Source organism: Sphaeramia orbicularis, chromosome 22 (assembly GCF_902148855.1).
Source record: "Sphaeramia orbicularis chromosome 22, fSphaOr1.1, whole genome shotgun sequence".
NCBI lineage: Eukaryota > Metazoa > Chordata > Actinopteri > Kurtiformes > Apogonidae > Sphaeramia > Sphaeramia orbicularis.
The window spans coordinates 56,205,132-56,277,220 of NC_043978.1; the positions used below are offsets into that span (position 1 = coordinate 56,205,132).

The window sequence follows — 72,089 nt, forward strand, 5'->3', positions numbered from 1 at the left end:
CCTTTGTAGATCCAAGCTGTAATGCACATGAGTAAATGACAAGTTGATTCATAATATTGTGAAATTTGAACTTATTTTTCCTTAGAAATTTCAGGGTTTTTTTTTTAGGTTATTCACATCTTTTTTTTGTGTGGATAGTTTAGAAAGGAAAATATTTTCATGATTACATTTTTTTTTTTTTTGGCACTTTTGTCATTATTCATAGATTATTATGTTATTATTTTACTGGTCACTTGAGATCAGATTGGTCTGAATGCGGCCCCTGAAAGAAAATGAGTCTGACACCACTGCTATAGAGGATTACAGGTTTTAGGGAAATGGATGAACATTTTATACAGTGGTGAACATGTTTATAGGAGTTTAAATTTTAGATTTATTGATAGAAGTTTAAGTTTAAAGTGTGTGCGCTGCATTAACTTAAAAGCCCAATTGTTCAGATTTTTAGCAATTTGTCTTAAATATGCACTTAAATATCAATAGAATATTTTATATTATGAATGTGCCTTCTTACAGATATTTCACATATTAGAGGAAGCTTGTACACTTTTTTCATGTGCTCTGTTTCTGTAAGAGTATCTAAGAGTGTTTTTTTTTTCCCCGTCCTTTAGAATCTGTTATTTTCTTCCCTCCTCTGATTTACATCACCTTATAGACATTCCTCAGATTCTGCTGATGACTAAAATAGAGGAGGCCTGTCCACTGGTGGCAGAAGACTTGAAGAATGTTTATCACAGTATTTCCATCCAGGAAAAGGAGAAGGTATTTATGTAAATTCTCAAAATATCACATATCAGTAAGTGCTTCCACTGTTGTTATTATTTAGTGTGAATATGTTGATTAGAATGAATGAACACTTTGTTGTTTTGCTGCGTTTCAGACCTGTGAGTTGAGTGACGCTCTGGGCATCCCCTTGTCCTGGTATCATACCAGTAGAACCTACGGTGAGATGCTGGAGTAGAACAGTGACGTCCTGCTGTTGTGGATTAGATCCTCAACTACACAGACACCTTATCTGAGAACTGGGGGATAAAGGATGAGGTGGTGACTGATCAGGTGGAGCACTACAGACACACCTTTTAAGACAAGGCTTAAAACAATGTGCTAAACATTGCAACAGCTGAAATATAGATTATACAAACTGAGTCACAAGAAAAGTATGTGGATGGCTTTAGTTGTGAGAATAACAACCACGAGACACGTGATTCATGTTCTTTGTGTCATGGACAGATGATCATCCTTCTTTGGTGATTCTATGGCTGATGGTCCATTACTTGTAAATTCACTTAATTCCAGTGTAAATGTTATGTTAAAGATAATTTACAACGACCAAAACCTCCAGAAGTGCTTTTTTCATCAAACTGCTGATTAAACAGTCTGAAAACAATTCAACCCTGTCTTGTGTGTTTGCTGATTTAAACTGGTGCATGTATCACAATATCAATCAGTCATATATTTTATTTACTTTTTAATTATGTTTAAAGGTGCAGCAGCATGCAACAGTGAAGTTGACGATTATTAGAGCTGCAACCAATTAATCGATCAGATTAATCAGTGTTTGAAGCCAGTGCAAAAATTCTTGATTCGATTAATCGGCTTGAATTGATTGAAGGGAGATATTCTATTGCAGTTTTCCTGAGTTGAAGCTTCTTTGTGCGTCACAATAAGTGTCCGTGTGAAAAACAACAGTGGAACCAATGTTTAACAGCAGAGAAATGAAGGAAACAAAGCTTTGATTCAGGATAATAGTGGTTGAATGACTTTTTTTGGATCACTTTGAGTTGATTAATCAGTTGCAACTCTAAAGATTATATGACACTGCTCTACTCTCAGAAGAATTTTGCTTTGTTTTGGGTTTTTTAGTTAAGGGGATATTAACTCTGGCCCTCACTGAAGCATGATAGGTTTTGGTTATTTACCAAGAACCAGAAAAAAAGAAGAAGAGGCCATTTTAACAATACTATGTTAATGAAAATATTTATTTTCAGGAGATTATTAAATCCCCTCACTGTAATCTTCAATCATCTCCATTCATACAGAATCACATATTTTGCTGTTGAAAACATCTGTATTGTGTAGTTTCTGCTTCAAGCATAAATATTTCTTGTGATGACTGGAGTCATCGATCAATTAATCAATCAAACTTTATTTCTATAGCACTTTTCATACATGGTACATGTAACACAAAGGGCTTCACAACAAAATCCCCCACTGTCCTGCCGTTGCAAATAAAAATACAAGCAACAAAGTAAAGATAACAGTATGGGCTTAATTAAAAGCAAGACTAAAAAGATAAGTTTTGAGTTTACTTTTAAAAATATGAACACTGGCAGCGGACCTCAGGTCCTCAGGTCGGCTGTTCCATAGTTTGGGGCCATAAAAGCTGAACAAGGCCTCACCATGAGTCTTAGTGTGGACTCTAGGAACAGTTAAGAGATGACTACCTGAGGGTCCCAGAGGGCTCATATGTTAAAAGCAAATCAGATAAATAAACAGGGCTTAGACCATTAAGAGTTTTAAAAACCAATAAAAGCACTTTAAAACTGATCCTGAAGCTCACAGGGAGCCAGTGCACAGACCTGAGCACTGGTGTTATATGCTCTGGTTCTGGTCCTCGTCAGCAGTCGGGCTGCAGAGTTCTGGAGCAGCTGCAGCGGTGCAGTGGTCTTCTGAGGAAGACCAGAAAGGAGAGCGTTACAATAATCAATTTGACTTGAAACACATGCATGTATCAAAGTCTCTGCACTGGCTCGAGAGAGAAATGGTCGTACTCTGGCAATATTTTTGAAATGATAAAAACCAGTTTTGGTGACAGACCTGATGGGTGGCTCAAAGCTAAGCTCACAATCTAGTAAAACACCCAGACTCTGAACCCTCTCAGAGGAGCCCAGTGAATGGGTTTGGAGCTCAGCTTTGAGCCTCTCCCTCTGAGCCTCAGGACCAACAATTAAAACCTCAGTTTTGCCCTGGTTGAGCTGGAGGAAGTTTGCCCTCATTCAGTTATAGTGTAGAGGCCATTTTCTGTTCCTTTTGTATCCTCTAGATGTCAGTCCCAGCCTCAGAATTGTCTGTGCAGTTATGAAAAGCTGTGATATAAAAGTCTAGTTTGTTGCACAACTGTACTAAGTGTAATTGTCCAAAAATATCAGAAATATTCTTCAGAGAACATTGACAATAACAATAGCATTAAACGTCATACCTGTCGTTAGTGTGTCCTAAACCATCCTTGTGCTCTGTATTAATTTGGTACATGCCTGCAATGACATGAATCACAACGACACATTAAATGTCCTTAGTTGCATAAAAACGTCACTGTAGCTACACTAAACAAATAAACCTCACGACAAAGACTCAAAGACTAAGACTTTGATTTGTTTTGAGCCAATTGCAAAACTCGGACAGTTTCGGTGCCGCCTCCCGCCCAGTCCTGTATAAAACCACTGTGTCGCAACCGTTGCAGGCAACAAACGCTGCACACGCTCCTGCACTAGAAACCAGACCCTGGGGAATAATATCCAAATCACCGGATTACTATCACGCAATTCTTGTCTTAGATTTGTTTTGCAAACATGATTCCTGAGGAAAGCTTCGGCTCAGACATCATGGAGAACAGGTGAGATTTTCTTGTGCATTTCTGTCAGATTTTCAGACTGTCTGCGCCGTGTGGATGCGAATGGACGTCATGTGCTGCGCGCTGGAATGTTTCTTGTCCTTTGACCCATGCATTACCTAAAAAACACATGCATGGGCTGTAAAACTATAATGCGTCAGCTGAGTCCTGATATGTTGAGAGATTTCATCGCCAATTATTCAGTAACATATCTCAGGTGTCAAAACCCGTCAACAATTATTTTTATGCGTCTTGCGCAACCTGCAGGAGTGCGCATTTGTTGACGCTCAAAAATTTAAATGTAACTATTATCTACTTACAGATCTAACTGCTTAACCTAATGTGCATGAGGGGTGTTTTATTAATAACTCCTAATAATTTCTCATCTATCTCTGAAGATAAAAAGGTATTTATTAAAGTTTAATATTATAATATTTTCTGTAAATTGGCTTAGAGTCTGGTTTTGACCAACTCTGTATGTAAAGTGTCATGAGAGAACTTTTGTTGTGATTTGGCTATATAAATAAAATTTGATTGATTTGATTGGTTTTCCCCTGTATGTCGCTTTGGAAAAAAGCATCTGCCAAATGCATAAATGTCAATGTAAAAAATAATATATAGTTTATAATATTCAGTTTATGTCAGTCACCTCAGTGTGTAATCCCCAGAAGCAAATTTACGAAACAAATAATCCTCTGGAATCCAAACTACTGCACATACTGTGTCCAAAAAGGGAGCAAAAAACTATTATTACTTGCACCTTTTTTCCATAAAAGCGTAACATAAATACACGTCTCCATCCCTGTTCTTGTTCTCCTGCATAGACCCACTCATCAAGAAAATGCAGCAGTGTTTGACATGTGTTTTGTTTATTGCTGAATATAAAAAGGTGATTGTTCTTTCTCTCCATGTCAGGATGCAGTCTGCTGGTCTGGCCCTAGAGGAGCTGCTGGTGACGGCCCAGAAACAAGACTCCCTGACTGTGGGCATCTATGAATCAGCTAAACTTCTCAATGCGTGAGTTGAAATATTAACTCAGCCACTGTGTGTGTGTGTGTGTGTGTGTGTGTGTGTGTGTGTACATACATAATACAAGTAAAGGTACACGACTCTGCTTAGCATCTCCTCAATCTTTTTTCTTTTTCCTCCCTCAGAGAACCGGACAGTGTGGTCCTGTGTGTTCTAGCAGCTGATGATGAAGACGACGTGGCACTTCAGATCCATTTCACTCTGCTTCAGTCATTCTGCTGTGACAATGGCATCACCATCTTGAGAGTGTCAGGGGTTCAGCGTCTTCAGCGGCTGCTCAGAGCTGAAGACTCCAATAGAAACCTGGAAGAACATGGAGACCTCCACTGCATGCTGGTCACGGTGTGTAAACTTTATAAGCTGAAGACAAAATATTTCTTCACGGTCAATCTTTTTTCCACTTTTTAAAACTTTAAACTGTTACAAGAAATTTCATATTTCATTGTAAGATAACAATTTTGAGTAGGTTTACATGCACACTAATATTCCACTAATACAAATTTGATGTTACATGCAAATATCATCTTCTGACTTAAGCCTTTTTTCTAAATGGAGCATTTTCCAGCAAAGACGTGTGATATGCAATGTTAGTTTGGTTTTTATTGGGATTGATTGGGCCTGTTTTCAGCGCATCTACAATAAGTGCCACACTTGTTTGTTTTACTTCTGTTTGCGGCACATTCTGTTTCCAGTCAGCTGGAGCAGAGACAAAGATCCCCTCTGGAAGAGATGCAAGAGAACATCTACTGTTAAACATTACAATATCAATGCGTCATTGAATCTGAGCAAATATCAAACCAACCTGACTTCATTTTAGGGGTTGTTTGTTGGAATGACAGAACTAGACTGAGTTCAGACAGTGGAATTTCTGCCCGGCGGTCCCCCTTTTTAATTGGGGTTAGCGGAAACATTAGTGGACTATTAATACCCATGTAAACAGCTTATTAGGAGTTTAGTGTTTTTTGGTGTAAACACAGTCTGTGGTCTGAAAGTCTCAACCTAATTTTTCTGTTTTCTCGTGCAGAACCCCCAAGCAGATCACTGCAGGCTCCAAGAGGTGGGGATGTACTGCCAGGAGAGCCGACGCCTTGACCAGTGGGTGCCACAACTGGTCTTACAAGAGCGCTGAAGAGTCCAGCGCCTGAACACACGCACTCAGCAAACCACAGGATCTGCATCAGACACTGATGAACTGAAGGATCAGTTGGAACTCATGCAGAGACGGCCTGAAGTGAACTCCTTAACGGATGACAGGCAGAAAGAAACCAGGACTTTCAAGCCCTTTCAGAGTCAGTCGGAGAGGATACTGCTGTACACAGTCTGTGCAAAAAAGACTCTAACAAGCTACCTTTAAACTGGTGTCCAGGCCACATATTTTTGTATGATGAAGAAAACACAATATAAGTCTATTTTGTACCTCTGTTTGGTTACTCGCATAGTTTTTGGGGTGTGTTATTATTCAGAGACAGGGGAGTAGTAGCTTTAAAAGCAAAACTGTCACACCCCAGTCTGTACCTGCATGGCCCTTGTGTTTCTGTGGACTGGGCAGGAATGCTGAGCATAGTTTCACCATTACAACATTCCTGTGATCTTACTTGGGAGAGTCCTTGGGGAGAAGGTGTGTGTGTGAATGTGTGGTATGCATGTACAATTGTGTCTTTCTTTAGAAAAGACTGGGCGTGCAGCTTGTGTGTGAGTATGCTCGAAATGAGCAGCACAACCTACGGAGGAATGGACGGTCACCATGGAAACAAAAATGGAAATCATGTTGGAGTTGAAGTCACACCGGATTTATTGGCATCATGGGACAAGAAGTGCCAAAGTCAGAGGGCTCAGAACATTAAGTTTTTTTTTTTTTTTGTTTTTTGTTTTTTTCAGAGGAGGATGAACTGAATAAACTTAACTAAAAATTCTCATTGTGTTTTAGAGAAAACAGTCACTATCTCTGTGCCTTCAAGAATGATGCCTTTTTTTGATCAAATGCTGTAAATTAAATTAGTCATGAGAGTAATTTATTAATTGTATTAGTTTGTGTTGCTATTTATGGTTTATTTTGTGCTCTGTTGACTAAATCAATAAATTATTGTATTCATCATTGAGTAGTGCTTTCAGTTTCATGAGGTCTCTGCTCAGATTTCAAAACAAAACCTGTGCCTGCGTCATGGAACGGAAACCAGTGGAGTCACTCAACGACAGTTTACACTTTGATTGCAGTAATGGAAAAATCATGTCTGCTGCTGGCACAGTCTTTTGTGAACCCTGCAAATACAACAGACAGTAGTGTTTTCATACGGTAAACATAAGTCATGCAGTGAAAGAGAACGGGGTGGAGACAGAAACTCATTGTGCTGGAACAGGCGAAACAAGCTGATTCAGGATGTACTATCCTTTATAAATGGAGGAAATAAAGCAGGAAATATGCAAGTCATCTAGATTTATCACTGTCAAAAGCCTCTAACATGTTTAACTGCAGTATGTTTTGATCATAAACTTGTAAATGCATGTTCTACAGAGCCAAACCATGTGCAATTGACCCCACCCATAACACGGTATCTCCACATGATTAGGTAGCAAGATGTTCCTGCAGCATAGTACAAGTGGTTCACTCGCCCCTCTGGCCTCCTTCCACACCGCTTTGCTCTCTCCACTCCACCCTCTGCTCTCACATGTTTGTCCACAGCGCTGACAGAAGAGAGGGAACATTCAGGCACATGGCCCTCCCATTTGTTTATTACCAGTCAGAAAGGGGAGTGACTAATGATGAGGTTTGGCTTGTGATTGGCTGTGGCTCGCCCACCTTAAACCCGATAGGCCTTGACTCAATAAGGGATCTGATGGAAGGAGGTTTGAAACTTGGGAGGAGACTCGTGACTGCAGAGGCACAGCTTCATACGGCACAATGACATCCTGAGACAGACAGTGCACTTATAACAATGACATTCCTGTAAAGTAGTCCAACGGAGAGGCCTCTCCTGTCTGGGGGCTTTGTATGCTTTGTTTAGTGATCCATCCTTTCCTTTTTGCTCAGTACAATGTAGCATGTAATATGTACCATGGAACATGCATGTCCATGTGCACATGTCCATGTGTCTGCACTACCTGGGTCCTGTCCCCCCCGATCAGGTTAGCTTTGACACGTTTTCTCATTTTCATGTAGTCTTTTCAGTTTGATTCTACTTAAATTTGTTAGTTTATGACTTTTACTTTAAATAATTTCCCATTTTAATTTAGTTTTTATCTAGGTGTAGTGTTAACTTTAAGGTATTGTGGAGAAAGGTTTGATATTTGACAGTGAGAGAAATAGGATAAAAGAATGCATGAAATTAAATATGATTCACAAAACCACAACTCTGTCAGTGTGTCATCCTTCCTTTTAGGCCAAGTAGGATAACTATATACAAGTCTGGAATGTATCCGATTTATTCTGTGTCATTTTTGAGCAGTTTTTAATTCTATTAAATAGCGTTTTACTCATTGTGCATCTATCTCCTACCCTATCTCACAGCCTTGTTCACAAACTTAAAACAAAAAATGGGTTTTGTTTTCAGGAACAAATGCAGTTTCTTGTTCCTAACAAAGAAATATCTAACTTAATAGCTTTCTTACTTTAATTGGATCACAGTGATCTGTTCTTTATGAATGCACCTGTACCATTGCACTATATGTTTTCTTACTGGCTGTAGGGATCATATTCTTGACTGTACTCTCTCTGGTGTTGCTAAGCTTTTGTTTGCAGACTCTCCCATTGGTTGCTGTTTGTCTGTGACTCTCTATCTGGGCTCCTTCCACTTTATCTGTGTACGTACATGTGTGAAAACCAAAAAGATTTTCATAGAACATATTACAAACGGTGGTTCCCAGAGTTAGAAAAGAGTTTGATAAAACAGCTTTTTGAAACACTGCCTTGTGCTACTTGTTAAGCCAGTACCTGCTAAGTAAAAAAAAAAAAAAAAAAAATAAATAAATAAATAAAGGGAAATTTGCTCTCTGCATTTTAGCCATCCTAATACCCACACAGCACCTAGCATTAGCATTAGCATTAGCACACATTAGGAGCAGTGAGCTGCCGCTGAAGGTGCTCAGGGACCAACTCCAGACCTTCATCAGCACCATGGTCAGGAGAATAAACCCATATGTACACATTTTTTACTTGGTCAATGTGATAACTTTTCAGTTTGCACTGAAATCATTCTGGTCTCATTCTTTATTAATCTCATAATCTCCTATTATTCTTATTAACTGCTTTTATTGTATTTGCATTTATTGTCATATTTTGCATTTATTTATTTGTAAAGTCTAAAAGTTACTTTGGATTATCATAATTAAATGATTTATATATATCCTGAAACACAAGCAGAAAAAGCTTTAGATTCGAGTCACTTAAGTTAGTATTAAAACTTTAAAGTTAATTTCTATACTTTAGTTGTAGTGTATGGTTCTAAAGGTAAAGACCTCTGAGACTTAAATCCTGAATTGTTCAAGTATCTAAAATAGTTTCAACTTTGTGTAATTTCCCCTCACTCCATCCCAACAGCAATGAAGAAAAAGTACACACTGAGAATTCTCTCTGAAGATATAAGTATTACAATGATACTGGCCACAATTTTTGATAAAATGCATACTATTTACGGTCAAATAAAAGCACATTTTTGGGAGATGGGACCTCTATCCTGCACCCAAACCTCCCAGAAACCCAAAACATGGAAATGATCTAAAAAGGCAGATGTTTGGGTGTTCTAATGAAAAGCCAGGACCATGATTCAGACTATAACCCTATATTTAATACAAATGTATACTTTGGAACATTTTACTGTGAACATAATATAAGAGTTAAAGGATGTAAGCTGTTGGTATTTTAATAAAGCTACCATCCCTGCAGGTGGTACACTGTATATCTACTTTTGTACATAATACACAAATCAGTAACTTAGAAAAATATGAGTTTTGCAAAAAGAGAATTGTGAAACCTGTCATAAATTCAAAAATCTCTGTTTTATCACTTCCATTGTAAATGAGGCCTTTATTTCAATATATTCTGAAATGAAATGATGGTTGAACAGTGAGTATTGTAGACAATTATTTTTTCCACTGTCAGATTTAGTCTGAGTTTTTGTTAACTATAAATAATATGACAATAAACTACACAAAAAATAAAACAAACTGCAATTAAATGAAGAAAAAAAAACACAAGAGGAATGTCATTATATCATCTTTTTATTAATGTTATCTACTTCTCAATAGCATCTTTTTTTTTAACAGCAATATCCACAAAATATTAACAGTGTGCAAGAAAACATGAGTTATGGCACATCAGAGAACAGTTACAAAAAATAGATATATTTTCTTCATAATCAATCAAGGCAAAAAAGATACTGTATGCATACACAGGAGATCAGAACACAAAAGATGAGTCTCTGGAAAGGCTCCAAGCCGATTCCATGAGCTATCGATATCAAAGTCCAAAAGTGAGGAGCCTCAGCAGAGGTGAATTCAACCAGGCTCATTTTACATTTGTCACAACATCAGTGGATTTCCATCCATCTCCGGCCTTGTGTTGTACTTTAAGACTGTTCCCTCTGTAGATCTGACAACCTCCACACCAGCATAAACATGATAAATGCCACTATAAGGCAATGACCAACGAATCAGTAAAACACCTCAGAGGATTTCAGTCAGCTCTGTCTGATTGTGAGCCCAACCAGATATGGAATGATTGAAATGACGATAAAAAAAGTACAATTAGTCAGACGTGATCAAGGTATGAGTGTTTGTGCATAAATGTGTGCGTAAGCAGATATGTTCTGCTTTGTGTGTAAAGTGTCTGCAGTTGCGATTCTCAGACAGAAGCTGTACCTCGCAAAGACATTTATAAGAAACTGGTTTTCCTTCCTGGAACAACAATAATATATCAGGTATTTCCTCAACATGACAGTAGTTCAAGTTGAGGGTAAAGCCACATCTAAATGTCAGAGTGTGGTTTGTTTTGTTATATCAGCTGGCTGTTGTTTCTGGTTGAGTAACACTGTTGATAAAAGCCTTAATATGTTAAAATCATTTTTATATAAATCGTTCATGTAACAAAGATTAGGGCTGAATGATATGTACAAAAAAATCACATTGTGATTACTTTTGTTATGCTTTCTGTGTATATAAACTGATTTTTCAGTATCTTTAATTTGCATTTATTTTGATTTGAAGTTAAAGGTTCAACATGTAATATTTAGTGGCCTAGTGGTGAAGTTGCAACAGACTGAATTCTTTTGGCTTCCTCTTTTATGGTGGCTGCAAAAATGTAGATGTCTTTTGTTGCTAATATTTGTTTTTATCCCTTCTGGACTTTTTAGTTAAAGCCCTTGTCTACACTCAAACCTAGTAAGCGACAGTAATGCACTGGACGCCAAAGAAGACATTCCAAGTTACTGTAGAAACAAGGTGGTGCAACATGTTGGACTGATTTTTGAGAGACTATACACTAATGAACTTATGTTGAAATGTATATTCTTTTTCTGCAACTAGATCTTCCCAAAGGTCTCACACTCTGGACCTTTAAAGTCTAAGGCATCAACAAGCATCAACAAACAGCAGGTAATATAATGTAGCTGCAACAGGCTGCGGAACACAAAGAGAACATCTGTGAATTAGTCAGCTTTGCACAAATTATTTGGTTATTATTAGCCAAAAGAACATCCTACTCTCAAAGTGAACAATTTTACTCCTTCGCTCTGCTGCAGAAACTGGCGAGCCTCTGACTGCACAAACAGAGGCCACACATGCTGTTCTCACTTACACTCACCCTGTCACATGACCTCTCCTCCGGTCAAGCCAACCCTGACCTGGATTGTGCAGAGCTGCAGTAACAAAGCATTACGGTTTGACACTCTGCATGACACTGGGGGCACTTTGTGTTCTTGAACACACAGTGTCTTTCTCGCTCTCTTCTAAAACACACACTCATGTATGCACACATCATGTGCATAAATCACACACACTCACGCATACACCTCCTTTTTTCTGTTCTCTGCCTACTTCTGCCAAATCATCCTTTTCAGCTCCCAAATGCTTTCAGCTAACACACACCACACTGATGCAAACACAAACACCCTCAGCGTCTCTGTAACAGTCAGGCTCTCGCTGTCCTTTGGGAATGGCCTCCGTTCACTCTCTGTAAAAAGCCATGAGAGATGAACTGAGGCTTTGTTTCAGAATCACCTACAGGGAAAAAAAGTTAAAGGTTCAGTGTGAGATATTTAGGGACATCAGATGGTGAAGTTACAGACTACAACTGTGCAGCCCCTCAACCTCATCTACAATGGCTGCAAAAAACAGAGATCCGTCATTAAAGCCAGTGTTTGTTTTGTCTGTTCTGACATTTTTATTTAAGGGGGTATTGACTCTGGCCCACACGCAAACATAGTAGGTGACAGCCACCTACTACAAAACCGAAGAAACAGAAACTAGAAGCTTCTGTAGAAACTAGGGGTCAACCAATATTGGATTTTAAAAGACTGATATGACAACAACAGTTCTTACTAGAAAAAAAATATTGATCACTTTATATCACTGCGATCATGGAAAAAATGGATACCGTGGAAAAGTGATTTCATAAGAAACTACATAACTGAACTTAACATCTAGATGTTAACATAATAAATAACAAAATTAATAAATAAGTAAAACTGTAACTGACCATCAATGCAATTATCAAAATCTAGGCGATTTTAGGTACAATGTACTTTTTTCTTTCTATTTCTGGTAGAAACACAACAATGCAACACAGCAGCAACCTGCTCTTTCTGTAGATATCACCAGCTCATTCTAAGATACAGAGCACACAGCAGTTCTTATTTTCACATGATTATACACGGCTGAAATCATAATTATGAACATGATAACCCATTGATGGAATTACATACTCTAGGTCCTAAATCTTGCACATAATAGTGAAAAGACTATTATATGACAATTACTTGTTTATCTTCCATGAATCTGGGTGAAAACAAAACCTAAAGGAGGACTAAATACAACATTTAATCACATTTTTGGATATTTTTGTAGTGACCTGTGTGTCTTTTGTCATCTATTTGGATATTCCACCCACAGAGAGTTTGCAGAGTGTGTGTAACCTGTCAACAGCCTATATTTAATGTCATCCAAAGTAGAGTTCTGTAAAACTCAGTAAATTACAATAATATGGTAATTTTTTTTTCTCATAATTCATGCATGAAGCAGAGAGAAAGTCAATCTATAGCGTGCATGTGAAGCTTCATCCACAGGCAAAGTGTTGTTGAATCTGAACTAACGAGCTGCTGAAGTGTTTCACTCTGCAAACTCTCTGTAGGTGGACTATCCAAATACAGCCTTAACCCACTGATTTGTGCAAACTCTTGTATTCAGGAGGTGTTAGTCCATCATAATAGAAACAGCTTGCCTCTCAACACCTTTGTAAAGACTCCTAACTCCAAACAGCTCAGTGTGGGTCATAGTGACCTGGTGAATCAAGAGCAGAAAAGCAGTGGGATCAAGTCTTTTAACAGTTGGTCCATCAGCGGCTGTGGTCCAACCCTGCTCTGTCACTGTGTTTTTTTTATTCCTCACAAAAGCCTCAGGGAAGTAAAAGCTAAAATATATAAAAGACAACGAAAAGCACTCATATTTCACCAATCACCTGACAGAAAACACTGTCAATGCTATGCTTTACAGCTTCTTTAAAAAGCAACTGCAGAGGAGTGTATGTGAATGTGTGTTATGTAAGTGTTGTCCTACTCGTCTGACCAAAACCAACACATGAGAAAGAAGAAACACTGGTGGCTGTTCCTGGTGTTAGGACACATGAGAGGTTGGTTCTCACCACTGGAATGAGGTCCGATGTTGATTCATCCTCTAACAGGATATAATCCTAACCCTAACAGGACTTGTGTTTCTATCCTACATTATTTTAAAAACATCCTCATCAGGTGTTGTGTCTGTATCCGTGGGTAAAACCAACCTCTGCTATCGCAAGCCTCGAAAAGCATGAACAGGCAAAAAAGAAGAGGTGAAGACAGACAGAAACCTGACTGACAGAACAGAAGGTAGTACTAAAAAAATCATTGAACATCCACAGAGGGGACTCCGTGTTTAGATTTTTGTATCTTACAAACACTGTACAGGGTAATACTCAACTGACCAGGTTCCATGGACTCCATAGAAAGAAGAAACTCAAAGTAAAACCCAAAACAGCTACTCTCAACTTATCACTTCTGCACGTCTCAAAGAAAGTTTATACAAGTAATTTGTTTGTCTTATCTTCATTTTTTTTTTCTCTTTAAATCTTCAGTTTTTACAATCAAGTTTGGTTTTTCAGAGAGGAGGAGCGCTGTGGAGGAGAGGTGGCATACAAAACAAGAAACCAAAAGGCTATATTCTTTTTCTTTTTAGGGGCAAACTTGACTCTTATTGTTTCCATTCCCCTCTGAGCTCACATTAATGTGAGATGCTTGACTGGGGAAACTGGAAATTTCACAGTTATTCCCAATTTGTTTAAAACCCAAGATTAATCATTTAAAACCGCAACAAAACAAAGCTTAGGCACCTCCATCTTTGCAGACTATCCAATGTGGTAAAGTTACAACAATTCTGCTACTTGAACCAATTGAACATGTGGAAAAAGTGAAGAAAGAACAACTTAATTTTGTCTTTTGAGATAGCTTCATTTTTGCTCTTCAAACTTTTCTCCTCCAGTCTCACAGACTGATTTTTCGCGGTCGTTCAGTCTGTAACCTCGCCCTCTCTCAGGGTAAAGCACAGGGAGGTTTGATATACAGTAGAAACCTTTGTTTAAGATCCTAGCAGGTTTTAGATTAGGTGTTACCCCTGGATTAAAATCAGATCTCCTGTTGTTTCATTAAAACTAGCATTTAATGTCAGACAGGAAAAAGAAACCTGATCCACCAGGGGCAACACCTACTATGTCAAAAATACTGCAAAACAATCCCAAAAAAATGTACAGTATCATCTATTTGTTAAGTAATAATTAAACAAAATATCAAAACGTACATTTAATTCACAAACAAGTATCTCTTAAGAAAAATGCAGTAAACGTCCGGGGTTAATAGCTTGAGTTCTGTGTAAAGTGTGTTCCTTTCATACAGTAGGTGCAGATCTGACGTCAGCTCAGACACAGATTTCAACCGACAGCAGCCTCATGAACTGCAGTGGAAAACAGAATCAGTGACTGCAGATCAGCAGCTACAGGAGACTTTCTGTACAGGTTGGCACAGCTGGAGATTTGGCCAAAGGCTGCAAGACGGCCACGGTGAGGCCACAGGCAGAGAGGCCACGGCCGAAGGCAGGAGGGCTGTTACTGATACAGGTTTGGGTGGGAACATGCTATAGCCCAAGAAAGGCGAAAGGCTTTAGCCACTTGCTCCAAAATGACTTCAACCCGCCATGGTTTAGCACAGGCAGGGTTTGAGGACAAAGCTGTCGCACCTAGTCAATTTTTAACTCCCACATACTGTATGATGAAGCATTTATTGAGCATTTTCTAATAGGACACCAGTTCGTGTTTGGCCTGGTTGGCAGGAGCGCTTACTGCCCACTCTGATGCCCACATGTATCCTCCCACTCCCTGCCTTTGGCACAGCTGTCCACCCTTCACCCAACCCCTCATTTTAAAGGAAAAAAATCCAGTTTCCGACTGATGATTTAAATCCAAATCCCTTTTCAAGTTTAGCTGACACTTGGAGTTAATTTACCAGCATATATGAATATCACCAAAGCACCTTGGTTCATACTCAGTGATATACTGATCTCAGCCACCGTGAGCACAAGATACCTGCCCCCTTGCTGTGGCTCCAGAGTATGGCGCTTTTCCAGAGTGGCTATTTTGGGAGTGTTTGTGTTGCTATGTACGTGTCTATACGTAATGTTAAGAGCAGGGCCCTGTAAAATGTATTTGCAAGTGTGGGTTCAAAGAGAATTTGGGAGAGCTCAGGATCACTGTAGGTGCTGAATGTGTACATTTGCATGTGTGTTGTGTCTCTGTGTGCATGAGTGAATGCGTGTTTATGTGTGTGTGAGGGCAGGAGAAGCGGAGCTATAGGATGATGCACGGTTTCTTGTCCTTGAAAGGGTTTTCAGAAGTGGGCACCCCAACCAGCAGAGGGTCGCTACGAGCGTGCTGCTCACAGTAACTCATCAGGTCTGCCGCTGCTTTAGACACCTGACAGGAGAGAGGAGGGGAATCAAAGAGGGCAGGAGGCAGAGACAGGAAACAGAAGAGGGAATCAGATGGGACAGCATGTGGAGAGAAAGTGGACATGAAGTAGAAAAGACAAGATGATCATAGAAGATACAGAGTAGAGGGAAAAGGATTACAGCAGCCACAAGAGACGAGGTAAAAACAGAGGAATGAAAAGGTAACATGAATAATAACACACATACTCCCACATATGTGTCAGAAGACCGTTATCCTACCTTAATGCGTTCGATCCCTGCCTCAATCCTCAGCTGTTCCACCAGTTTCCTGGCCTGGGCGATATTATTAGTGGTAGACATACTGATCCATCAGAATACACCAACACCGGAGAAAACTGACAGAGAGAGAGAGGAAGAGAGAGACAACATATTTACCACACTGACAGTGATGGATTACCCGATCAAATATGCCGGTATGCATGATGTGGATGGATATGGAGGAAGAGGAAGAGTAAAGTAGGGAATGTACTGAAAAGGAACACTGAAACATGAAACATTCTGACGGTGCAAATGTGCATACAAACTATTTGGCTATGTTTGGATTTTAAATCATGTCCTGTGCATTGAATTAAGTGTATGCAGTTACTTTACACTTAAACAGAATTCTTTCAAATAATTTGCACTGCCTGGTCAATTCATTGGAATGCTTTTATCTTGTGGTTTTAGATTATGTCACTCAACATTTATGACATACAATGCTTAAGCAATGTTACAATATATCTCACAATATTTATTTCAGTCTAAACTTGCATTTTTTTTTTTTTGGCAACAATTTTGTCTTCATGATAGGACAGTTGGACCACTGTTTAAAGTCTTCTCCAGCAGATCCTGCAGATTCCCATTGGGGTTCAGGTCTGCACTCTGCAGTGTCTTGTACTTCCTGAACAAATCTTTCACAATTTGAGCCTGGTCTGGTCATATAATAGTATATTCCAGTGATATTTGTCAAACTTAGGTCTCATTAAGCCTTTGCTACCTGACCGATTCAGTCTTGGTCTTGACTCAGTCCTTGTTTAGATGGTTTTGACAACAACACTAATTAATGGAGTATTAGACCTGTTTTCTGAAGCCTTCATGTAAACACTTAGCTGCAATCTGCTAAAATATAGAGGAAAGCAACTGGGAGGACATGATATTACCTTGTTTCATTTTATTTTTCAAACTGCTATAAAGTATGAACTTTATATCTTATGGTAGTGGCAGGTTTTAAGTTTTAAGTGATAATAATACAGAATAGTAAATGTGTTTTAACATGTGTTAATGTTTTAACACATATTGGAATTATTCCTCACTAAAATGAAAACTTGCTGGGATAAATGGTCCACTGTCCATCTACACTGACTGTACAGTGGCCTGAATCTTGGTCCCAGGAAACAGCACTGCAGCAGCTGCAGCATTACAGCGCCACCCTGAGGCCACCATGGAGTGGTGCAGCATTAATAATAATGAAGAAAGCATGGCAGTTTATAATGAGACTACAATTTAAAAGGTTAAACAATATCTGTGTCACTATACATTCAATTACACTGCTCTACAATTTCTTAGAAAATATCTGCTTCAGACATTAAATGTGCTAAATCGTACATACTTTAATAAGATGAATCAGAAAACAAATGACAAAAGTGCTGGTTAGCTCATGTCTTCAGTATATATGATGGTGTGTTACTACACATGTATGTTGGTTTATGTTCATTTATACAATGAATTTATAAATGTTCCACTAGAAATAACCTGAAAAGTGGATGTATTGTAATGTGCAGACACTGTTTTGAGGTAGATCTGTAGCTCTGAAACAACCATTCCTTTTGAAAAAAACAAACAAACAAAAAAACATTCTCTCATTAATTCTCAGAATTTCACATTTTGGCCCAAGACTGTATCTTAGAAACTACAACCAACAGCCACTTTTGACTTAATTTTTCTTTATTAGTGACTCAAATTTGGTAAAAATTTAACTACTTTCATTCTGGAAGCATTTTACTTGGAGACCAGTGTTTTTCATGCACAACATGCTGCACATACTTACATACAAGCACACAGATGAACTGATATATTACCTGACTGGTGGTGAGCAGATAGGACTCTCTCTGAACACAGATGTGAATGGATGCAGGATGTGAGTGTTGCAGCGGGCGGTTGAAGAACGGTTACCAAGTCAAAACAGACAGAGCTGGACGGTGGCTGAGCTCACATTTGTTTAACACTGTAGAAAAGAAGACAAAGATACATTCATGTAAGTAAGGTGGCTGTACACATTAATATACAATTGAAAAACCTGATCATCTAACATTTTTAACACCACATGCACTTTACAATAGTTTCAGGTTTTGTCTCATAGATTAGTGTGTGCACAGTTCAGTTACAGAGTTGTGCACATAAGGAAAACAGCAACAAGACTATCACTTTTCCATCACTTGCAGTTTGGATCAGAGCTTGACTGACAGTGTGTAGATTGTAAAGGCCAATAAAATAACCATAATTTGGAAAAGGAAAAGGCTGATAGATGATTAATCATCTGATATTGCTGCCCACACCCTCCTTCCACTTAACTAGCCTTGACTCCATCATAAACTACACAACATCAAGTTCAAAGTATTTAATCAACAACTGTGAAACACATCAAACTGGCTGTAAAAATGGCAGTGGGACTGATTTTTGTTTTCCTTCAGACAGTAATTCCAATATAGAGGCTTAACATTAGCCATCAGCCACTATAGGAGCCAAGTTCTGCAGATTAATAGATCTATCTCTCATTTGGATGGATGCTAACAACCATTTAAAAATTTACAACAAGCACAAGTCTATACACGTCATGAATAAAACCTTATTTTGTAATCACAAGAGTTGCTTCGGCGCCAAAGCTGTTCATTTATACAAAAATATCAGTCACAAGTTCACTTTTCTCCACAAACTGAACATAATATCCAAACTGTCATTAGATGGTGCATTGATGTTCCAGTACAGTACACTTTAATGTTACTGTAATACACACGGTGTCCCAAAACCACCTGAAAACCTTCAGTTTCCTGCTTTTACTCTACACACATACACTTTATACACACGCCACATGCAGCACAGTACTATGATGGTTTTACGACTGTGCCTCACTCTGTGTTTCTGTCTGTCGCCCTCTCTCCCGGGAGGAGAGTCCTGCTTTAATTACTCCTGCTGTGGAGTAGCTCAGAGATTCATGTCTGTAATTAGGGCTTTTGTGTGTGTGTGTGTGTGTGTGTGTGATTGCATATGTACTGTGCGTGAGAGAGAACAAGCAACAGAGAGAAACAAATAAACAAATCCAGAGACTTCCACCCTAACACCTGCAGAAATTACATCTTCCTTTGTCTTCACACACATTTACTACTGTTTTGTCTTTCATTTCATTGATTGTCCCCCAATTTACCCCTAATTGTAATCCTAATCCTAACTCCAAAGCTAAATCCTAATCCTCGCATAGACTGTTGCCGCAAATTATCCCCTCCTTTACGTCCCCCACGCCTGTTTCTGACCCACTGTCTTACTGTGCATTGCATAGATTCACCTTTATCTCCTCAAAACATGTGAACCCTAAAATCTATTGGTTATTTCCACCTTTGGGCCTGAATGTATAGTGAACAAGGGGCCATAATGTGGCTGTGCTAAAAGATTCTGTAAACTGTACTCACTGACACACATTCATGCTCTTTTCCTGTCAGGTTTCATTGCATCACTGACACTGACAGACTGAAGTGTAAGGACAGAACTGGCTTCCACAAATTTAGTGCAATTTACAACAAAAACCGGGCACCTTTTGGAAAAATGTGCTGTTACGCTGTGACCATCTACTTCCATCATAAATGACAGCATCTCTTATAACTACTATTAACCCTTTCGTGGATGAATTATGAGATCCTTAATCAAGATTTTTTTCCTGAGTGTTTGTATTCCTCTTTAGGCATTAAAAAAACAATGCAATTGAAAAAATTTTTTATGAACCTATTTTTCATGGAGTTGCAAAAATGTCCACTCAGCTGGACACCATACGTTTAATTTTTGATGCAAAAAACCATGTATTTACTGTTATAATGTGTGAAAAGTATGAAAGAAAAACATTTTAATGCTACTAATTTGTTGTTTTGTCACATTTTAACATACTCTAATATTAGTCATTACTCACTTTATGGAGATAATATGAAAAAAAAGCTGTTGTTGTTAATTACAGTCAAATAAAAAATAACAAGCAATTATTTTACACTCTGCCATGTTACTACAGATCAGGTTTATCAAGAACAGCAAAGTTACAGTAATGGTATGAATGTCAGTGTATGGGATGATGCATGAGCGCCCAATGTGTTAGATGATATGGAACTAAAACAACAAAACCCATGAATATACAAGGCTACAGCTGTAGAATAACTGTCCACTGTAGTGACAACCATGCATGAAAGGGTTAAAGTATCCCTCTTGTAGAACATGCTGCACTTCACTAAAAAAAAAAGGAATCAAATACAAACTTTTTGTCCAATGTAAACCCAGTTGGATTTATATCCAGCCTGTTGATTTTCCTAACTTTTGGCTGTGCTACATTCCAAGCTCACAGAGGTAAAGTGTACTCTCAAAAAACCCATCACAAACACGGATTTACTGCCACACTGTAGTCACATCTGTCTTCTCCTATACGCCCCCCACCCTTCAAACTGAAAACATGTTCATGGAAAGCCGATGCAAAAAAAGACGCACGGAACCTGTACAGTACACACTGGTCATTTGTCATGGCCTGGACTAAAACTCATCACCAGAGCTGGACAGGCCCTGACCAGCACAGCACAGCACAGCACAGCATAGCACAGTACAACACGGCACAGCACGGCCAGCAATCCCACCGCCGCTCTCACAAGACGCGCAAAAATGCATCAATCCTTATTGATCCTCGCGGCTCCTGAGCGCGGATGGGCCTACAGTACGAAGCCATGTCCTCCGCTATAGGCCCCTGCCTGCTGATCTGCCGTGTGAAAACACAATGCGGGCATTTTGATGGATAGAACAGCATGTCCTCTCTCTCCCATGGCTATCCTCACACACCACACACCACACACATACGCATATATATTTATATATATATATACACACGCATACGCACAAGCGCGCAAGCACAAGCGGACCTTGTGCACATAATCAAAGACAGGGATATTTTCCCCCAAGTGAAGACCACACTAGACCGCTTCAGGTCTGAAAATAGGCCCTGACTGTTAGCCGTGGGAGCAGGGTGGTGACATGTTTTGAGAGAGGCAGGCTCCAGCAAGCCAATATAAACCCATCCAGCGACAATGGGCAGAAGACGGGAGCGCATGCCTTTATGTTCCGCTATTATGCAAATTGATCGGCATACGGCCTATTTCAGCAAGTAAAAAAAAAATAATAATAATAAAAAAAAATCCTGAGGTTAGGATACACTGGCTTGTGCGTCCTCAAGAGTCCAGGCGAGCTGTAGGAAATCTTCCACTGACCCTGTCCCCGGTCCTCCCCACCCTCTCTACCGGCAAAGGGCTGGGGAAATCCGGATTCGTGACACTGATGAAAGCCCCCTTTCTGCTGCAGCCGCCCTCGGTTGACGAGAAGCCGGGGCTGAAGAAGCGCACCGACACCTTTACAATTATTATACACAGGGAGAAAAAATAGCCGAATATCTACAAACTCACCTCCGAATGCGCTGGATTGGTGATTTAAAGGGCCAGATCCGCTGGTTTCCTCACCCTCTCTGCTCGTTCACTCCCCGTCTTCACCGAGCCAAACGCCTCCCCCTCCGTTACCACTGTCTGTCCACTCCTCAGCCTCCCCCCTCCTCCCTCCTCTACCTCACTCCCTCCCTCCCCTCCTTCTCCATCCGATCCGGTGACAGTGGCTTTAACCCAGGGGTTCACAACCAAACACTGTCAGACATGCACACGCATCAGCACCCCCAACAAGAAAAATACATTTCCCATCTTCAGTATTAGTGATGTGTGTGTGTGTGTGTGTGTGTGCGCGCGCACTTTTCTACTGGCAGGTGTGAGAATCTGTGCATATGTCACAACTAGGGTTGTGTATTGACAAGAATCTGGCGATACGATACAAATCACAATACTAGGATGAGGATACGATATATCATGATACTGTTAAAAAGGCAATTTATTGTTTGTTTCTTTTTTAAAAAAAAAAAAAAAGATTATTTCCTGGAAGAATTGAATTACACCAGAAATATACACAAATACTAAACACATTTTTATTTGATCACAACAGGATCTGATGCTAGATCATAAAATTTTCCTGTGTTAAAACTTAAATTCTGTTTTACAGACATTACAGTTTCAGATCCTGTTAAAATGTTCATATTCTATTAGTTCAGAACTAACATTATAACATTATTTAAGTTCAGTCCCAACAAAGGAATTACCATCCGCCTCTCAGACAGTAAAAAGTGCTTTTAGGATGCGTAAAGTAACCATTATTTATTAAACCAGTGTTACAGTGTTGAACAAAAATGAACCTCCGCCATATCTGCATTTGAATAAATACCAAACAATATCGATACAGTACTTTTTAATATTGATACAGTATTGTGAAATGACATATTGTGATATATTGCTGAACCAATATTTTCTAACACCCCTAGTCACAACAGTATGTAGATTATAAATGACATTCCCTGAAGTACGTTTGCTGACTTGCTCTGAATGTGCTTAACTATTTTTTTTTTCTTGATCCCCTGAAAAATGGACACTAAGAAACTTCCCCAGTTCACCTAAAACAGATGCAGAAATGTACACATAAGATGCATCTGATTCTGTACTGGCTAATGTGGCTATTTCTTATCATCAGTAGATCTAATATAGATTTTTATTGGTTTATTTATTTTATTTTACAGTACACGCTTTGTATTGTTGGCTCTGATACCTAACAGGCTTCTACAGAATCCATTCTTCATTGCATGGAAAATAAGTTACAGTTGCAACGACTGTGTGAAATGACACAGTTCACCCATATTTACCACATTCTGCTTGCAGATTTTCTACATTCACCATATTTGCATTATCTGCCAATTGCATGTTGGTTATAGAGCACAGATTAAAATAATTGTAACACACATCATGGTTTTTCTGCTGCAAGTTTGACAAACACTTCCACGAACTCAGCCCAGCTCCCAAGAAGTGCATAAAAAAGTGTGTAATTTTTCATCTGATATGCACATCTGGATCTGTGTACAGCCACTTGACAGTAAATAAAAGGGCACTGTTCTGAGGGAAACACTGGAATGAGTTGACACACGGTGGCGCCATTGTCTCATATAAAAGCCCATCATCTTCTCCAGGGAGGTGTGGGCCGCTCCTTCTATTCCTGTCAGGCCCAAGCACAAAACAGCCTCCGTTTTTTCCACTGAGCTGTGGTCCACACTCCTCCACAAACACAGAGCTGCATCTGCTGAAAGGGAGGCCGAGAATATGCCTGGATTTTCTGCATGAAGAAGGACACAAAGACATGATGTGTGTGGGATAACACCTCACTTCGTCCATTGTGTGTATTTTGGGGCCTGTTTTGTGGAATGTGTGAGATGAACATGGCCCTGTTCTAATGTGGAGGTATAATAAATGCAGCCATGTCTTCCTCTTCTTCCCATGCCTGTATGGAAACGTTTTCCTAGCTGCTTATTATAACCACAGGAGAGTTATTTATATCTCACACAGAGTACCGCATTGGCCTCATTTCCAGTGATGTGTGAAATTATGCTGATGCCTATACATTTCTTTCTCATTTCCTCGCCTTTTTCACTTATTCTCCTCTGACTCTGTTCCTCACCTTTACCTCCCTCACTTCCCTTTTTTGGTCTCTGAAATCTTCATCTCTCTCCTCCCCTCCCTCTTGATGCTGTTGCGGGGTACAGTGGATTACAGCTGGGGTTTTTATTTTCCAAGAAATCAACGGTGGAAGCCCATGAGTCACGACTGAAAACGATGCTCACAGGCTGACAGAGGTGCTACCCATCCACCCACCCTCCTGAACCCCCACTTGCCCTCCCCTCCCCTCTCCTCCCCTCCCCACCCCACACACACAGACACACACACACCTTTTTCTGTCTCATGATCTGAGCTGTCATGTGTGCTGCCAGGCTTATTCCTCCTCTGTGCAGACTTCCCCAGATGTCTAGAAGCACATGTATGTGTGTGTGAACCAGCTTATCTCATTAATAAGATCCAGTAGAGGGGGGTTACACCAGCCTGGAGGGGTGAGAGTTTTCATGGTACTGGATTGTTATACACTCCCAACATCAGCCTGGGAGACCTCTGCCTGTCGTAACACATCTCTGTCCCCACCAGGGTCACACCACACTCTGATGTGACAACCGGCGTCAACGTCACACTGCCTCTGTCTCCATAGCAACTACTTCGTGGCACAGCATCCCCTGAGCCGAGCAGCATATTAGAGGGTTAAGAGATAAGCGAGAGTCAAAGACGACGTGTCCAGGATCTGTTGTGTTGTGTCGTGTGTATGTGTTTGTGTGTGTTGTCTTCACAGCTAAAAAGAGGAATTAATCAGCAACAACAATGAACAGATGAGGCTGAGTCATAATTCACAAGCAAGAGGTGCAAAGTTAAAAGATGAGAAAACACTCCTCAGTTCACATTTTTATTAGGAAAATCATTTTGCAGATTTTGATTATTATTATCATCTCTTTAAATATGTTATTTTCAGTTATTCAGAGGATGCATCAGCACAGTATATCTTAATAGGAAGACTATTGCTAGAATAAATATCTATACATCATAATTAGTTAAATAAATAAAAAAAATCCCAACAGAATAAAGAAATAAAGTAAACCAACATATTTTTCTTTTTTTTTTTTTTACAAAAAATAAGTGCCAAAATAATAAACCAACCATTTTGCAAAACCAAAGCTCTAAATGCTGCTGAGAGGGATTTATTTAAAAAATACAAAGATGATTCACAGTTTGTGTCCTTGTTCTCATGCTGGCTGGAACACCAATAGGGACCATGCAGGAATGAAGGGCCAGAGCGACAGGATAGTACCAAACCACATTACCCATAAGCCTATATGCCTTACTGTAAATGACCCCTGTCTTGCTTGCGAGGATCTGAGTCAGTCTGAGATGAGGGTGATGGTGAGCTGAAGAGGTTCAGCAGGACTTCTGTTTCCACTCATCCCACTGACACTGATTTTTCCTTCAGATGCTCAGATGTGAAAAACTCGCCTTGACAGGACTTTAAACCCACCCTCTCTGGTGCAAATTAATTTAAGAAACGCACCTAACATGGATTACTAAAACCACTAATTATCCAGTGTTTTCAGGTTGGGATCGCTGCCCTTCAGATTCAGTGGCTTTGGGGGTTTCCCTTCCTGCTATGGAAGAACACACGTGAACCTTTCTTTTGTGTAGGAGACTCTTCATTACACGGCCTGTAAAGTACCCTGTTCCCTGACTGATGCCAAACAACCCATGTCAAAACTGTGAGTTTGTGCCACCTGTTTTGATTTTAACATTTTCACATCCGCCCGTTTTTCAAGGGTTAGGTTTAGGTTTACAACAGGAGAAGGCCAGTAGATTTGACAGGGAATTTCAGTGTTTAAAATGTGATCTACATTGGTGGTTACCCTAACCCTAAAATGGGTCGCCATGACCTGATAGCTGTTAAGAGGGATTGGTTGTCTCTTTTGCAGGGACAATTACAGCGTGCTATGTAAAAAGCCTCAAGTTTTTACGCCTTATTGTCAGCTTCAAGAGCTGTCATAAACCCTCTAGATTGGATAATTTGACTAACGAAAAGAAAACGCAGGAGATGGCACCTTTCCATCATAGCATCCTTTACCCTCCCTCTCTCATCTCTGAAATATGAAGTCCTTTAAACACTATTTACAATTATCTACAATCAGGCGCGTGAGTGGGGGTCGGTCTTCAGTCTATTCAAGTGCAAACGACTCAACCCGACAAACACAAAAAAATAATCTGAGGTGTGAACGTGAAAGCTGAAAACCAGAATTTTCCAGGAGACGGTGTGAGGGATAGAGGGATAGACAGTGGGGTTTATGGAGAAATAATGCTGACGGTGGTGCGAGTACGACAGCACAAAGCAGAAAAACAGCCAGTGAGTGACTGAGGTTTCACTGTGTGGATGTAATATGTGTGTCTAAGCGTGTATGCGAGGCATGCAGTCTGTCTGTTTTGCCTACTTGCCTGTTTTGTATTCCTGTGTGTGTGTTTGAGCAGTGCAGGATGACTCATGCAGAATGTGTAGGCATTCTCCACTGGAAAAAAAGCTCCAGAAATCTGACAGACACGTCCGATGATGGCACACAAACATGCACGAACACGCACATACGCAGTCATGCAGGCCACAACGAAGGGATGCAGATAGGTTGGTCGAATGCGCACATACATGGATGCACTCACAGCCTCACACACATATACAGAGACAACTGCAGTGAGTATGCTTCATTATAAATGAGATAAGACAAGCCACAGGAGGACAGGGGGCAGAGGTGTCTGTCCTGATTCATGCCAGCGTTTCACTCACACAGCCACATCTCAGTCCTATACAGCCATGTTTTTTCACACTACTTCTATTTATAGTCCCTTGCTCCAGCTTGTTGTCCATACCGCTCACTCACACACACACACACACACACACATATATACGCTGTCTCACTGTTGTTGTTCCTCCCCTCTCGATCACATTCCACGCAGGAACATGAGCAACGACAGTCTCCTTTCAGACGTCAGCAGAACAACAGATTGCACAAACACACACAGGCTCAGCAATCTGGCATCATGTGGAGCAAACCAGACGTGTCGAGCTCATATTTATGCAGCGCTGCAGTAGCTAAACATCAGATCAGACCTGGGACCTGATAGTCAGTACAAATCATCTCAAGCTTTTTTTTTTTTTGTTTGTTTCTTGTCTTTTAAAAGCTGTTCAGCACTTCAGATTGATGCTTTGGGTAGTTTGTACATCAGAGGAATGCTTACTGGCTCCAATCATCCATCTGGCATAATAATTAATTGGATATATATATATATATATATATATATATATATATATATATATATATATATATATATATATATATATATATATATATGAGTAAATAAATGAACACAATTAACCCAGATCTGCTTGTAGTGTTGAAAAAATGAAAGAAAAAAGTACAAGTGAGTATCCCTGGCATCTATTAGGTAAAGGGTACGTTTACAATGCAAATTTTCCAGTTTAACAGGACCTCACGTTAGTGCAAAATACAACACACTGATAACGACAGATTCATTCAGCTTGGAAAACCAAAAGTTAACAGCTCATGGAGTGGAGTCTTGAGTTACGTATTCACATTTTGCTAGTATCATCTGATTCAATAGAGCTTGAAGAGTGGATGAGTCAAATACAATATATTATCATTATTAAGCTGTATATTACAGTAAACAGCAACATTAAACGTCCTACTGTAATAACATTTTCCTGTTAACAAACGGACTTATTTCCAGAAAGACAGTGGGTACAGTAACTCTTTACATGGGAAAACCGGGTAACATCTTACTTGAAGCTCTTATAAACATTTTTATTTAACTACCATATACGTATTTACAATAACTACATGTTTGTTTCCATGTTGGTCTGCAGGCATGAATAATGCAGGAGGGACATTTTACATGGTGCTTATTAGCAGCACTTGTTTATAAATGAGGCATTGCTGATTAATAAGCATGTCTTCAAGTAAAATGCCACCCTAAAGTGCCCAGTTGTTGATTCTGCTGCACACAAACAGACAAGAGAAGGAGACAGAGAGAGTGCGCTGACGAGAACAGTTGCTGTGCTTATTATTATCATTATTATTATTATATTATAATCATTTGTTTTTTCTGTCTTTTTCAGAGAGAAAGAAAAACACAGTTAAAAGGGGCATCATCTCATCTGTGTCTTTGGGTTTAACAGTACAGGAGCAGATAATCCTCTCTCAGATTGTTGTTAAAACTGCCTGAGAGACAATTATCTGACCCTCCACCTTTTTCCCCCCTTTTTTTCCTCTTTTACTCCACAGCCGAGGGAGGGGTATGGATGAGCGGGCAGGCAAGCGGGTGGTTGGTGGTCAATCACGCAGGTTTTTACGACACATTTCACAGCCACAGCTATCGGTCACACATCGCAAATACCCTGTTGTTCAGCAGAACCACAACCTCATTGTGCCATGTACTGACAAATAAAAATACAGATCCACAGATCTACACTGAGACTGAGAGCTACCTATGATGTGATTGTTCCTCCATGTTCAGGACTGCGGGGGGAGTAAAATAGAATAAAATAAATAAAAAATGGGTAGGATGGGGAAATTTTAAATCGAGGAAGACACAAAGGAGAAGAAAAATAATGTACAAAAGCAAACACAAAGAAAAAATGTACAAGTAAATATGTCTGTAAAAAAGTATTGTGCTTTTGGCTGTCCTGTGTACACTGTGTACAGTATTCAGAGCTGAAAAAAGGGTGTTGTTAAAGTGGATATCATAAATACACAATATAGGCAAACAAAATGGCAAATTACAGTGAAGTATATGTATATATGCATGTGTGTGTGTGTGTGTGTACAGTATATGATATAAAGTGCAATGTGAGGGCATTTAGGCTGATTAAGCCGAGTTCTTTAGTCAACAGTGTTACTCAGATTGACTATCACATCTATGTGTGTGTTTTTGTGGTAAATGTTCTTGTACGTGAGGGTGATTTGTGTGCACACTGTCTGTATATGTGTGTGTGTGTGTGTGTGTGTGTGTGTGTGTGTGTGTGTCCATATGTGTGAGACTTCTTCTGTTTCCTGATGCCTGGGTGAGTGCATGAAAAATGTAACAAACCAACCAAAGAGGAAACAGTTACGGATTCACACTGAACAAATCTGCACAAAGCAAATAACCATTCATGCCTTTTTTTTCTGTGTGCTTTTTGTTTAAGGAGGATTCTTTTTTTTTGTCTTTAAGTAAATTTAAAGAGCATCATAGCATTAACAAATAAAAGGCAAAAGAAAGAAACAGAGAAACCTTCACGTGAAAAAGTCCCAACGCAAACTGACATTCTCGACATCTTGAACCGAAATCATCTCGGATTAAGTTTGTCTCACCGTCTTGGTGATGATTATCCAATTCTGAGTACAGTTATCATCCTCATTTACCAAGGCAGGCTTGTATTTTCAGAGTCCAGCTTCCTTTTTTTATGTTTAACTGAGCTGACACAGAGTTATTCTACACTAGATGAGAGTCTTAAAAGGATTGTTGCGTTGTATCAGTAGTAGCATGTGTGCAGACCCTGCCGCTGGATGCTTCTCCACTTCAGATGAGTTTTTACTTTTACGACGGCTTGATAAAGGTACAGGAAGGTCCTTTTGTTCAGGAGGAATGATGTTATGAAGATGAGGGTGATAATCTGTTGTCTAACCATAAATATGTAAGTCTGAACCATCACCCTTTTACTGTGAATGATGCACTAACTGGGGCAGGGCATGTACAGACTAGATGGAATATGTATAAATATCCCGAGTATGTATCTATATACACCAGAGTCCATCAAAGTGGCCTGGGATGTTGGATATTTTACTGTGTCGTCCATGCTAGCAGTCTCAAACCATCGAGTCCAGTTCACACAAGCATGATGGACACCTCAGTCTCTAAAATAGTGTTTCTACCAGATGACTGAGCTTAATAAACTTCACCAGCTCTACGTTATTTTTCTCTATATTTGTTAGAATATAATAAGGGGTATGTGAAGGATGAAGACGTGAGGATATTGAGTGATGAGGGCAGGGCTGAGCTGGGAGGAGAGGAGAGAGGATGATAAATGTTCTCTTGTGAAGATCAGTCTGCTTCAGTTGTTTTCGACGGAGGTCGGTGCAGTCTGAGGTGTTGACGATGACCCGTCCCGTGGCACTTGGATGAAGCAAGAGTCCACATCTAGGCGTTCTTTCCCCTCTGGGACCACAGGAATGATTCTGCGGTACACACTTCTTTGTTTTAATTGTCTTCTGCCCATCTCTTTTCTTCTCTCTTGCCTCTGACCTGCTCAGCCATGTCCTTTTCACAGAATGCACATGGGTGTATGTGTCAAACTGAAATCTTGACTGTTTCTTGTCGTTGAGCTGTGGTTGTGAATGTACCAGTTAAACCAGAGGAGGATTTAGATGATGAAATTCCCGTTGCCCTCCTGACATTTTTGCTCTGAGTGATACGTTTAATCAATGAGTCTCTTCTTCCCCTCTTTTCCTCGGCATTTCCTTCCACTCTCTCACCTCCACCTCCCCTCTCCTCCTCCTCCTCCTCCTCTTCCTCCTGAATTTGGACTTTTACATCACGCTGCATTTGCCCTTCAGTCTCTCGGCACGGGACTGCTTCCCCGAGCGCTTGCCGTCAATGTTGAGGCTCATGTTCCTCTTCTTGTCCAAGTTGAGGAGCTCCTGGAAGAGCTCTGTTACATTGTGGTTGGTTTTGGCTGACGTCTCCATGAAGGCGCACTTCCACTGGTTGGCCTGAGCCTCGCCGTCCTTGGTTTCCACCTCCCGTTGGGTTTCGTCACTCTTGTTGCCCACAAGCATGATGGGGATGGCCTCGACGTTGCCCTTGATGGCCAAAACCTGCAGAGGGGAAGAAATGGCAGTGGTTCTTTTCTTATGGCTTCAAAGTGAAAAGACTTGCTAAAAAAATATAGGTGAGATCTTTTTAATAAAGATCAATTTGATAGAGAGCATTAAGATAGGACTGTCTTTCACTGGAAATGATGGAGCCAGACTGACCCTGTTCCAGAATGATGGGCCCATCAGGGTGAGAAGAGATGCAGATGAATTGATTACCCATCATGCCTAGTGGCTACATGATCTGGAGTTGCTTCACTTCGTCAAGTCTATGCTGAGCAATGTTATGTGTCCAAAAAGTGAAAGAATTATATGTTTTGACACTGTGTAAGATGATCTAAACAATGTCATGGCAAATGCATACTGTAATTAAAGTTAAAAGTTGTGGAAATTGGCTATTCTGTGCTGACAAAACCACAGTGATTGTCATTTCTGTGTCATTATGAAATAAAAACAAAAATCCTAAAACTAAAACTAGAAAAGCACTTGGTGAGCGCAGACCTCTGCCAAGGCAGATCAGTCCACCCCACCCCCCCATCCCAACCAAAATTAGTCATTTGTTCCTTGTGCCAGTATCAACATTTCCTGAAAATTTCATCAAAATCCGTCCATAACTTTTTGAGTTATCTTGCTAACTAACCAACAAACAAACAAACCCCGATGAAAACATAACCTCCGCTGTTCCTTGGCAGAGGTAATTAATATTTAATTTCTGCCACTAATCGGCCTAAATTCCCCTTAATCTGAAACCGTAATCAAATTATAAAGTTAATTCAGTCATATTGAGTTTGATTTGAGTCAGTTTGATTTGGGACACTCAAGTTTAGAGTCATGTTTCTAAGGGTTTTTTAAATTTATAGTAAAGGCTTTGACCATGCTTTGACCACGTTACAAAGTTTCTGTATCACCATCTGTGGAGTAAAATTGTGGAGCAAATTGTGTATGGAGAGAAAACAAATATCAAACATAATTCAGTTTAAAAAAAGATATTAAAAAATGATTCTTGAGAGGTACAGTATTTAATAATGACAATGAAGCCTGTTTGTTTATGGATAATGATGTACTGATAAATCTGCTGTAATTAGTGAAGAAAATGGTTGAATTGCTGAGTCTGTTTGTATGACCGTACTGCCATTGTTGTGTGTAATTCAGTTACTGCATTATGTATTTGTTGTGGTTTGATGCTAAAATTAGCAAAATAGTTTTGTTTGATTCTTGTATTGAGTTAGTGATAAAGGTGTAAAAGCACTGAGGGGTTGGATTAAATAAGTTTATACTTCTTCCTACTCCTTTTCGACCATGCAAAATTCAGACTTGTATGTGCATGAAGAAAGATTCTATTCATTTAAATGTTTTATTTTGTTTTATTTTGTTTTATTTTCTTTTTTTTTGCATGTTCTAAATAAATAAATAAATAAATGATGGTTAACAGTCCAGCTGTCCAATATACTCCATCCCTCACCTGTTGGTAAATGGGTTTGAGCTCCTCCAGGGACTGTTTGCTGGTGATGGAATAGACCAGGATGAAGGCGTGACCTTTGGAGATGGACAGGCGCTGCATGGCAGGGAACTGGTGGCTCCCTGTGGTGTCGGTGATCTGCAGGGTACACACGCTCTTATCGCAGCTGATCACCTGACGATAGGTGTCCTCCACTGTGGGGATGTAGGTATCCCTGAAGGTCCCCTTCACAAAACGGAGGACCAGGGAACTCTTCCCTACTCCTCCTGCCCCGAACACCACCACACGATAGTCGTTGCTTTGCTCCGGCATTCTGCCCCGTTCAGGCTTAAAACAGCGTTACACCTGGGATGGAGAAGATAGCAGGGGCAGAGGAAGAGGAGGGGGACAGTGGGAGAAGAAGAGAAGTTTAGCTAAGATGAAACAATATCAGGACAGTAAAGGAACAGAAGACATGGAGCAAGAAGGAGGTAGAGCAGGAGATCTCCAGTGAGCCGGATCAGTAAAATAATAACATAATAACCTACAAGTAATGACTACTCCAAATTTTTCCCTATGTTTTAGTACAAATAATAACATTAAATTATGAAAATATTTACATTTACAAATTATCCAACCAAAAAGATGTGAATAACCTGAAAAAATTGAAATTTATTTAGAAAAATAAATGCAGTTTTAATGATATTATACCTCAGTTTATCATGTGATATGTTACGGATCTGATCTACAAAGGCACAAAACATTTAGTAACATTCATTATATTGTTAAAATTGTACTAATTCTTTAGACATTTCAGGTTGTTCATATTTGTTCAGGTTATTCACATTTTATTGTTAAAGGACAGTTTGTAATTTAATATTTTTTGCACTAAAACAGAGAAACATTTGGAGTGGTTCATTATTTACAGGCAAAATGTAATATTTTTTTCACATTAAACAAAGAAGAACATTTGGAGTCGTTATTCATTGGTTATTATGATAATATTTTACTTGAGATCACAGTGTGACCCCTGAACTAAAAAAAGTTCAACATCTTTGATTGTTAATATATTCAGAGTAATTTTTACACTTTGCAAATTCATCCTGGAGATGGGACCTTTGTGGCTGGTTTTGGCACGCAGGCCGCATGTTTGACACCCTTGAGGTAGAGGAATGGAAGTGCTGGCTGGAACTCCGGCGGGTGTTAAACTTTACGTATTTGTGATCTGACTATGAGCCAGATTACAAATTAGAGAAGATGAGGTTGGTGAGCCTCCAAGTGTTTCACCTGACGCAGATATTTCTCTAATCGATTTTGTTCATGCACCCACAGTTCCTCAGTCTTAACCTCAAAAACATTTCAGTGTTTTCTCATTTATCAACTTTACTCAGAAACTCCAGCAAATCTTCCAGACTGGACGTCTTTGCAGCTTTGCAGGACAACGTAAAGCTCCGCAGGGAACAATAATAACAATAGCTGGACATTCTTCAAGTTTTAAGGTGAACTAGTCATTGAAGGTCAGTGAAGTAAATTGGGAAAGTATTCTCATTACTTGTGTGGAACAAAGTAATGCCCGCACAATTAATCCAAGCCACAAAACTTTAGCGGTGATGTTTCGATCCCACTTGAATCTTTATCAGGTGAAAATGTTTGAAAAAAGGGAAAACACACCCGTATTCATGTGTTATGCATACTAATAGGCTGACAAAAGCCTGTGATGGCAGATGTGGAAACAGATAAAATTCCCTGCATGATAAAACTTCAGAAGCAATTAAAGCTTCTGTAGACAGTACTTTTACAGCATCAATTAGCAAAAAATCTACAATCACCTCTATATATTATGAATCAAGTGATCTGAGAGGAGACAAGACTTCAGCACCTCCTCTTGTCACTGCTGTCAAGAACACAAAAGATTTTGGCCAATCAGAGGCTTTTTTTTGTTTTAGAGAAGCCCATAGAGCAGGTGATTGATAGCTATAATACCCAATTAGAACTGTAGAATCTTTGGCTTTCCAAAGAAGAGCCATGGCAGCTCCCATAACCATGACATTTTGGAGTCATTGTTCCTCAGCATCATGAAATGGTGATGTTTGAGAAAAGGGAGCTGCAGGAGGAGGGTGTTATTATTATTTTTTTCCTGATTTCTACTGCTAACATTAACTGCTGTAATAAAGTACTTAGATCACACATTAAAGCTGTCAGTCACATACTAAAACACAAATCAAAGGTTTGCTTCACTGGGGGGATTTTCTACTGCCTGAAAATCCAGAAAGGTACAGAAGTCTAATTTGCTGTCAGACCACTTCAGTTACAGTATACAGACTGTGATTATAGAACTACTGCATTCTGAGTCTTCAAATAATACAAAGAAACATTTCAGATTTGCAGAAATAGCCCTGAAAAGAACAGGCTCCAGCACCCCTAAGGCCCTCTTGAGGATTAAACCAGTTTGAAAAATGACTGGATGATTGAATGTACAGATATTGAATCTCAACACCATTACTAAATGAAAAAGCTCATGACACCTGTTGGAGCAATAAAATAGTTTTTCTTCATTTTTAAAACATGGAATGTTATGCTGCCATCAACATTTTATCCTTCCCTTACTTATAGGTGCAGTGTGTAATATTGAGTGAAATCTGGTTATCTTCAATCAATACATTTTTTGTTGGATCTGGTATATTAAAATTTCCTGGTATTGTATATTTAAAAACGATGGAAATTATGTTTTGTGCTAGGAGCAAACGTATTCCTGTTTGTATCAAAAAAAATGTTAAGTTAAGAGAAGGGAATTATAAATTAAGAGGGATGTTTGTGTTTGAAAGATGTAAAACAAGAACAAATGTTAAATATCACTGTGTTTCTGTTATTGGTGTCAAATTATGGAACCAACTGAAGGATGAATTGAAATCGTGTAGCTAGTTGTCAAGTTTTAAAAAAGCTTTAATTTGTCAAATTCTGGAGGGCTATGAAAGCACAATGATCTCTAAGTGACTTAAGGAACTGAATGTAGACCATTTTGTGTTAGTGTTTTATTTGCTGCAACTTCAGGTATGGAGTTGGAGTCAGGATGGAAGTAGGAGAAGCAGAAATAAGCCTCTGGCTTCAGCTTCATCCTTTTCCGGTTATCACTTAAGTTAACTGTATGTTCTTTACATGTATGTGTTTTGTACATACTTGAAAAAAAATGTTTTCATTCATTCATTCATTCATTCATTCATTCATTCTTTCATTCATTCAAATCCAGTGGGCAAATTGCAGATTGCACCACTCTGTGAAAATCCTTTTTCAGGAGAAGCTAAATCTGGTCCACATTCAGGCAGAGTAGGTGACAATAACATACTTTAAAGTTGATTGCTACCCATTATAAAATGAAGAAAAAGACGAAGGAAAAAAACACAGCAGGCTCACATGGTGACTCACTCCTCCTATAGATGTAAAACGCTGATTCTAATGTAAGAAAAACACGACAATTCTTAATTTCAGGTGATAATACACTAAAGAAAACATGATTATAAATATTCCATTCCTGCAATAAGATCCTCTTGAATCCCTGTAAACCAATGACATGACCCTTTAAGATATTACCCAGGTTGCACAGTGATAAACATTTATGAGAAGAAAGTAACAAGTAAAAACAACTGAAATCCAAAGCTATCCTAACCCTGCACCCTGAAGGACTCTGCAGCCTTCAGCCTCAGTATTACCTGCTGCATCTCATACATATGCATGTCGACGACGACGTCCCTTCACATAATCTATCGCTATCTTTCGAAGTGCCTGTGTATCTACAGAAGGTCTTTGCATGATTATGTATTGTATCTATTGCATTATTTATCTGCTGTGGTTCTAAACTTGCGTTAAGATCCCATAATAAGATACTCCTTCAGCTGTGATCATGTGCTGCTCTCTAAGCTCTGGCTGTAATGAAACAGTAAATTGACATCAATACTAGATGGAATAAGTGGATTTCTGTCATGCTTGTACTGCTGGAACCAACTATTGATGGCAGTGCTTCTGTAATTGCATTGCCTGCTTCGAGATAATATCAGTCAAGGAGTTCAAAATAAATGGGGATTCAGGAAGTGCCTCTTGTGTTTTATAGTCAATCTATAGCTGTACGTCTGCATGTGACACATAAGACTGTTTTATATCCATGCTGAAGACACAACCATACTTTAATTTGCAGGTACATTTTTTTTTTTTTTTTGCTCTTATGCTTGACTGTTTTACTCTGGTCTTGCACCGTTGAAAATCTTTAATGGCTCCCTGATGCCTTTGACTGATGAAACACTTTTTTGGAGGGATGGTAAGTAATCATATTTTGCAGAAATGTCAATTCTGAGATGAATGTTTCAACCTTAAGCCTTAAGACTTTCTTCATAAAAATAACAACAGCGGATTATTTTTCAGGCTGGAACTGAACAGTCAGGTGGAAGAGGGGGGAAACAAACAGGGTTAACTGCGTTTGTTCGGCCTAAAATCAAAATAATGTCCATCTGTGTCGCCTCAAACTCTGGTTTAAATTAGGCCCCTGGTTGCTCTGAAGAGTGCTGGTCTGAGCTGCCAGAGCTGAACGTTGTCATTTCTGCTTCGACCTGCTTTATGCCAGGACAGAATGAAACAGCAAGAAAAAGAAAAGCAGGCACAAGGACAGTGACGTGTGCACCTACACACTGGTGCAATCCAAATCAGGCAAAACTTTTCAGGCGTGCTTTCTCAGAAATAATTGAGATCTTAAAGAACATTGACATTCTTTACTTTTGATCCCATTTTTCCAGTTTTGCTAACATTGTGCACATCACGCTCTGGGAATTCACTCAGTCCAATGCAACAAAACACAGCCTTATGATACAGGCAGATCCTTGAGATATTCAGCCACGTTATCTAGGCTATAACTACAACTAAAAACACTCAGGGTGTTGATAGTAATCCCCCAATGCACAAACACATCAAAGCTGAACCAGAAAATTTGTGGTCTGTAAACTGCAATGGATGCTTTGGGATACAATTTGTTGCTTCTTCCAAATAACTTTGATTAAAAGGGGACTTTCTTGCCCAGCCTGACTTATTTTTAGCCCCGTCTCTGTGTTCCCAGATCGCAACCACGTGGTGAGTACAGTGTTATTAATAGTGAAATATAAAAGACCCAGGTTACAATACAATAAACTGGAATCATCCTTCCTTTTTCTATTTTCACACACAAAAGCTTTTATTAGACCCTCTTTATTTTGCAACGATGAGAAAACTGGACAAAGACCAATGTTGTGTTTCAAAGTTGATATTTCAGTGCATCTTATGTACAAACTTTTTATAGTTTTTTTTTGTTGTGCTGGCAGATCAGTTGTATTTTATTTAGTTAAAGAAATAATAATGGTCATTTATATTTATTTATTCTTATTTTATTATCTTTAATATGGAATTAAATCTGTCTCATCAGATTTTGAATTATAAAACCCATTGAATTTCTAGCACTGAATTTTTTTGCATTGAAATTGAGTGTCTGAATTTTTGTCTCTGAATTCAACTATGTTCATAAATTTAGAATAAAAAAAAAAATCAGATACAAAAAATTCAGGCACAAAAAATTCAGATTCAAAAAATTCAGATGCAAAAAATTCAGATGCAAAAAATTCAGATCACACATCCACACTGACCATCTTCCTGCATCAGCGTCACTTGACCAACCTAATGTAACTCAATTCTCTGGCTGTCGGTTCGGCTTGAGATAGAATCGATTATTTATCCCTGGTGTCCTGGATGTGTGATCACAATTTTTTGCCTCTGAATTTTTGGTATCTGAATTTATTTTTATTTTTTTGTTCTAAATTTATGAACATAGCTGAATTCAGAGACAAAAAAATTCACATACTTAATGTCAGTGCAAAAAAAATCAGTGCTAGAAATTCAGTGGGTTTTACAATTCAAAATCTGATGAGGCAGATTTACTTCCATACTTTTACAACTTAGGTCATTTATTTATTTGATATTCATGTGCATTTCTTTCCATAGAAAACATTTTCAAAATTGTTTATTTCATTTAAGCTCATTTTGGACCAAAGAGTTGCAGTGAAAAAAGCGGAAAACTACTTGGAAAGTGTTAGTTTGTATCTCTCTGAAAACCTGTCACTTCACACCAATAAAACAAGTTGAGATGGTGCATTGTTTCCACAGCAACGACTCTCTCTCTCTCTCTCTACCAAAGCTGAGTTTTCATGCTTATATATGTATGGGGATAGAATTTGTAGCATCTTGAAATACGAATGAGGATATTTACAATGATTTTTTTTTTCACTACAGCTCCTTTTCTGCAATTGATAAAATGATGACAGTATAAAAAATGTAAAGGTTGTGATTTTCTCTGGTCTGTTCTTGGGGTGGTTCAGTTGTTGGGGGAATTTGGTGTCATTTTTTAATAAAAAGAGAAGACAAACAAACAAACAAACTACTGAGGCAGGATTTCACCAGGGGAAAAGGTTAAAATAGTGCTGCACTTTTCATAAATACTGTAAAAACACTCTGAATAGTATTACATTCTAAAACCACACACGGGAGGTTTGTCAAGCTGAGTTGCAGGCGATGCAACCTACAATGCTTTAAAATGTTTTTTTTTTTTCATTGCAAATATTGGGTCAGAAGTGAGCTTTAATGAATCAGTGCGAACAAACTAAACCAACTGAATACACCCTCACCCTTCAGTCCTTTGTTAGAGCCAGTGTTTGTTTTGTCTGTTTTTATTTAAGGGGGCATTAACTCAGGTGTGCACACTATGGGATGGTAATGCACCTTAACACTAGATGCCACCTGCTGTAAAGCCAAAGATTGTACATATCAACCTTTGTTTCTGAGCTGCTATTTTGAAACAAGTAGTTTGCTAGTTGAATTTGACTTTTTGGAGCCAGAAATGACCATATTTGACAAAAGGGGAGGAGCTGCAGGAGAGTGAAGGGTCAAAGCAAACACTAGCTCAGGGGTGTCAAACTCATTTTAGTTCAGTTCCACATACAGCCTGATATGATCCAAAGTGGGCCGGACTAATAAAATTATACAAATAATAGGATAAGAACTTTTGAGTGAAAAAAGTAAAATTCTGTAATAAAAATGTTTACATGTACAAATTGTACTCAAACATAACATGAACAAATACACTACAAACAAAAAGTTAAGGATATTTAATTTTTTTGGGGTCTTTTTTTGTGTGTCATTTTTGCCATTAGTAAATAAAACTATGGTAATTTAAAAGTGTTTCAATTCAATTCAAACACAAAAAAGTAAGAAGTGCTGTGCAAGAACCCCAACTGAAAAAATATAGCCCCAAAATTAAAAATATCTTTAACTTTTTGTTTGGAGTGTATGAACAACCTGAAAATTCCAAACAAAAATAAGTGCAATGTTAACAATATTACACCTCAGTTTATCATTTATACATGTGAATCATAACCTAGAGATCACAGTGGATCTACAAATACACAAAACATTAAATAACAGGGAGATTATAATTAAAATTCCACATACTTCTCTTAAGACATTCCAAATATTCACTTTTTTTTTTTTTATAAAAGGCTAGTCTATAAATGTAAATTTTCTTGTGTAATGTAACTTTTATTTTACTCTAAAACAACGACAAAAATTACAGTTTTCATAATTTATAAGTTATTATGATAGTAATTTACTGGTCTGATTGTTTTTAGATTGACTTGACCTGAAATGATTTTAACATCCTTGATTGTTAATGTCTTAGTGTAATTTTTGCATTTCACAAATTCATCCCAGGGGCCAGATTGAACCCTTTGGCGGGCCGGATTTGGCCCCCAGGCCGCATGGTTGACACCTGTGCACTAGGTTATGACTTGGTAAAATGGTAAACTTCATCACGCACTGTGTAGCAAAGAAAAAATATGTGTGGAGACCCTGAATAAAACAAAGGAGACCAGAGTGACCCTTGGAGGAAGATTACTGATCCATTATTTTTAATAGTGCTACTTTTATGTCAGTTCCCAAATGAATTTTTCTCTATTTTTAACCTTTCTTAAATGATTTATCACTATTTATTATAATATTATTCACTAAATTTTGCATTTTTCAAGTGAAAATCTGGTTTTTTCCTACATTTAATTTGCTGATCATGTAGATGTTCAGTTTAAGGTTTAGGAGTTCTATATTAAAAACAGAGAAAACCGAAGAAAAACTGACTTTTTCAGCAATATATATCATTAATTGAACATAAACCCAGTGTGTCCATCCACTATCATTGATCCAACTCCATGGGTTTTACTGGTGAATCAATGATGTAGAAGATGACGGTGTTTCCACGGTAACTACGAAGCCTCTGAATGTCCATATGGGTCATTCCTGCTGACCATGAAAAGATGAAGAACCTGCATTTTACACTAATTATTTCCATGTATTAAAGGTTTAGTGGTTCAGAAGTTATTAAACATTTTAGATTAGTAGATGATTTTGGTTGTTTGGGTCTTTATGGGATACAGAGAGGTTCAGTGTAAGTCAATGGGAATGAGGGCTTTTTTTTTTTTTTTGCATCTACTGGATGTCAGTGGTATTACATCAGATATTTTACACATTGGGTTCATTTTGGAGTCAAAGTCATTCACCTTTTTATTAAAAAAAATGGCAGTACACAAAAAGTAGACCCACCCATTCTAAACAACTCATTTAAAGGTTACAAAAACCGAATGAATGAAAAGAATTCAGTGTTATGACCCTGTGTCATAATTTGGCTATTTATGTGTACATGTATATATATTTTCTGTTTAGTGTGTGTGTTCTCCCCCCGTCCTGTATAGGGATGGGAATCGATAAGAATTTAACGATTCCAATTCCATTATCGATTGTGCTTATCGATCTGATTCCTTATTGATTCTCATTGAGGGAATAAAAGAGTATGCATTAACTGTCTTTTATATTTCCATCTCTGCACAGAAAATATAATATTTGTACATTATGTACAAATAGTAACAACAGATGACGCTGGGCCCGGTGGTGGTGGTGGTGGTGGTGGGGGGGCATGCAGTGAACGTGAAACTAAAGAAAGACTCTTTACTAATTCCTCTATCGTTGCATGTCCACTACATGGAACCAGTTCAACTTAGTTCTGCTCGTCTCCCGTTATTGTGCACCTCATTTCCTTTCCCTGACATTCGTAAACTTGTATTTGAGTGGGTACAACGTTTGTTGCCCGCACTGGAACCGGAACTGGGCCTGGCATTCACTCTGCTGCTAGATTCACAAGCGCCGCTAAGTAGCGTATAAAATACATGACATTCCTGTAATTGGAGGGATTCCACCCTTTTGAAGACATGGAAGCTTTGACAGTGTTCCAGTGGACCTGGTGTGGTCTGTTTGGACCTGGTGTGGTCTATTTGGACCTGGTGTGGTCTGTTTAGACCTGGTGTGGTCTATTTGGACCTGGTGTGGTCTATTTGGACCTGATGTGGTCTGTTTAGACCTGGTGTGGTCTGTTTAGACCTGGTGTGGTCTATTTGGACCTGGTGTGGTCTGTTTAGACCTGGTGTGGTCTATTTGGACCTGGTGTGGTCTGTTTAGACCTGGTGTGGTCTATTTGGACCTGGTGTGGTCTGTTTAGACCTGGTGTGGTCTATTTGGACCTGGTGTGGTCTATTTGGACCTGGTGTGGTCTGTTTAGACCTGGTGTGGTCTATTTGGACCTGGTGTGGTCTGTTTAGACCTGGTGTGGTCTGTTTAGACCTGGTGTGGTCTATTTGGACCTGGTGTGGTCTGTTTAGACCGTTTCTGCCTCAACACCATGTTGTCTACGTTCTGACCAAAACAATGCAGCGTACGTGTGACGTCATCACGCATGCGCAACGAAGACGGAATCGATAAGCAGAATCGTTAAGCAGGCAGGCAAACAAACTGGTTCTCAAAAAGAACCGGCTCTCGATTCCCATCCCTAGTCCTGTAGGTGTGCTGTGCCCTTTTTGTGTCTGTCTTGTTTTTTGTAGGAAGCTGTTGATTGGTGGAGTGTGATTGCCTGGCCCCTTTAAAAATAGCCCTAGATCCAACTGCTGTCTCTCTTGGTCTGCTACCAGCTCTCAACTCTGATTCCTGCATGTGTTCTGACCGTCAGTTGTAATGTGTTCGAGTGTGTTTGCGTAATTTTGTATATAGTTGTAAATAGAGTTTTTGTAATTGGATCCTTTTTCTGGTTGGGGAGGACAGCTCTTTTATTTTCACGTTTTCTCCTGTTTTGTTGTAGGGAGTTTAGGTAAGTTTTCTGTATTTTATTTCTTGCATTTATTTTGGATTAGGTAATTTAGTTTGAACTGTGAAGAAGATATTTTGTTTGTTGTTTTAGCCACGCCCTCCCCTAACCCTTCTTTAGTTGTAAAAAAATAAATAGTGTGAACTTTAGTTTTTGACTGACGTGTATGCTTGGGAGCTGGGAGGGGACAAAGTGTGAGCATATTATGTTCGCCCTGGTAAACCCCTAGGCCGGGGCGTAACATTCAGATTTCCTACTTCTTATTTGTTTCTGTCTTTTCTTTTAATTCATGCGCCTTGAAAACATATTTCTTTGACCTGTTCCTTTTGCTGTTTCCCCTGTCTCTCGCTCTTTTTCTCCCCAGGTCCTCCATTCCATGCTCTTTAATCGATAAACTAAGGCCGTTGTGGTTTTGATCGATTGGGCTCATCTGTCTGGGTCCCATCAGTCTGTCATCCTGCCTCGGTGCCTGTTGGTTTTTGGATCTGGGGTGTGGAGAGGGAGTGGGATGGGGTGGTGGTGTGGTTGGGGTTGTTCAGCTCGGTGACAACAATTCTGCTCATCAAACCCTTCCTCCACTCCCTCCCCGCTCTTTCTTTCACCTGAACTAAAATTAGCTGACTCCCCCCTTCTGTCAGCAGCTATAACTGCACACACAGGTGCACACTCCACCTCACACAGCAACACAAAAACACAGGAAACCACACACTCATACACACTGTACTTCCTTCAACATTCGTCCTTGACACCAGGCCTCTGAGATTAATGACACTCCTCCCAAATGCAAGCTGTCCCTCTCCGTTTCCTCCTGTGCTTCTGTAGTTTTATTTGAAATGAGAGGACTGCACTTCCTTAATGAATTAATGGCACACTATAAATGCATCTGTGGCAGTGCAGCCAAACTCCATTAGCAGATAGCTTTGGCACAGACCAAACAGTCCTCCCCTGCTCTCAGTCAGAAAATAGATGCAGTGCAGCTTTCTCTGCGTGTTTATTTCACAGAGCAAGCAGGGAAATGTCACCTTTAGTGAAAATATGCACATAATTTCCCTCAAGAGAGCCACTTACGCAGCGGCACAAAGGAAGCGCATTAAGCAACATCAAACACAATGCCATTCAACAGATCAAGAGCGTGATTAAATAGACACCCACAAAGCCGTCCCATGGTATCTTGTGGAGAAAGGGTTTTAATCAAGCCGTGGATACCGGAATGCTGTGGATACACGGCTATTTGGTGATGAGCGGTTTACAGGATCAACAGATTTTCAGATGAAGGTTGTTTTTTGTAATATTCTGTCAGGCTCATTGACTGTCAGCGATGCTCTTCAGGCTGACACACACAGGATGCAACGGAACAACTAGAGCTGTCTGGATATATAAAGTCTGATCTGATCTGACCTGATTTTATTTTATTTTATTTTAACTTTTTCTTTTCTTATCTTATCTTTTCTTATCTTATCTTATTTAATTAAATTCAATTAAATTCATTTTTATTTGTAGAGTCCAATATCACAACAAGGTCACCCCGAGGGCTTTTCTCGTGCTCAGTCTTTTTAAGTATGTCTGTGCTTGTGGGTGTGCGTGTGTGGGGTGTGTGTGTGTGTGAGTGTGTGAGTGAGCGGTTGGGCAGGTGGTACTGATTTTAAACTTATATGTAAAGCACTTTGTGCTACACCGTTAATGTATGAAAAGTGCTATATAAATAAAGATTGATTGATTGATTGATAAAGAATTTGTTGAATATGAAAATAAGTAACAGTCTTATCTTATCTTATCTTATCTTATCTTACCTTATCTGCTTAAGAGTGTTTGTTGTGGTTATTTCATTATTTAACCCATAAGGACCCAAACAGCCATTGGTGACCAAAAGTCTTCCTCTAATCTAAACTGTTTAATTCCTGTTGATCCACTAATTCTATCAATACATGTAAATAATTGGTGTAAAATACAGTTTGTCATCTTTTCATGGTCATCAGATATGACCCATTTGGATGTTCAGAGGCTCTGTTTTTACTGTGGAGACACCGTCATCTTCTACAACATTGATTCACCAGTAAAACCCATGGAGTGGATGGAGACACTTGGTTTATGTTCACTTATTGATTTATTTTACTGAACTAATCACTTTTTATTCAGTTTTCTCTGTTTCTGGTATAATAACCCTCAACTTTAATCTGAGCTTTTATGAACATCTATATGATCAGTAAATTAAATACAGGAAAATACCTTATTTTCACTGGAACAAAAAATGCAAAATACATAGGATAATTTGATAAATCACATAAGAATGGTTAAATAGAGAGAAAACATTATTCAGAAGCTGCCACAAAAGTAGCACTGGGTCTTCAGGGGTTAATCTTGTTTTTATCTTAGACTGATTTTTGTCCATTTATGTGTTTTGTTTATATTGTTAGGAGCCCTTTCTAACTTTGCATTTAAAAGACCTGGAAAATTGTCTTCATACTTTCTTTTTGTGTCGTTATAGTTAATGTAGTCCACATTAGGGCTGTGTATTGGCAAGAATCTGGCGATACGATACAAATCACAATACTAGGATCACGATACAATACATCACAATATATCATGATACTGTTAAAGAGGCGATTTTTTGTTTGTTTCTTTTTTTTTTAATGATTATTTCCTTGAAGAATTGAATTACACCAGAAATATGCACAAATACTAAACACTTTTATTTGATCAGAACAGGATCTTATGTTACATCACAAAATGTTCCTGTGTTAAAACTTAAATGATGTTTTATAGACATTACAGTTTAAGATCCTGTTCAAATGTTCATATTCTATTAGTTCAGAACTAACATCAGAACATTATTTTTGTACAATCCCAACAAAGGAAGTATAAAAGAGTGTTAAATAATAATAAATAAAATATAACAAAAAAGAAAAACAAAAAAAATGAACCTCCACAATATCTGCATTTGAATAAATACCTAAAAATATCAATACAGTACTTTTTAATATCAATACAGTATTGTGAAATGAAATATCGCAATATGTTGCAGAGACAATATTTTCTTTCATCCCTAGTCCACATTGTCAGCTAAAATACTTATACAGTGTAGATACATATACATATATATCTCTACACCAATACCAAGTGATCAGTATCAGATGAATGTGACTCCACTAGTTATTAATAGTTAATGTCAGACTTCAGCTGGACTTTGAAGGAAAGTAAGAGTTAAGCTGTGACAAAAACACAGCAAGAATCATCTATTATTGAATAGTTTTATGTTCAGATTGATTTATTTAGGAATGCATTATTTGACTTAGAAGGTTTTCCACGCAGTTATCCACTTTCTAATACAATCTTCAAAGTGTGACAGTGTATTTTTTCAGGTGTAATATCAGTTTATCAGGTATCGTCGCTTGATCTTTAATTAAATGTTTGTGTTCACTTCGTGTTGTTTTTTGTATATATGCATAGATCATTCTATTTGCAGTTTCTTTGTACTTTCTAGTTTTTGTTCTGACCATAAAGAAGACATTAAAGTCACAAAGTCACTGTTTGCTTTAAACAACTGAAACTTTAGTGTAGTTTAACAATGAAACTTCCTTCCTATCATCCAATCACTGCATACGTTCAGACTTCATCACTCCATTTGACCATCTGACCCAGAACCCTAACTCCATTGTCTCCAGACCCCTCATTGGGCTCAGCTCAGATGCCTCCTGTAGAACACAGGTCTCAAACATACGGCCCATGAGCCAAAATTGGCCCGCCAAAGGGTCCAATCTGGCCCCTGGGATAAATTTGTGAAATGCAAAAATTACACTGAAGATATTAATCATTTTAGTTCAGGTTCCATATTCAGCCCAAATCAGTCTCCAGTGCATCAGCCCAGAAAAATGCTATAATAATAACCTATAAATAATGACAAGTCTAATTTGTTCCCTTTGTCGTAGTGTAAAAAAAAAAAAAGTAACATTACATGAAAATGTTCACATTTACAAACTATCATTTCATCAAAAATGCAAAAACCTGAAAAAATATGAACAGCGTGAAATGTCTTAAGAAAATTAAGCGTAATTTTACCAATATTCTGCCTGATATTAAATGTTTTGTGTATTTTTAGACTCACTGTGACCTGTAAGTTGTAATACACATGTATAAATGAGAAGATGAAGCATATTTTTGTTAAATTTGTGCTAATTTTTTGTTCAAAATTCTTCAAGTTATTCACATTTTTTTAAAGGATCATTTGTAAATATGTAAATGTAGATGTAAATATTTTCATACAGTAATTTTTTTGTTTTTCACTCTAAAACATAAAGAGAAGTTTGGAGGTGGCATTATTTATGTATTGTTATGTTATCATATTAGTGGTTTGGCCCACTTCAGATCATGTTGGGCTGAGTGTGGCCCCTGAACTAAAATGAGTTTGACAGCCCTGCTGCAGAGTATTCAGTTAAGACCAGCACCAGCACCAACTGCACCATCCTCAGAGTCTGTGACAAAACTCTTCCTTCCATAAATCAGTCGTATCACTTCAGTTTCATGTGGTGAACTTGACCAAAAATCAGCCTTTAAACATGAAAGATGTCAGGACTTGACATTTATTGATTCAATGATCACTATCAGCTCATGTCATGATAATACAGCTGTTGTTAGGTGGACATTTTTAGTCACATTGCTGAGGCCTATTTAAAAGACACTGTATGACTAAAGTTCCTCCTCCTCCTCTTCCTCCTCTTCTTCTTCTTATTGTTATTATTGTCATCGCTCAAACCATCCTGTATAGATTCTCTCGGGCTCAGCTGCTTCAACATACTAGTGTTTGTGATGCATGTTTGCCTCTGGGTACAGATTATTCTAGATGCATACAACAGCTCTGGCCTTTTCAGGTATGTGCGTCTGTGTTAAACCACAGGAATGAATCTGTGTTTTTTTTTTTTTTCTTAACAAGTCACAGCAAGAGCAATTTTTAGACCCCGGTGCTAGGTTTGACTGTAGAGGTTCAGTTTATAATGTGTGATGAAGTCTCACACATTGAGTCACACTGCCGCTGTGCCACTGTGCCAGGTTCACACCTTATCACTTATAGAAAAAAAAGAGTCTCATGCTGGTCCCAAAATGTTCTCATTTTAACTGTGACATTTTTATTAAACACAACACATATAAAAATGATTTTTTAGTCTGCCCCATTCAGTACATTTATTTCCTCTCCATATCCATCCACCAAACCTAAATCTAAAAAACATATTTGCAATCTATCATAATACTAAATCATTTCCACAAAGACTGTGAAGCCTTGCACAAGTTTGTCAAGTATTTCTGGCAGTTTGATACCCCTTAAATTATGTGAGTTAAACAGTCGCGTTCTACTCTGCTTTGTAGGATTGTTGTAATATATACATGCATGAATCTTCTCTGTGCTGATACACACTGGATACAGCTTTACTCTGGGCCACTGAGGGTCATCGCAAATGTTAAAGCCCTCACTCATCATCACTTGTTGCATAATGAGATTGGATCTGCCTGGTCCACACAGGCTGAAACATTAGCAGAATTTATATGTAAAACTGCATGTTACTTGCGTCTTACTTCCTTTTTACAAAATGTCCATAAACTTAGAGAGTTAGTTTCACTGGATACTTCTAAAGTATTGTTATATGACTTAAACGTTGACTGGCTTGTATTCAGATTGATATTGATGTTTTGAGGTGAACATTTGTTGAATTATTTATGAATGTATGTAATCTTTGGTTGCTGTGCTGCTGCATGCCTCCATCAGGATAATCTTAATCTCACAGTCTTTCAGTGGTTAAACATTTCTTAAACATTATAACATTAGGAATTAATTTGTATCACAGTGATAGTGGTTTGCGATTTGTCCGTTGCCATGTTGGCTTTTTGGTGCCAGAGGTGACATTTATTAATATCATTATTACATATATTTGGACTAAAAGGGGTGGAACTACAGGGGTCTAATAATAATAATAATAATAATAATAATAATAATAATAATAATAATAATAAGGGATTAGATTTATATAGTGCTTTTCTATGAACGCATACTCAAAGCATGTACAGGGGATCCATTATTCATTCACTCACACATTCTCCCTCTGGTGGTGGTAAACTACATCTGTATCCACAACTGTCCTGGGGCAGACTGACTGAGGCGTGGCTGCCAATCTGCGCCGACGGTCCCTCCAACCAACACCGAACAGTCACACACATTCATACACCAGTGTGAGTAGCAGCACTGGAGGTAAGGGGGGGGTGAAGTGTCTTGCCCAAGGACACAACAGCACATGGACAGAGCAGGATTCGAACCACCAACCCTTCGGTTATTGGATGACACGCTCTACCATCTGAGCCATGGCCACCCCCTCTGAAGGGCCAGAGGTGAGCTGATGCGAAGCACTAGCTTACTGAATCTGTAAAATCTGAAACATCATTAAAAACTGTTTAACTAAAGTCAATTTCCAGTGGAGCTGCAAAAAATGTGTTTTACTTAAACCGTAGCCCTGAGAGTCCTACTTAGAGGGACTATCAATCTAAGTCAGATACAACAGATATCAAAGTCTCGTATTCAACCTGAACCATACTTCTTCACTGGCTCCATTTCAGATCTGAGGTCCTTGGCCACTGGTATCATCTAGATCAGGGGTGCCCAACCCTGGTCCTCGAAAGTTACTACCCTGCATGTTTTAGATGTTTCCCTCCTCTAACACACCTGATGGCCATTATCAAGCTTCTACAGAGCTTGATGGTAGGCTTATCATTTGAATCAGGTGTGTTGGAAGAGGGAAACATTGAAAACATGCAGGATAGTAGCTCTTGAGGACCAGGTTTGGGCACCCCTGATCTAGATGTTTTGTTATGACACCACCAAACAATAGTCGACACATCAGGGCCTTTATGCATTAATAGGTAACAAACAAACTAGTCAGATGCTACATCTTTACCTAACATCACTAGCAACTATTAGTTACCTTATGTTAACTACCAAGATAAGCCTGTCTTTTTTTCTTTTAACCAGTAATCTCACAGTTGTAGTCAGCAGTAGTACAGAGTGAAAATGGTGGATATATGCAGTTGTGAGAAATTTCCGTCTATGAGCCTCATGGAAATGTCAATATTAGTTTGTATTTTGTGCAGCAGCAGGTTGGAGAATAAAGCAGCTGATGAGGACTCTTATTGAGGATTCTGAGGGTTTTAGATGAGCTCCTAATCATGGTTTTGGATGTTCAGCTAATATAACCACTGAAAATCAAATTATTTGGTCTTGACTTTATTTTGATGTCTAATAACCTCTGCCATTTAATATTTACAGGGTAAAAGTCAATGGTTAACTCACTTTATAATCCCTGAGGGGAAATTCTGTCTCTGTATATTACCACGCACACAGTACCTAGCATTAGCATTAGCAATTAGCACATTAGAAGCAGTGAGATGCCATTGAAGGTGCTCAGGGACCAACTCCAGATGTTCATCAGCACCGTGGTCATGGGCACTGACAGGAGAGTTAACCTACTGTATATACACCGGTTTTTAATGGTGGGGGAGACTGGAGGACCTGTTTTTGAGGTAAAGTTATGTAAATGTTCATATAAAGGCCTGGTGCATCGTTGTGTGACAGAGGAAATAGAAATAAAGATGCCCTGTGGAGCAGACTGAGGGACAAGAAGCTGGACTTTGAGAGCTTCAGGGGATGTAGGGTGATGTCTGATTTTGGAGCATGGGATTGTGTCCCCACCAATGCTGAAACCAAACCTTCATCAAATCTGTTCCTAAACTGCTGAGAGTGAAGACGGTGTGTAATGAGTGACTGATACTTGCCAGTCTATACTCTGAACTGCATGTGGATGGACTATGTGTGTAAGTACGCATGTACAGGAGATTGCAGTGCTGTGGTCTTGGCTTAGTAGCTAATCATTGAGCTTAACCTCCTCCGTGCTCCTGGCCTGCTCTGCATTGACCCAATTCCCAGGACTTAAGTTACGACTGGTCTCCCTCTAAGACTACATGCAGCTCCTGGTGCACGCTGGAGCCCTCTGATAGTGCACATCCCTTTGACTCAGCAGGCTCCGACAGAAACACCACTGGGTGGAAACATCAGCAAACAGCAAAGGTGACATTTACGTGACACCAGGAACTTCTTTTCCCTCAGCACTTTTTTTGTATGAGCTCTGTAGGAACACCCTGGTCTAAACAAACAAAACATGCTGGCCATGTTATTATCATGTTTCCTAGAATGATTGGGGCAAACTGAACTTTTTCCTCATGAATTCAGGCCTGGAAATATGAAACAACATCAATAAATCAGTCACATGATGAAACATAACAGCTCCTGTCTTTGTGAAATATTTTAAAATGTAATTGACTCAACTTGAGCTGATTTTTGAAGTTTTCTCCTCAGGCTAACTATGACTTCAATTGTCTCAAATTGCTGCTTTTTGGTGAAAAGTACCAACTATAAAGCCTCGATTTGAAGCATTTTTTGTTTGTTTGTTTGATCAATCAAATACTGTTTATTATCCTAAACATTTCTGATCCCACTGAGTTACTGTTTTGGTTGTCTTTTAGAATTGGCAAAATCTGTCCTGTATTAGTTTATGCCATAAAAAGTGAAACTATGTTCATAAACATTGGCAATAAATAAACATTTGCTTAATAAAATCGGAAAAGTATTGTTACAAAAATAATTTGAATCAAACCAATTTAAATCATTTACTGAGTTACATTTCAAACAAGTAGAAAATTACTATAAAGTTAAGTATAATTTAGTAATGACAGAATAAGAAATATAATTTGCTCATTTTGTTTTAGTAATTTCCACCTAATTTTGTAGCTTTTTGTAACCAAATTTTGATGATAAATTGAATAATAAATAACAAAAAAGATCACTATTTTGATAAATAAAAAGTAATTTATTATGAGTAGTTTATCCCATATGTAAATATTACTAATAATAAGAGATGAAATGAGTGGAAAATAAAATGAATAGTAAGTGGAAATAAATGAAATGTGCAATAAAATGGCACTCAATATTATTGGGTAGATTTAAATTTCTTGAGAAAGAATTAAGGTGCACTAAAATTATTCAGATAAATATTACAGAAATATTATTAGAGTATTAGCAGATGAAAAACTAATCACATATTACTTTTAGAATGAGTGAAAAACATTCAATTTTATTAGTTTAAGAAACCAGACCTGGTGCTGTCTTTCAACTCTACTATGTCCTACTGAAACAATGATGGCTAGCAGTAAAGAAAAGAAAAAAGAAGAAAAAAAGTCACTGAAAATATGCAAAAACATGCAAGAAAGTAAAGAATTTTATAAAAATACATATGTATACGTTATACTTTCAGAACAGGCCCATAATTTGAGTTTTAATTCATTCAAGTGCAAATATCGATTATTATTTGGATAATAGTGCATAGAAAAGTCCATTGATGCAGATCATGAATGACAAACATTACCAAACAATAACGACAAGAGATGAGACTTTGAAAAGGCATCACAATGGTCTAATTTTCACATCTGAGTTCAGTTAATATATAGTCAGCTTTGCACAGAGACATGTCCTTCAAAGACCTACTTTTATACTTTTAAAGCCTGTATTTTTCCGCGTTCACTGCAGTTAAAGGAGCTGAATCCCTTTTACTTTTAACACAAGTATCTCTACAATATATGAATGATGACTTATTCTTTAAACCAAGTCAAGGTTTTATCAGCTTTGGACATGTAGGTTGTTCTACTTTCTTGTGTTTTTGATTTTTCTCTTTACAACATCTCTCTAATACACTCATGAAAATGTGAGCTATGAATCATATGTAATTTTTCAATAATAGTTGTAACAGGACAGAATGTTCCCTCCAGGAGGATCGATTCCCACGCTGAGGAACCGATCTAACCCTGTGATGCTGATGTTAATGCCAGGTGCCGTTTTCCTCCAGACTGGATGTAAGATGCCCATGTAATTGGAGTTAGAGGGTGTATTAGGATGAGTATTAGCCTGACCTGGGGAACCCTGGGTTTCTCCGTCTGGTCTTTCAGTAAAACCTTACTAATGCCACAGCCAGGCAATCTGGAAACACAGAGGCACCTGTCTACGACCGACTGCAGACACACTCCAGCACGCCACAATACAGCCATCTCTGTGTTTGTTTTCAATACTGTAGAATGAACGTAAATCTATTTTCTTCAACAAAAGCCTATTCTTAGAAGCTATGTAGGCCCCGACCTGACTGAAGCGCTAATTACAGACTGGTGGAGTGAGTTGCAGAGACTCTGCCTGCCGCGACAGATGGCGACAGGGTTGGTCTTTTTGGATCGACTCCACTGGTTTTGTACAGACTGATTCAGTCAGGCACGGCTTCTCATTTTTAATAATACTACTTTATCCAGGTCTGAAAAGAACGCAGATGGTGAAAAATAAAGACAGGTGAGGGATTCCCGACACAGTCTGTCTATGTCGCTCCCATGATGCACCAGGATCTGATCTGCACTGAGTTTTACTTCAACTCAAATACGACTGCAGGAATGAAATAAGCAATTACGACGCCAACAATTAGGGCCATTTTAGAAGAAAAGCCAAAATTTTAAGTGAGAGAAGATGAATGATATTTTTGAGAAAAACATTAAACTATTTTAAATAAATGAAAATCATGAAGTTAAAAAAGGTATAATATATATATAAAATTAAAAAAATTATGAGAAATATGTGTAACATTGCAAAGTCTTACATTTGCCAGATTAAAGTTATGAATTCATGATAAGAAAAAAAAAATGGGACCAATGGCCCTGTATCTTACCAGCCAAATGAAAAGCTTTGGGAAATGTATCCAGATGCCATTTATTATCACCCAGTTCTGTGTATTTATTATATTACAGAAATAGTCCATGTTTTGGTCATATTCCAATCAGATCTTTAAAAAATTCAAATTCCAACTTGATATCATTGATACTGATTTATTGGATCAATCCACTTCCTATCTGTTATAATGGGAAAATTTGTCAAAGTGGCACCAAATCCAGAATCAGATCCAGATCGAAATAATTTCAATCCCTTGTGTTGACATCATCATACAGAAGCTGTATACCAAGTTTGAAGTCAATCAGAACTGGAGTTTCGGAGAAAAAGACGATTGAAATGTTTTCCCCATAAGAGCCCATGTTAAATTTTGCGTCAGTTCCAGATCCAGAAGAAGATCCTGATCAGCATGTGGACATTATGTTTGGGTCATCTCCCCATCAGGGCTGGACTGGAGACATTTACACTGGAGATCATTTAGATTTACTGAGTTATTGCATCCATCCACTTCCTATCGCTTATAACGGGGAAATTTTTCAAAGTGGCACCAAATCCAGAATCAGATCCAGATCCAAATGCTTTCACTAACTTTTGTTGACATCATCATAAAGAAGCTGTATACCAAGTTTGAAGTCAATCGGAATTGTAGTTTCGGAGAAGAAGACGATTGAAATTTTTGTAACAGACAACAGACGCCGATGCTGCCGGACGCCGCATGACGACAATAGCTTACAGCCTGTCGGCCACTAAGCTAAAAATGAAGTCACTGGTATAAACACTGTTGTGTTTGATAATGTCAGGAAATAGGGATATTAACATTTTGTTTATGCAAATTTGTGACTTTTTTCTCATTAGTTTTCTCAAAGTATTATTGTCCTCCTATCTGTCTGTCTGTCTGTCTATTTATTTTATATGGCTGCAATACACCATTGTACAACTTAGTACTTCATGTCTCCTCAATGTAATTTTTAGTGATACTTTCATTGTTTCTTGATTTATGTATTTATTACTTACTGTTATTCTTCAAACAATTCTTAACCTTCCTTTGCCCACATATTGTTATTATCTGTCTCTACTGGTGACATCTGTCACAAGACTTTTCTTTAGGATTAAAAAGGGTTGAGTTTGAGGCTTTTCTGATTTTTGTTCATCTGTTGATTATTTTTTCTACTAATTGACTTGTTGTTCGGTTCATAAGATGTCAGAAATTGTAAATAAAATGCCATCAAATGTTTCCCATAACCAAGACAATCTGCCTAAATATCATTGTCTAGTCCAAAGATAAAAGTTTTCCGTTGGACAAATAAAGAAACCTGAAAATATTCACACTGATTAAGCCAGAATAGGAAAGTTTGTGCTTTTTTCCCCTAAAATCAGTAATTGAGAACCAAATGATAACTATTTTTTCCAGTTCTAACCACTAACTACAAGGTTTCTCTGATTTCTCCATACAGGATTAAAGATGGAGGCTATCCAGTATATGAATGAGCTGATAGCGTCAGAACAAGGAAAACACAGCACTGATCAGCTGTATTCAAGCACATATTATGCAGGATATAGTTGTGTGTTTATTTATAGCTCAGAGATGATGTAGACTGATAGACAACTCGACTACACTTGTGCAAGCAGAACAGCAGACACATTTACGCAACATGGAGTTATTGTATGGCAGGTCTGACAATAATCCCTGGCCTCTGCTGCAACTTGGATGGATACAGAAGGTAATGCACTCTGAATCCCTTTTCACTAGTTCATGGCAAAAAGGGGCTTTTTAAAAAGATTTTGTCATTATTTTAATGAGCTGACTGTTTCCTTCTGAATGAGACTCACCTCTGGTCATTTTTCTTCTGTTCTCCCCTCGTCTGCCTTATAGAGGTTGTACAGCAGCTTTTAGATTTCTACATGATTCAGATTGTTGCAGACAGTTGCTTGATTTGTTTTAAAATTATGTCAATACCGTTTTTTTGGAAAATTATCTGAAACCAAATGACAAAAGTGCTGGTAGATGAATGATTTCAAGACAGATGATACAATAGGTCTATGTATGTTCTGACAGCTCAGAGACAAACATTCTTTTTGAGCATTACTCCATTCTCTCACTAATTCATTGAATTTCACATTTTGGTCCATTACTGTATCAAATTTGGTAAAGTGTGCTTTTATACTGGAAGCATTTGGCCTGTAGACCAGTGGTATCCGATTATAGTGTGAGCTGGTTATGGTCCTGAATTTAGCGTCATGTATTACGCCATAAAGACCCGGTGTTACTTTTGTGTCAGTTCCCAAATGAATTTTTCTCTATATTAAACCTTTCTTAAGTGATTTATCAGCATTTATTGTGATATTATCATTGGTATTTTGCATTTTTTTCAGTGTAAATCATGTATTTTCCTTTATTTAATTCACTAATCATGTACACGTTCATTAAAGCTCAGTGTAAATTCATAGGTTATTATATCTGAAACTGAGACAACCAAAGAAAAAATGACTTTTTTTTAGCAAATATATCATTAACTGAACATAAAACCAAATATGTCCATCCACTGTCATTGATCCAACTCCATGGGCTTTACTTGTGAATCAATGTTGTAGAAGATGACAGTGTTTCCATGTTCACTACAGAGCCTCTGAACATCCAAATGGGTCATATCTGATGACCATGAAAAGATGACCAACTGTATTTCACACCAATTATTTACATGGATTGATAGGACTAGTGGATCAACAGGTATTAAACATTTCAGATCAGTAGTTGCTGTGGTTGCCAAAGGCTGTTTGGGTCTTTATGGGTTAAAGCAGTAGAATCAGAAGCATTTACATAGTTTCTTTCTGCAAAAGTCCTGTACAAACTGAAAAAAATACTATATTATCTGTTAAAGTTATACATTCAAAACCTTACTTTTAAGTAAAAATGCCAAGTATTATCAATATTCATGTGCAATTACACAGTCCCTGTCAGTGTTTTGGACTAATTTTACTGCTGCATTATGCCTATGTCACATTTTTCTGTTGTACATGTTCAGAATTTAGCTCATTTTAACTACTTTATAGTGTTTGAGAGACTCCATTCTTAATGGAGTTTGTGATGAATCTCAATTAATGCGTAACATAAAAGTCGCTCGAATCCTGATCTGAGGTCACATTCCTCATATGAGCTAAAACTGAAGAGATTGAACTCTATGAAATTTATGCTGAAACACAGTCATGAAATAAACAGATATGAATCACAAACATCGCAGAGAAATTATCAGTTGTAGGCCTCACATTTCCCACAGTGTCAACATAGCCTTAGCCCAAGTAATTGGTTTGGCCAAAGGGAGGCTTTACAAATGACCAGTATCAGCAGAAGTTAGCAGCAATAAATGTCAAGATTTTTCCTGCATAGAAAATTACGAGGTGGTGACCTCTGTCCAATTTTGTGCTGCCTTGTACTTTAAACAAGACTGCAATTGGTGTCTTCATGGAAAACGCTGCCATCTAACGAGCACTGGACTTGGTGAACTTCTGTCATTTGTAACTGCAGCCGATGTGATGCCACTGAGTCTCTTCGATGAACAAACATTTTAATTTGCTGATAACAGATGTAAGCTTTTGAACGTTCTTGTTTATCACATTAATGTCAATTGGAGATGATGAAATCTACAAACATAATAACGTTGATGTCTATTCTGTAATTGTTCTCACATGAAGAGGAATTGGTTTGATAAAGCAAGAGTAAGACTGGTTACTAGTGTGTTTTTAATCTGTTTCCACCATGTTATGTTTTCCTCTAATCCCTTGTAATTGTCTTGTTTCATCTTTTATGTGTGGTTATTGTGTTAAATATTTTTTTGTGGAAAAAAATTTGGTTGAAAATTAACGCTGAGTGGGTGGGTTGGTTGGATGTTTTTGTTTATCTTGTGGTATCTTTCTCTTCTGTACATCATGTTTTGTTAAATAAGACAAATGGAAATATCAGAGCTATGAATCATATTATGCATTTAAATATTAAAAAAGAAAATGACATCTATATGTATGCTGGTGTATGCCAGTGGTTACTGTAGCTATTTTAACCTATAAGGACCCAGCGTGAATTTTGTGTCAGTTCCCAAATGAATTTTTCTCTGTATTTAACCTTTCCTAATTGATTTATCAACATTTATTATAATATTATTTTCTGAATTTTGCGGGTAAAAATAATTTATTTTCCTATATTTAATTCACTGAAGATGTAGATGTTCATAAAAGCTCAAGAGTAAATTCAAAGGTTATTCTATAAAGACAGAAAAAACTGAAAAAAAGTGTCTTTTTAAGTCCAGTCTGTCATTAACTGAACATAAACCCAGTGTGTCCATCCACTGTCATTGATCCAACTGCATGGGTTTTACTGGTGAATCAATGTTGTAGAAGATGACGGTGTTTCCACGGTAACTATGGAGCCTCTGAACATCCAAGTGGGTCATATCTAATGACCATGAAAAGATGAATAACTTTATTTTACACCAATTATTGACATGGATTGATAGGTTTAGTGGATCAATAGTTTAGATCGGTAGATGCTTTTGTTTAATGGTGGATGTTTGGGTTTTTATGGGTTAATAAACAAATAAATGTATTGTCTTTAAGAACAGTAGCAATGAAACAGAGAGAGTGGATACTGTTTGAGATTAGTAAATGTGGCTGACAAGTGTAAAAGTGTACAGATGTCATTCTCATAAATTACATCACAAAACGGTCCCAAAATGAATCTTAGACCAGAGGATCACAGAAAGCTGGGGCCTTGTCCAGAAGAACTCCAGACATGAGCCAAATCCACATTTCTTCTCACACATCTTGAGTTTTTTTTTTTTTTTGTTCTGCCACTGTACCTTCACTAAATTCATCAAATTCATTTTTAGCATCTGTATTCAGCTCCATCATCGTCAGAAATGTCACCACAGTAACCAGTATCATCATTTCTGTCTGTATTACCACGTATTGAGTCATTTCTTTGTTATTCTAAGCTGAATGAGAGTATTCTTATGCAACCATTCCTGACCGTAGCCATTCAACACATGTACAGGGCAAGGCTGGAGCATGACAGACACATGCAGGCTTAAATGTGGTCTCTGTCTGTGCTATACTGTCCAATATACGCACACACTGAAGCTTAATCACAGGATTTAACACGATCCCCCCTTTTTTCCCCTCTCTCTCTCTCTCTCTCTCTCTCTCTCTCTCTCTCTCTCTCTCTCTCTCTCTCTCTCTCTCTCTCTCTCTCTCTCTCTCTCTCTCTCTCTCTCACACACACACACACACACACACCACCTGGTCTGGCTGGCACAGGAAGTTGAGTTCCATCCCTGCATATATTCACATATGGATCAGGCCTATGATTCACAGCATCCTCTGCTCGTCATGATAGCCTCCATCTCCAATCATGAGACACAACAACAAACATCACAAGTGCAAGAAGAGATGTGGAGAAGCGCGGATCCAGATGGAGGATTAACCATGGCATTTGCCACTGAAATCGGGGCTTTCTGCGTCACGCGGGCGTCATTGTTATTAGTGTATGGTCGAACGTTGACGTGCGTCTCCTCTCTGCCTCGGCTCGAGTCAGGAAGGGGTGGCAGGAGGGCTTGCCTTCGATCCGCAGATTGGTGCGCAACGCCATTACAGACCACCCTACTCCTGCTTGGTTCATTCATAAATACCAGAGGATCGCCATCTCGCAGCGGTGCCATCATTTCGCAGTAACATGCAGCCCCCCCCCCCCCCTCCCATACCCCCCTCCTCCTCCTCCTCCTCCTCCTCCACCTCCTTTACTCTTCAAAGCAATATGATAATCCCAACACCCTCATATCTCTGCCCTCTCTCTCTCTCTCTCCCCTGCTGGTTGCCAATATGGCTGTGCGGGCATAGGATGTACATACACTCCAACACGACCGCGCTTATTCTTCACACCCGTCGTGAAAATATGCCTGCGTGGAAGCCTTTAAAACAGCAGTGCGTGAAGAAAAAAAACGAGCTTTCTAAGCCGCATTTGGCCCGTTACACGACAGGAATCGTGTGCGCACAAACAGTCAGTCAGTCAGCCAGGCAGGCAGAAGGACCGCCGTTACGCCACTGAATACCAACATCAAACACTCCCGTGGAAAGACAAGGAGGATGAGCAGCATCTTCATACCTGTTCGTGAAGTGTAGCTATAGCTCCGCTTCAGGCTTATGTCCTTGGTTCAAGACGGATGAAAGACAAACGCCGAAAGCGTCTTAAAGCATTTTTTACGCGGTTCATGTAGAGCTCATGTCGTCCGATTTCCAACACCACCACAGCAGACTCTCTCTCTCTCTCTGTCCCTCTCTCTCCCTCTCTCTCCCCTCTCTCTTTCTCGCAGATAGGACGTGGGAGGTGCTATGCCCTCTCCCTTCTCTGTCCACACTTGATTTTTTCTTTAGTTCATACACTTCCTAGTGGTTGGATACCAGTGAGAAAGACTATTTTAAACAAATGTTCTTTAAAAAAAAAAAAAAAAAAAAAAAAAAAATCCAAATTCAATATTATTTAAGTTGTATCGTGTAGACATATCCAAATCTCCAACAGGAAGAGGAATGTTGGCCTGTGCATCTGCAGAAATTAAATGAAAGCTGCAAATGTTGAAATATCGTCTTTAGATTAAGCATGCAGAATTATCTATTGGCACCTAAAGTAACGTTTGTGCTCATCTTTAAACACTTCCAAGCAAACAATTGTGATTAAAAACACTCAGACTGCAGAAAATCAGGGCTATAACAAAAAAAAAAAAAAAAATAAATAAAAAATAAAAAAAAATAATAAAAAAAAAAATCTAAAAAGCACTTAAAGTAGCTGAGATTATACACAGTTAAATCTGTGATTGTCTAACCCATGATCAGCACCACGGACAGCAGCTTCACCGGATTTCAGGACCTTGGGCAGAGTCTGACACTGGGACACAATGAGTGTGAAGGACATTAGATATAAGGACCAAACACTGGATGGACCAAATATCAAGTGTAAGAAAGAGGGTGGGTGGAATGGACGAGATGACAAGGTCGATAAATACAGGAAGTGTACCTGCCCAGTCCGATGACGCCCTTTCATATGCACATCCCTTAAACTAGGCAACTGTTTGTACTTCGGCTGTAAGAAAATTCACACCTAACTGTGAGTAAACGTGCCCCCGTCTTGATCATAAAGACTTACGGTGGAGTCAGACTACCAGCTCTTGTTGATGTGAGCTGTGCTTGGCTGTACGTGACGGATTCACTATATGACTCACCAAGCCCAAACAGGCCGCCTTGTGCTTGTCGCCCTCTGTCGGCGAGTCGAGGCCCTGCAGCTGGGCAAACCGAGTGCAGCGATGTTCAGATGAGCACACAGGGTGATCACAAGTAGGATGGATTGATTGTGTCGAGGGGGGGGATCATGAGCGAAAGATCAAGAAGTAGCAGGATAATGCCAGGTCCACAGGGCGAGGAAGATAAAGACTTACATGATATTAAAGGTCCAAAGTGTAGGATATGGGGGTAAGGGGAATTTAATTACAGTTAAGGAAAATATTAATAAATGTGTATTCACAAGTGTATACTGACAACATGAGATCTATGTTTTTGTTGCTTTTAATTGAGACATGTAAGTGGTTCGTCTCATTTTAAGGCGACACTGTCTAACCTTGAAGGGTATTGCCATCACCTACTATATCTGAATGTAGGAGAGTTAAGGTTTCCTTAATTTAAAAGCCCAGATCACAGAACAGACTGAATAACACTTTCACAGCCAGGATAGGGCAAACTGAGCTGAAGGCCAAGCAGTACAATCTGTAACCTCACCACTAGATATCACTGGAGATTGTGCATTGAACCTTTAAAATAATGATTTTTGATTGAATAATATGAGATTTAAGGAGGAGATTAGATTAGATTTAGGGCTGGGCAAGTTAATGCGTTATTACTGTGTTAATGCATTCATTATATAACACCGACAATTTTTTAAATCTCATGTTAATGCCGTTTTATTATAACTCATATTATTCTCCCCCTGCTTGTGTGCATGTAGCGATTAGCTCAGCAGATAGACAACAGGTTTCCCAAGACAAGCTGGGCGCCGAAAACTTCTCTCCAAATCTTTTACTTGAGACTCACTTTAAAACTGCAACATACATACAAAATGTGTCTCAGTGATGTTCATTGCCTTTGTACATTTACATGGCATTATACATTTAAATGAAAGGGAAAAAGATCACTAGCTCAATGCTAACTTGAGTGGGAAAATCCATAGACATGCTAACAATTAGCATTTACAGATTAATTTAAGATTTACAATATCTTTTTATCCAGCAACAAAGGTTCACATCAGAGATATTTGATACTATTCATTCTGACAACAACTGAACATAAAATACTCACAGGCTAACATTTTTGGGGCCATACAAACAGAGTGAAAGAAATGTGTCTGTTAGTTCCTTCTTATGTCTGAACTGACTACGGGAACACCGAAAGTACAAAATAAAACATACGTTAGTGACACTTATTCCAACCACTAGAGGGCCCCCTTTGCTTGCTTTTAACAACTGAACGTCACATATTATTTTGAAAGTCTGTTGCTCTGGCTCTGTGAACACTCGTAGGTAAACCATGGGTCACAGGAAGAGGGGGATGTGGATCAGGGTTGGTTTGCCAATCAGCGTCATCATGTGTTTCAACCAATGACAGCATTTGAGGTGGGCTTAAGACTCCTGTCAATCACTCACAACCGGAAATAAACTGATGGGGACATAAACATGGAGAAAAGTACTGGTCTTTTCTATGGACATTTTCATTTTAAATGTCTCCAGATGGTGGAGTTGAGAAGGACAAAGTTGCTTGTAAGCACTTCAATGTGGAATTATTTTTTTTTTTATCACCGAGTACTTTGAGTCTGAAATATCACTTAAAGGCAATACACGCTGTTGATGCCGGCAAACCCCCCCCCCCCCCCCCAGCATATAACTATGCAATTAATCATGATTAATCACAGAAATCCATGCGATTAACTGCGATTGAGAATTTCAACTATTGCCCAGCACTAATTAGATTAGATTCAACTTTATTGTCATTATACATCTACATTATACATGTTACAAAGTAACAAAATGCAGTTTAGTATCTAACTAGAAGTGCAGTTGACAGTATGTATGTACATAATATGTATGATAGATTCTGGTGCGTTATAAATATACTACATGATTGTTATATACAGATTGACAAACATGACAATATACAGTATTAAATTCCAATGAATATGTTAATAGACATAACAATGGATATGGATATATTTGAGTGACACTGTACACTGTTTAATATTTAGTGTAAGCCATACTAAGATGAATAAAACTAGAGCAACACCTGGAGAAATTAAATAAGTAAGTAAGTAAATAAGTAAGCAAGTAAATAAATAAATAAATAAATAAATAAACTAGAAGCACTCAGAGAGCGCAGACCTCCGCCAAGGCTGATCAGTGCCCCCCCCCCGTGGGCCCCCCCATGCCAAGGAGGTTATGTTTTTGCCAGGGTTTGTCTGTCTGTCTGTCTGTCTGTCTGTCCGTCCGTTAGTGTGCAACATAACTCAAAAAGTTATGGACAGATTTTGATGAAATTTTCTGGTCCCCCCCCCCCCCCCCCCCCCCCCCCCCCCCCGTGCCCCCCCCCCCCCGATCACCACCAAAATTTAATCATTTCTTCCTTATCCCATTTCCAACAAACCCTGAAAATTTCATCCAAATCTGTCCATAACTTTTTGAGTTATGTTGCACACTAACGGACAGAAAAACAAACAGACAGACAAACAAACAAACAAACCCTGGCAAAAACATAACCTCCTTGGCGGAGGTAAATATATGGTTCTCACTCTTAAAAAAAACCCCAAAATACTGAGGATAATATTGTGATAAATGGTGATAAATCACTTAAGAAAGATTAGATATAGAGAAAATTTCACTTGAGAACTGGCACAGAAGTAGCTCTAGGTCTTTATGGGATAAATAGTATAATGGAGTACAATCTGCTGAGGTGTGACAATACCTGTTATTATACCGATCTTCAAGGGTATAAATGGTCTTGTACTAGAGTTTTCAATTAGGAGGCAAAACTGTCTCAAACAAAGACAAATATGCAAATATGCAACAAATCTGTGAACACTAAATCATACTTGGCACTGATCTAAGCTATCAGTAAATGAGCTAATATTTCTGTAAAGTCCTATTAACAGTGCATCAGTTGCATACTTTTAAATGTAACAAGGCCTATATGTATTGTCTCTGTCAAATAAAAATGAAATAAAAAAAAAAAAACCCAATATTTTAAAAGCCCCCAGGTGTTTTTATTGTAGAAAAATGTCCCCATTTAGACATGCCTCTATGAAATCCCTCCTTCTGTTTCATGCTCATCCATGGTTCAAGTCATTATAGAACTCAATACAAGACCTTAGAACCAAATGCACTGCAGCACAATGCAATAATTGGTTTCTGTAATCTGGTTCCTGTTAAATCAATAACTCGTCGGCTACCAGCGGCAGAAGAGTGGATACGTTAACCAATCCTGCAGACACATCTTCACAGCGGCCATTTCCAGATGGGTGCCTTCCTCTCACTTGTTCTCCCTTTGGCGGTGTGTGGCCATTGCGCCGGCTCTGTCCACCATTTCCCACGTTATTACATCCAGTGCACGAACACAAAGGACCCTCCGTTCAGAGGCTTTCAAGCATGAACACACAGCCAAACACAAATTAAGGCGTGGGTGGTTGGGCTGTTTGAATGCCAGTAAATGCACTTCAGGATGACAGGTCAAAAGATCAAGTGGATAGGTTGTGTAGGAAGTTAAGAAAAATGGTTTGATGTAAATAAGTTATCACTTAATGAAGATAAAACAAAATTTATGGTTTTTGGTGGTGCTAGGGTAAATTATGATATAAAACTGAAAATTAATGAAATTGAAAGGGTGTATGAAACAAAATTTTTGGGAGTGATTATTGACCATAAACTCTGTTGGAAACCACAAATAGAATATATCAAACGCAAAATGTCCAAGGCTGTTGCGATTCTTTATAAAACTCGCGACTTGTTAAACAAAAAATGTTTGCATATGTTGTACTGTTCACTTGTAATGCCATATATGTCAGACTGTGGAAATATGGGGCAATGTGTATAAAACTAATGTAGACCCGATAATTAAACTCCAAAAAAAAAAAAAAAACTATCAGAGTCATAAACAAAGCTGGTTATCTCCAATCAAGTAATCCACTTTTTGTAGAATCTGGTTTACTAAAATTTTTTGATATTGTATATTTAAAAACAATGGAATTTATGTTTCGCGTTAAAAGTAAAAACCTTCCTTTTTGTATTCAGAAAATTTTTAAGTTAAGAGAAGGACATTATAATTTAAGAGGGATGTTTGTGTTTGAAAAATGTAAAGTAAGAACAAACGTTAAATATCACAGTGTTTCAGTTATTGGTGTCAAACTATGGAACGAACTGAAGGATGAAGTGAAATTGTGTAGCTCACTGTTGAGTTTCAAAAAGACTTTAATTTGTCGAATTCTGAAGGGCTATGAAAGTAATATGATTACAAAATGATTTATAACACTGAATGTAGTAGAATTTGTGTTTAAGTATTTACCTGCTGCAACTACGGGTGTAGACGTGAATTAAGGATGTGAATAGGAGAAGCAGAAATAAGCCTCCGGCTTCAGCTTCTTCCTTTTTCAGTTACAAAATGTGTTAATTTTATGTTTGTTTTTTAATATGTATGTGTTTTGTTGTTGTTGTTGTTTTTTTAATATGTTTATGTTTTGTATTTAACTGAAATAAACATTCATTAAATGTGAGTGGCATTTGCATTTTTTTCTGTACTCTAACAAATAACAAAAACACTCTTTGCCATTTATATTTTATCATCATGTCGTACAATTCTCTTGTTCTACTCCATCTCAACTATTGTGTGGCGATATGAGGTAATTACAGTGGCCGACAAGGGCTAAGCACATTGCAACGACCCAATGCATCTCAGTTAAGAGAAAACAGCTACAAGTACAGAAATTATGCAAATTCACAAACTCAAACATAAGTCTAAACAACACATAAAAAGAGGAACGTGGTGCAAATGAAAAAGTGCGCTGCAAGAGACAAAAACATGCATAATCATCAAGTCCTCTGCACATAAAGAAATAATGCAAAGCACAAAACGATTCAAACCAAGAAAACATCTACAAATGAAAAACACTGCATAACTAGTCAGTACAACAGAAGTGCTCCAAACCTGTAGGGGGCGCTGTCAGCAGAACAGCTCAGTGCAGAGACACACAAGATGGAGAGAGAAATGTAGAACAGCTGACTGACAGTGTTTCAAACTACAGTGGGAACAAATTGAAGTCATGGCATAGTGGTAATGGGACTTTTATTTGATACTATTTGACACTAGTCTGTTGTCTGTAAACACAGACTGGTTGTAGGTTTGGAGCACTTCCATTGTACTGACTGGTTCTGCAGCGTTTTTTGTTTGCAGATGTTTTCTTGGTTTGAATCCCTTATTTGCAGAGCATTTTATGATTATGCGTTTGTTTTTGTTTCTTGCAGTGCATTTTTTCATTTGCACCACGGTTCCTCGTTTTGTACCTCATTTGGACTTGTGTTTGAGTTGGTGAATTTGCATCATTTCTGTACTTGCAGCTGTTTTCTCTTAACTGAGGCACATTGGGCCGTAGCAATGTGTTTGGCTCTTGTCGGCCACTGTAGATAATAGTTATAAATCAAATATTAATTCTATATTCTTATTTAAAAAAAAAAAAAAAAAAAAAAAAAAAAACACACACCACACAATTCAAATGGTTAATCAAGCACAGTACTTAGCCCCAACAAATCCTCTAGTTATTGTAATGCTTAGAGTATGAAAACTGAACCCAGATGCATGACCTAGAGACAGACTGAAAAGTTCAGTGTTTATTAAACACCAAGCTCACTGACCGTTCAATAAAGATGATACAGTACAAAATCTTGAGGATAATAGTGACGGGGTTCTTCTCAGGGTGAGTACCCCGGACCGGAGACGAAAACCCACTGTCCGGTTCGGTAGAACACGTCGGTTTCCCGACCGGGGAGAAGCAGAGGGAGGTCAGTGGCAGAACCAGGTCACATACGGGAAGGCAGTCAAACAGACAACAGGACATAGGGATCAGGCTAGCTCACATACCGTTAAAGTCAGGCGAGGAGGTCAAAACCAGGAGGTCAGAAGGAGGCAGAAAAAAAACCAACAGGAATAAGGCAACAGGCAAAAACAGAGATGGCAAACCGGGTCAAACACAGGTAGGCAGACAGACAGGATCAAAAACGCTGGTAAGTATCTCACGAGAAAATACGAACTGGCGACAAACAAGGGGAAAGAAAGGGTTTAAATACACAAAGGGAGGGAAGACAATGAGACACAGGTGGAACAAATTAGGGCGGAGTCAGGTAATCACACAGGTAGAGACAATCAAGGACAGGAAGCAAAGACACCAGACATGACACACGAGGGCAACTTAACAAAATAAAACAGGAAATGACAGACAACATAAACAACAGACAAAACCAGACTATCGTCTGGAGACAGGCTTGACAGTTATAAAACTAAATGCTCTAAAACTACACAATCTTGTGGACCATAATACTCTTACCATAATATATAAAGCCCATGACCATATGCTCCTCCACAGTGTAAAGGAGATGTTTGAGCCAAGGTTAAGTCACTATAATTGAAGGGGAACTGAAATTATCGAGAAAATTAAGTGTAGAACAAACATAGAAAGTTAGAGGGGTACATCTGTGGAATAATCTGGACCAGATCTTAGCTGGGTGGGTTAACGGACAGCCTAAAAAAGGTGGTTAACGTTAGCATTAAGGTTAGCATTGGTGGGGTAGGGTTAGCACAAACCCTAAGACAGAGGATCAGTGTTAGAATTAGGATTAGCATTAGAAGGGTAGGGTTAGTGGTTAACCTAAGACAGAGGGTTAACGTTAGCATTAAGGTTAGCATTGGTGGGGTAGGCTTACCAGACACCTAAGGCAGAGGGTTTGGGTAAGCCTTAAAGTTAACATTAGTGGGGGTGGTTAGTGGACAGCCTAAGACGGGGGTTAGCATTAGCATTAAGGTTAGCATTAACTGGGTAGGGTTGGTGGATAACCTAAAACAGAGGTTCAGAGTTAACTTTAGCGTGGAAGGGTTTGAGGACAGCCTAAAAAAGAGGGTTAGTTTTAGTGTTATGGTTAGCATTGGTGGGGAAGAGTTAGCTGACAGCCTAAAACAGAGCATCAGAGTTAGCATTAGTGGGATAGGGTAAGCGGAGAGCCTAAAACAGAGGGTTAGCATTAGCATTAAGGTTAGCATTAGCAGGTTAGCAGATAACTTAAGACACAGTGAAAGGGTTAGCATGAGGGTTACCATTAAGGTTAGCAATAGCTGGGAAGGGTTAACAGACACATTAAGCAGAATGTCAGGGTCAGTATTAAGGTTAGCATTAGCGCGGTAGGATTAGCGGACTGTCTAAGACAAAGGGATAGCATTAGCATTAAGGTTAGCATTAGCTGGGTAAGACTGGCGGACAACCTAAAACAGAGAGCCAGAGTTAGCATTAGCGGGGTAGGGTTAGCGGACAGTCTAAAACAGAGGGTTAGCATTGACATTAAGTTAGCATTAGTGGGGTAGGCTCCCCCTTGAACTGCCACCTTATCGTGGTGGCGGAGTTTGAGTGCCCGAATGATCCCAGGAGCTATGTTGTCGGGGGCTTTATGCCCCTGGTAGGGTCTCCCAAGGCAAACAGGTCCTGGGTGATGGGCCAGACTAAGAGCAGTTCGGAAGCCCCTATGAAAAATAAACAGCAGAAGAACGTGACGTCGCCCGGTACGGCGCAGCCGGGGCCCCACCCTGGAGCCAGGCCCGGGGTTGGGGCTCGAATGCGAGCGCCTGGTGGCCGGGCCTATGCCCACGGGGTCCGGCTGGGCCCAGCCCGAAGGAGCGACGTGGGCCCGCCCTCCGGTGGACTCACCACCCACCGAGGGAATCGTAGGGGCCGGGTGCAGTGTGGATTGGGTGGCAGTCGACGGCAGGGAGCCCGACAACCCGATCCCCGGACGCAGAGTCTAGCTCTTGGGACATGGAATGTCACCTCGCTGGGAGGGAAGGAGCCGGAGCTTGTGAGGGAGGTTGAGAGATACCGACTAGATATAGTCGGGCTCACCTCCACACATAGCTTGGGCTCTGGAACCCAACCCCTCCATTTCTCTGGCGTTGCCCGCGGTGAGAGGCGGCGGGCTGGTGTGGGCTTGCTCATAGCCCCTCAGCTCAGTCGTCATGTGTTGGAGTTCACCCCGGTGAACGAGAGGGTCGCGTCCCTGCGCCTTCGGGTCGGGGACAGGTGCCTCACTGTTGTCTCGGCCTACGGGCCGAACAGCAGTGCAGAGTACCCAACCTTCTTGGAGTCCCTGGGAGGGGTGCTGGATGGTGCTCCGACTGGGGACTCCATTGTTCTCCTGGGTGACTTCAATGCCCACGTGGGCAACGACAGTGAGACCTGGAGGGGGGTGATGGGGAGGAACGGCCTCCCTGATCTGAACCCGAGCGGTGTTTTGTTATTGGACTTCTGTGCTAGTCACAGTTTGTCCATAACAAACACCATGTTCGAACACAGGGATGTCCATAAGTGCACTTGGCACCAGGACACCCTAGGCCGGAGGTCAATGATCGACTTCGTTGTCGTATCATCAGACCTCCGACCGCGTGTTTTGGACACTCGGGTGAAGAGAGGGGCAGAGCTGTCAACCGATCACCACCTGGTGGTGAGTTGGATCCGCTGGCGAAGGAGGAAACCGGACCGACTCGGCAGGCCCAAACGTGTTGTGAGGGTCTGTTGGGAACGTCTGGCAGAGCCCGATGTCAGTGCGGTCTTCAACTCCCACCTCCGGGAGAGCTTCTCCCAGATCCCGGGGGAGGCTGGGGACATTGAGTCCGAGTGGACTATGTTCTCCACCTCCATTGTTGAAGCGGCTGCTCGGAGCTGTGGTCGCAAGGTCTCCGGTGCCTGTCGTGGCGGCAATCCCCGAACCCGGTGGTGGACCCCGGAAGTAAGGGATGCTGTCAAGCTGAAGAAGGAGTCTTATCGAGCCTTGTTGGCCCGTGGGACTCCCGAGGCAGCTGATGAGTACCGGAAGGCCAAGCGAGCTGCAGCCCGAGCAGTTGTGGAGGCAAAAACTCGGGTCTGGGTGGAGTTTGGGGAGGCCATGGAGGAGGACTATCGGTCGGCCTCGAGGAATTTCTGGCAAACCATCCGGCGCCTCAGAAGGGGAAAGCAGTGCGCCACCAACACTGTTTACAGTGGAAGTGGGGAGCTGCTGACCTCGACTGGGGATGTTGTCGGACGGTGGAAGGAATACTTCGAGGATCTCCTCAATCCCACTGTCATGTCTTCCATGGAGGAAGCAGAGGCTGAGATCTCAGAGGTGGACTCATTCATTACCCAAGCTGAAGTCACCGAGGTGGTTGGCAAGCTCCTCGGTGGCAGGGCACCGGGGGTGGATGAGATTCACCCTGAGTACCTTAAGTCTCTGGATGTGCAGGGACTGTCTTGGCTGACACGTCTCTGTAACATCGCGTGGCAGTCGGGGACAGTACCTCTGGATTGGCAGACCGGGGTGGTGGTTCCCCTTTTTAAGAAGGGGGACCGGAGGATGTGCTCCAACTATAGGGAGATCACACTCCTCAGCCTCCCGGGGAAAGTCTATTCCAAGGTACTGGAGAGGAGGATCCGACCGATAGTCGAACCTCGGATCCAGGAGGAACAATGCGGTTTTTGTCCCGGTCGCGGAACGCTGGACCAGCTCTATACTCTCCATCGGGTGCTCGAGGGTTCATGGGAGTTCGCCCAACCGGTCCACATGTGTTTTGTGGATCTGGAGAAGGCGTTCGACCGTGTCCCTCGTGGTATCCTGTGGGGGGTGCTTCGGGAGTATGGGGTTCGGGGCCCTTTGCTAAGGGCAGTCTGGTCCTTGTATGACCGAAGCAGGAGTCTGGTTCGCATTGCCGGCAGTAAGTCAGACCTGTTCCAGGTGCATGTTGGTCTCCGGCAGGGCTGCCCTTTGTCACCGGTTCTGTTCATAATTTTTATGGACAGAATTTCTAGGCGCAGCCAGGGGCCGGAGGGGGTCCGGTTTGGGGACCACAGGATTTCATCTCTGCTTTTTGCAGACGACGTTGTCCTGTTGGCCTCATCGAACCTGGACCTTCAGCGTGCCCTGGGGCGGTTTGCAGCCGAGTGTGAAGCGAGCGGGATGAGGATCAGCACCTCCAAATCCGAGGCCATGGTTCTCGACCGGAAAAAGGTGGTCTGCCCTCTCCGGGTCGGTGGGGAGTCTTTGCCCCAAGTGGAGGAGTTTAAGTATCTTGGGGTCTTGTTCACGAGTGAGGGAAGGATGGAGCGTGAGATTGACAGACGGATCGGTGCAGCGTCTGCAGTGATGCAGTCGCTGTATCGGTCGGTTGTGGTAAAGAAGGAGCTGAGCCGAGAGGCGAAGCTCTCGATTTACCAGTCAATCTACGTTCCTACCCTCACCTATGGTCATGAGCTTTGGGTCATGACCGAAAGGACAAGATTCCGGATACAAGCGGTCGAAATGAGTTTCCTCCGCAGGGTGGCTGGGCGCACCCTTAGGGATAGGGTGAGGAGCTCAGTCACCAGGGAGGAGCTCGGAGTAGAGCCGCTGCTCCTCTGCGTCGAGAGGGGCCAGCTGAGGTGGCTCGGGCATCTGTTTCGGATGCCTCCTGGACGCCTCCCTGGGGAGGTGTTCCGGGCATGTCCCACCGGGAGGAGACCTCGGGGAAGACCCAGAACACGTTGGAGAGACTATGTCTCTCGGCTGGCCTGGGAACGCCTCGGGGTCCCCCCGGAAGAGCTGGAGGAGGTGTCTGGGGAGAGGGAAGTCTGGGCATCCCTGGTAAGACTGTTACCCCCGCGACCCGGCCCCGGATAAGCGGAAGGAAATGGATGGATGGATGGATAGTGGGGTAGGGTTAGCTGACAGCCTAAGACAGAGGAACGGTGCTAGCATTAAGGTTAGCATTAGTGGGGTAGGGTTAGTGGAAAGCCTAAAACAGAGGATTAGCGTTAGCATTTAGGTTAGTATCTGTAGGTTAAGGTTAGTGGACAGCCCAAGACACAGAGACAAAGTTAGCATTAAGGTTAGCAATAATAGGGTAGGGTTAGCAGACAGCCTAAAACAGCAGGGTAATGTTAGCATTAAGGTTAGCATTGGCGAGGTAGGGTTAGTAGACCACCTAAAAAGGAGAGTTAATGTTAGCATTAAGGTTAGCATTGGCAGGGTAGGGTTAGTAGACACCTAAGGCAGAGGGTCAGGGTTAGCATTAAGGTTAGCATTAGCAGGGTAGGGTTAGCTAACAGCCTAAGACAGAGAGTTAACGTTAGCATTAAGGTTAGCATTGGCGAGGTAGGGTTAGGAGACAGCCTGAAACAGAGCATCAGTTAGCATTTGTAGGGTTGGGTTAGCGGAGAGCCTAAAACAGAGGGTTAGCGGTAGCTTTAAGGTTAGCATTAGTGGGTAAGCAGACAGCTTAAGATACAGGGAAAGGATTAACATTAAGGTTAGCAATAGCAGGGTAGGGTTAGTGGACAGCCAAAACTGAGGGTCAGCATTAACATTAAGGTTAACATTGGCAGAGTAGGGTTAGCGGACAGCCTAAGACAGAGGGTCAATGTTAGCATCAAGGTTTGCATTAGCAAGGTAGGACTAGTGGGCAGCTTAAGAAAGAGGGTTAACGTTAACATTAAGGTTAGAATTAGTGGGTTAGGTTTAACAGACACCTAAGGCAAAGGGTCAGGGTTAGCATTAAGGTTAGCATTAGCAGGGTACATTTAGCAGACAGCCTATGACAGAGGGTCAACATCAGCATTAAGGTTTGCATTAACGGGGTAGGGTTAGGGGAAAGCTGAAAAAAGAGGGTTAGCTTTAGCATTAAGGTTAGTATAGGCAGGTCAGTGAAAAGTTTAAAACACAGGGAAAGGGTTAGCATTAAGGTTAGCATTAGCAGGGTAGGGTTAGCAGATAGCCTAAGTCAGAGGAGTAA

General features: G+C 39.7%; 3 protein-coding genes across 6 annotated transcripts; 1 reads left to right on the forward strand and 2 right to left on the reverse strand.

The window, feature by feature from the left end:
• Positions 1–3,470: 3,470 nt before the first annotated feature.
• LOC115413817 (growth arrest and DNA damage-inducible protein GADD45 beta-like) lies at positions 3,471–6,729 on the forward strand. The gene is made up of 4 exons (XM_030126924.1): positions 3,471–3,610; positions 4,523–4,624; positions 4,762–4,978; positions 5,661–6,729. The coding sequence occupies exons 1-4, from the start codon at positions 3,567–3,569 to the stop codon at positions 5,763–5,765; spliced, it is 468 nt and encodes a 155-aa protein (XP_029982784.1). The 5' UTR covers positions 3,471–3,566; the 3' UTR covers positions 5,766–6,729.
• Positions 6,730–9,832: 3,103 nt separating this feature from the next.
• On the reverse strand, positions 9,833–21,652 carry LOC115413818 (guanine nucleotide-binding protein G(I)/G(S)/G(O) subunit gamma-7). Of its 3 annotated transcripts, none has more exons than XM_030126925.1 (4): positions 21,550–21,652; positions 17,932–18,077; positions 16,094–16,209; positions 9,833–15,839 (listed from the first exon to the last, which is right to left on the reverse strand). In XM_030126925.1, exons 3-4 carry the CDS (start codon positions 16,172–16,174, stop codon positions 15,714–15,716), a joined length of 207 nt encoding a protein of 68 aa, XP_029982785.1. In that variant the 5' UTR covers positions 16,175–16,209; positions 17,932–18,077; positions 21,550–21,652; the 3' UTR covers positions 9,833–15,713. The 3 variants fall into 3 exon arrangements, with proteins under 3 accessions (XP_029982785.1, XP_029982786.1, XP_029982787.1); XM_030126926.1 differs by lacking the exon at positions 21,550–21,652 and adding an exon at positions 21,358–21,524; XM_030126927.1 differs by lacking the exon at positions 21,550–21,652 and adding an exon at positions 19,545–19,694.
• Positions 21,653–27,916: 6,264 nt separating this feature from the next.
• diras1b (DIRAS family, GTP-binding RAS-like 1b) lies at positions 27,917–60,136 on the reverse strand. Of its 2 annotated transcripts, none has more exons than XM_030126922.1 (3): positions 60,025–60,136; positions 31,963–32,304; positions 27,917–30,503 (listed from the first exon to the last, which is right to left on the reverse strand). In XM_030126922.1, the coding sequence occupies exons 2-3, from the start codon at positions 32,269–32,271 to the stop codon at positions 30,216–30,218; spliced, it is 597 nt and encodes a 198-aa protein (XP_029982782.1). In that variant the 5' UTR covers positions 32,272–32,304; positions 60,025–60,136; the 3' UTR covers positions 27,917–30,215. The 2 variants fall into 2 exon arrangements, with proteins under 2 accessions (XP_029982782.1, XP_029982781.1); XM_030126921.1 differs by lacking the exon at positions 60,025–60,136 and adding an exon at positions 59,119–59,290.
• Between the last annotated feature and the right edge of the window lie 11,953 nt (positions 60,137–72,089).

What these genes read in the sequence shown, in the direction of transcription:
- diras1b (XM_030126922.1), bottom strand. Translation starts at nt 32,271, where the DNA reads ATGCCGGAGCAAAGCAACGACTATCGTGTGGTGGTGTTCGGGGCAGGA. An exon ending in TCAAACCCATTTACCAACAG is followed by an intron (nt 30,504 to 31,962) that starts GTGAGGGATGGA and finishes TCCCCTCTGCAG; the next exon opens with GTTTTGGCCATCAAGGGCAA.
- LOC115413818 (XM_030126925.1), bottom strand. Translation starts at nt 16,174, where the DNA reads ATGTCTACCACTAATAATATCGCCCAGGCCAGGAAACTGGTGGAACAG. An exon ending in CAGGGATCGAACGCATTAAG is followed by an intron (nt 15,840 to 16,093) that starts GTAGGATAACGG and finishes CTCTCCTGTCAG; the next exon opens with GTGTCTAAAGCAGCGGCAGA.
- LOC115413817 (XM_030126924.1), top strand. Translation starts at nt 3,567, where the DNA reads ATGATTCCTGAGGAAAGCTTCGGCTCAGACATCATGGAGAACAG. An exon ending in TCAGACATCATGGAGAACAG is followed by an intron (nt 3,611 to 4,522) that starts GTGAGATTTTCT and finishes TCTCCATGTCAG; the next exon opens with GATGCAGTCTGCTGGTCTGG. An exon ending in TCCACTGCATGCTGGTCACG is followed by an intron (nt 4,979 to 5,660) that starts GTGTGTAAACTT and finishes TTTCTCGTGCAG; the next exon opens with AACCCCCAAGCAGATCACTG.